The 72,089-nt window shown below is 39.0% G+C and overlaps 3 protein-coding genes across 7 annotated transcripts; all 3 read right to left on the bottom strand.

Moving 5' to 3' along the window:
- Positions 1-12,104: 12,104 nt before the first annotated feature.
- Positions 12,105-22,218, bottom strand: LOC122009809 (alpha,alpha-trehalose-phosphate synthase [UDP-forming] 1-like). 2 transcript variants are annotated; one of them, XM_042566102.1, is made up of 18 exons: positions 22,015-22,218; positions 21,038-21,490; positions 20,622-20,719; positions 20,026-20,414; positions 19,047-19,161; positions 18,762-18,863; positions 18,530-18,680; positions 17,295-17,383; positions 15,944-15,992; positions 15,528-15,628; positions 14,907-15,094; positions 14,087-14,204; positions 13,554-13,733; positions 13,366-13,488; positions 13,201-13,288; positions 12,979-13,109; positions 12,812-12,910; positions 12,105-12,729 (listed from the first exon to the last, which is right to left on the bottom strand). In XM_042566102.1, exons 2-18 carry the CDS (start codon positions 21,468-21,470, stop codon positions 12,301-12,303), a joined length of 2,883 nt encoding a protein of 960 aa, XP_042422036.1. In that variant the 5' UTR covers positions 21,471-21,490; positions 22,015-22,218; the 3' UTR covers positions 12,105-12,300. The 2 variants fall into 2 exon arrangements, with proteins under 2 accessions (XP_042422036.1, XP_042422035.1); XM_042566101.1 differs by having other exon boundaries at positions 22,041-22,217.
- Positions 22,219-28,327: 6,109 nt separating this feature from the next.
- Positions 28,328-48,195, bottom strand: LOC122009807 (protein phosphatase inhibitor 2-like). 4 transcript variants are annotated; one of them, XR_006119658.1, is made up of 7 exons: positions 48,060-48,195; positions 47,234-47,294; positions 32,266-32,381; positions 32,008-32,169; positions 29,274-29,532; positions 28,689-29,057; positions 28,328-28,620 (listed from the first exon to the last, which is right to left on the bottom strand). XR_006119658.1 is itself a non-coding variant. In XM_042566100.1 (5 exons), exons 2-5 carry the CDS (start codon positions 47,236-47,238, stop codon positions 29,312-29,314), a joined length of 504 nt encoding a protein of 167 aa, XP_042422034.1. In that variant the 5' UTR covers positions 47,239-47,294; positions 48,060-48,194; the 3' UTR covers positions 29,149-29,311. The 4 variants fall into 4 exon arrangements, 1 of the variants encoding a protein (XP_042422034.1); XR_006119659.1 differs by having other exon boundaries at positions 28,328-28,614; XR_006119660.1 differs by having other exon boundaries at positions 28,689-29,049.
- A 10,750-nt stretch (positions 48,196-58,945) lies between these two features.
- On the bottom strand, positions 58,946-68,193 carry LOC122009805 (protein STICHEL-like 4). The gene is made up of 7 exons (XM_042566098.1): positions 67,765-68,193; positions 65,362-67,544; positions 64,634-64,853; positions 63,861-64,409; positions 61,034-61,679; positions 59,402-59,465; positions 58,946-59,196 (listed from the first exon to the last, which is right to left on the bottom strand). Exons 2-7 carry the CDS (start codon positions 67,351-67,353, stop codon positions 59,113-59,115), a joined length of 3,555 nt encoding a protein of 1,184 aa, XP_042422032.1. The 5' UTR covers positions 67,354-67,544; positions 67,765-68,193; the 3' UTR covers positions 58,946-59,112.
- Positions 68,194-72,089: the final 3,896 nt, after the last annotated feature.

Raw genomic sequence — 72,089 nt, 5'->3', positions numbered from 1 at the left:
AGTTGAAACATGTCTAGTGGTGTTATCTACCAGAACCTGGAGTGTAGATACAAGATGCCATTAATCATGTCTGCAATTCATTGCAGGGTTCCAGGAAACCCGACAACTAAATGAAAGGTAAATCACCGTCCACATGGGCACTATTGTAAAAGTGGTAGCTGTTGCAGTGGGAGATGTTTATCCTTTGATAAGAATAAAATATGGATTTTAAGTAATTGTCTTTGCGTACCAAGTTTAGAGAACCTGATTTCAGTTTCTAAACTATTATAGATATTGTGTCTATTTTGATAACAAAGTTGTTATCAAGAAAAATAGGGAAGTTATCTATTCTGGTATGATGGTTGACAATTTATAATCCAATAACTCCCACGATGCAACAAATGGAAATTAGTAACACATCTTCTAACTTTAAGAGAAAGTAACCTTCGGAAATGAACCAATTATATCTTTGGCATCTAAAGCTAGGTTATACTTGAGTAGGATTCATTGGTAGCTGATGAACTTTTGGGTTCATTGGTAGTGGAAATCTTTCCAACCTGCGAGTCTTACTTGGAAGGAAAATAACCAAGAAGCTTTTAAGTCCAAGGGGTATGGAGTCAAAGATATGTTGAATTATTCGGTTCATTCTGATTTATGTGATCCTATGACTATCCAGACAAGAGGTAGTATTGAATATTTTGTCTATTTTATAGACAACTATTCAAGATACAAATAAATTTACTTAATGTACCGCAAGACTAAGTACTTTGATTAGAGTACAAGGTTGATGCGGAGAAATGTTAAAGTAAAAAGTCACTATGGAAGATCGTAGTGGCAAGTACCTCTTGAGAGATTTTAGGAGTCACTTATCAGAAGTTGGATTTCAATCCCAACTAACTGCATCTGGTACACCCTAACAGAATGGTGTAGTAGAAAGAAGGTAAAGGACTCTTATGGAATAATTAGATAGATGATGAGTTATTCAGAAAATTACCAAATTTGTTTTAAGGATAAACTCTAAAAACGAAAGTGAACATAGTACCTTCCAAGTTAGAACTCTCTACTCATATAGAATTGCTGAATAGGTGAAAACCTATTTTGAAGCATATTCGGATTCGTAATCCGCACATATGTTAAAGAGAGACAATGATAAGTTGGATAGGAGTTCACTTGTTTGTAAGTTATCCTAGATAAACAAAAGTAGATTTATAGTCTTAAAAATCAGAAGGTCATTGTTAGCATCAATGACTGTTTTTTAGAAAAGGACTATATAATGAACCACGTGCTCATAAGTAAATTTGTTCTTAAGGAAATAATAAAGGACATGTCTAACCTAGTACCAACTGTACAAGATGAGATACCACAAGAAAACTACAACATGTATCACAAATGATACACAATTGCAGAAAGTGTCTTGTCGTAGTGGGAGGGTTGTTAGGCAACCTAAATAGGTTCATGTTTTGGGAGAGTTTTTGGATTCGATCCCTGGAGGACATGAACCTGATCTCCGGTCATATGATGAAGTACTCCAAGATAAAGATGCAAGCATCTTGGCAAAGAGTAATGAATAACAGAATTAGAATATATGTATTCTAATAAAATCTGGAAGCTTGTAGAATCACCAAATGGTGTAAAAGCCGTTGGGAGTAAAAAGGTCTATAATAGGAAAAGAGGGATAGACAGAAAGGTAGAAACTTTCAAAGCAAGGGTAGATGAAAAAGGAAACTTTTTCACTGGTAGTCATGCTTAAGTCTATCCGAATTCTTTTATCTATTTGGTAAGTGGATGTCAAGACAGCATTCCTTAATGGAAGTCTTGAAGAAAGCATTCATATAAAGCAACCAGAAGGGTTCATAGCAAAGGGCTAAGAGCATCTTGTGTGCAAGCTCAATCAGTCTATGGACTGATACAAAGCTTCAAGGTCATGGAACATCCAGTTTATCAAAGTAATCCAGACCTATGGATTTATTGAGTAAACGGATAAGTCTTGTGTATACAAAAGATGTGATGGAAACGTGGTGGTATTTCTTGTACTATACGTAGATAACATTTTTGGTAGTTGGAAACAATATCAAAATGTTGTCAGAAGTAAGGGTATGGTTGTCCAAATAATTCGATATAAAGGACTTGGGAGAATGTATATATCTTTGAGATCAAAGTAATAAGGGATCGCAAGAAAAAATATATTTTACTTATCCCAAGCTTGATACATCGGAAAAATCCTTGCTCATTTTAAGCATGCAAAACTCCTAGAAAGGTTTCTTACCTTTTAAGCATGGAGTGTCTTTATCTAAAGAGATGTCTCCGATGACATCAAAGGAGATTGAGGACATGTAGGCAGTTCTTTATGCTTCGGCAGTTAGACAACCTAATATATGCTATGCACGAGATCAGAAATCTGTTTTGCCAAGGGCATAGTTAGCAGATATCAAAGTAACCCTAGACAAGGACATTGGACTGCAGTAAAGCATATATTAAAGTACCTTAGAGGCACTAAAGATTATATGCTAGCTTACAAGGCAGTTAATTTGGTTCCTATGGGTTGTACGGATTTTGACCTCCAATCGGATAGGGACAATAATAAGTCAACCTCGGGATTTTGTGTTTATTTTAGGAGGTAAAGTCATAACTATGGAAGAGTGGTAAGCATAGGTGTTTTTCTGGACTCCACCATAGAAGCTTAGTATATGGCAAGCCTCTGAGGTAGCCATAAAAGCTGAATGACTCAATAACCTCAAGATAGACTTAGATATGATTTCTGGTTTGTCCAAAGATTATTACAATTTATTGTAATAATATTGGTGCAGTAGCAAACTCGAAGAAACCATAAGTCTATAAAGGCAAGTAAACACAATAGAGCGCAAGTACCACCCAATACGAGAAATTGTATAAACGAGGAGAAGTTGTTGCTGCCTAGAATGCATCAGATGATGACCTATAGATCTTTTCACTAAGGTCCTTAAGGTGAGAGCTTTTGATGGACATGTTGAAGGGTTGGGAATCAGATGTATGGCAGCAGATATGGCAGCTTAGTCTTTTAGTATAAGTGGGAGATTGTTAGAGTGTATACTAAAAGCCTAGCTTTTGGTATAAACATTTATCTAGAAATAAAAATCACATTGGTCAAATGTCTACATTTATGATAAATGTAGTTGTTCAATTAATTTATATTGTAGATAACATGGTGTGTGGTGTCACACATAGAGGATCATGTTATCAGTACCTTATAAATTATAAACAGTAGCTCACGACCATAATGGAAAGGAACAAACCATTGGAAGGTCGTAGTGTAATTAGGTATTAGTTTATCTTAACTATATAATTACACTAGTACACTTAGAGTGTATTGAGTAGGACCATTAGAGGTCGTTTCTTTTATCTTGACTTTATAAAGAAACAAAGACCTCGTTATTATGGAAGTGTGTGCTCTTAATCCTAATATAATAACAAGCACATATATTTGATATTTATTTCTTTAATTTATCAATGGGTGAGATTTAGTTCGATGAATCAATAAGCCCGATAAGTTGGGAAATGATATCACTTATAGTGTGTGTTGTTGATTATAGAAGGAAACTGTGTCCTAGTGATCTAGGTTGAGAATGTCCCCAAGAGGAGCTCATAAGGATTGTCATGTTAAACCCTGCAGGTGGACTTAGTCCGACATGACGATGAAGTTGAGTGGTACTACTCTTGGAGCTAGATATTAATTAAGTGAGTTGTCAGTAACTTACTTAATTAGTGGACATTTGTTATCTTAAACACAGGGAGACTAACACACTCATAATAAGAAGGAGCCCAAAATATAATTTGGGATTGGTGCGGTAGTTCAATAATAGTTCTTTAGTGGAACGAATTATTATTGATGAAATTAAGTTGTGTGTTCGGGGCGAACACGGGATGCTTAATTTCATCGGGAGACCAAAACCAATTCCTCCTCTCGGTCCCTATCGTAGTCTCTAGTATATAGAGATTTATACCCACCGCATACCCACCTTCTTACCCATCCAATGGGGCCGGCCAAGCTAGCTTGGAACCCAAGCTAGGGCCAGCCAAGTCCAAGTGGATGAGCCATGTAGGTGGCCGACCAAAGCATGGGTCCCAAGCTTAGGTGGCCGTCCACTAGAATATTAAAAAAGTTTTTTTATTAAAATTATTTCTTATGTGGATATCATGATTTTAAAAGAGAGTTTAAAAAATTAAAAATTTCCTTTTATAGCTTTCTACAAAAGATTAAGAGAAGAGATTAATCTCTTTTCTTATTTGTAGTTTAAAAGGATGGTTTTAATTTTTGGTAAAAACTTTCCTTATTTGTAAATCATCTACATGTTTAAAAGAGAGTTTAAAATTTGAAATCTTTCCTTATTTGTTGATTAAAGGAGGATTTTAAATTTTAAGAAAACTTTCCTTTTTAATCATGTTCATGATTTAAAAGAGAGTTTAAATTAAATATTCTCTTTTATAAGTCTCTACAAAAGATTAAGAAAAGATTTGATATCTTTCCTTATTTGTAGATTAAAAGAGATTTTAATTTATAGAGATAACTTTCTTTTTATCCACATGTTTAAAAGAAAGATTTTAATTTATTAAATTTTCTTTTTATAAACCAATCATGAAGGGATAAAAATTGTTGAAGAAATTTTTATAAATTTCCGGAAGCAAATAAGGAAGTTTTAATTGGTGTTTAAAATTTTATTTGCTTGGAGATTTATTTGTTGTGGCCGGCCATTGAAAATTGAAAAGAGAAAATTGTTTTAATTAAATAAATTTTCCTTTTCAATGGCAAAAGAATTAAGGAAGTTTTTTATTAAATTTTCCTTATTTGCCAAGACTAAGGATTATAAAAGAGGGGGTAGAGGAGGCTTCAAGGCTAAGGATGTCTCTATTATTTTTCTCCCTCTTTTCTTCTTTGGGTGTGGCCGGCCCTTTCTTTTCTCTCCTCTCCTTTGTGTGGCCGAAACTTTCTCATGGTGAAGATAGCTTTGGTGGCCGGATCTAAGAATGAGAAGAAGGAGAGAAAAGAAGCCTCTTTTCTAGCATCCCTTGGAGCATGGTGGTAGTGGCCGAACCTCTTCATCCTAGAAGAAGTTTTGATGGCCGAAACTTGCAAGGAAGAAGAAGGTGCTTGGTGGTTCTCATCTCGGAAGATCGTTGCCCACACAACGTCCGAGGTTAGAAGAGGAATACGGTAGAAGATCAAGAGGTTTTTCTAAAAGGTATAACTAGTATTTTTCTTTCCACATCATACTAGTTATTTTTGGAAATAATACTAAATACAAGAGACATACGATTCTAGTGTTTCGATTTTGTTTTCGATATAGTGTTCTTTTGTTTTTCTTTTCCTTGTGATTTGATTGTTCTTTTTGGTTAACCTAAAGTTATTTTAGGAAATTAAATATTAGCTTTCCATAAAAGGTTTTGTCTAGTCGGTGGTGGTTGCTCCCATATCCAAGAAGGTCATGTGCCTCGCCACGTCAGTACTGGGAACCAATTATGGAAATTAATATTTAATGGAATTAATAACCTAAGGTGATTTGGGTCGAACGTGTTAAGTTTCGCAGGAGATCCAAGTCAAAACTTAAAAGAACAAATAGATTAAGTTTTGGATCAAACGTGTTAAGTTCCGCAGGCGATCCAAAATTTAATTTAAAAGAACACATGGTAGCTAGGAAAAGGTTCAGATCTTTGTACAAAATTTTTGTACAGTGGAACCTTTAGGTTTTTCGAGTAGCAACCAACAACCCCAAGTCTGAAAAACTCTCATTCTCTTCTTCCTAAGCTCATTCTAAATCTTGTGAGAAGAAGAGATCATCTTGTAAAGGTTTCTCCACTTCGTTCTTAGATCGAAAAGGAGAAGTTCTTAGTGAAGCTTGATTGGGTGTGTGCGTGCCTTGGATTAGTCACCTCAAGGAGGTGGAGACCAAGTAAATTGAGGAGTTAAGCCTTGTCTTCTTATTGTCTTTCAGTTTCATTCCTTTTTGTGCTTTCGCTAACAAATTATAGGTCACAAATTGGAAGAAAGACTATTCCCCCCCCCCCCCCCCCCCCCGCGCGCCTAACGCAAAGATCCTATCACTTAGGTGTAGGGGGAGCCTTGTGATAGGTTCCAATGCATGTTGTATATTTTCTTAGCGGTGTATGTCCAAATGTGTAGCCTTGGTAACGTAAGTCTAAGTGTGACTTGGCATGGTTGATTGCTATTACGTTTTCCCTAACTTAAATGTATTGTCAAACATCAAAAAGGGAAAGATTGTTGAAAGCAATCTTGAGGGTCCGGTGTGACCATGGGTTTTGATGTTTAGGCACAGGGTTTGAGTTAGCTTTACCATGGTATTTGATATGTGTATTTAAGTTCTGCAGGTTTGCAAAATATACATATAACTTAGTTTGATGGCTTCGAGTCCGGTGAAAGATGGAGCATCCAAGGGACCATGGATAACGCAGCAACGACAAGCCGAGAGAAGCACACTTTGAGGCATACGCGAACGATGACATTGGGACAAGCCGGGGCTTGAATGCATCTGAGGGGCAAAAGCTAAATGAAGGATGCTTAAAGGCAAGAGGTCAAGGCTGTGAAGAAGTGTCAAGTGAGTTGTGAGGATCTGAGTACGAGAAAAATATACTCAGGAAGAGAAATCCTAGGTTTAGGATTTTACCAGTAGACTAATACAAGGACCAGTCAACTAGGTCAGGGAACAGAATGTTTCTGTTCCCGATAGCTGAGACATCAGTCGAATGGTGCAAGGACCAATCGTCTAGTAAGGAGTCGTTGGTAGAATCACGGATTCTATAGAGTGTCGTCGGATGTGTCCAACAGTACACCAGTTGACTAATGGAAACATCAGTCGACTAGTAATGGGAAAATCAGCCTATGGTTTTCCCCAAGCTCTATATAGTAGAGCTTGGATGGCTATACTTAATTAAAGCCTAATTAGAGTCTCCAAGTTCTCGTGTGATCCAAGCATCTTGATCGAGTTGTTGTGAGGTTTCTCCCCCAACAAAGAAGCTTGAGCTAGCCAGAGGTTCCGGGGATTAATCCACCGAGGGATACGGATCGTCCACCTTATGGACAGCCTGGAGTAGGAGTCCTAATCTCCGAACCACATAAACGAATATGTTGTGGTTTTCTCTTTTTGTGTTTGTTGTTTAGCTTTCGTATTTCGTATTTGTTTGTTTATTTTCTGGTATGTACTAATGAATACGTAGGAAGTGAACGATCGGGGTAAATGCTTATTCAACCCCCTTTCTAGCCGGCCCAAGATTCTCAACATTTCTAAACACCATATATCTGATCAGCCTTGACCCACCTGGATTTCCACATGCTTGGCTTCACTCACCAAGGCTTTTCACCACCTGGCTTTACTCACCAAAATTTTCCTCTGCTTGCTTAGCTTCACTCACTAGGACTTTTCACCTGACTTCACTCATCAAGACTTTTCCCACAACCTAACTTCACTCGCTAGAGCTTTTCAACTGACTTCACTCATCAGGACTTTTCTTACTACCTAGCTTCACTCACTAGGGCTTTCTAATTACCTGGTTTCACTCACTAAGACTTTCCTACTGCTTAGCTTCACTCGCTAGGGCTTTTCAACTGTCTGACTTCACTCACCAGGACTTTTCACACCAAGTGTCTGGTCACTGACCTACTTAGATTTTCTTCATCTTCCAACCTTCCCGTTAGTCTTGCCCTTACCTAACCTCCGGTTAAAAATTTTCAGTCAAGTATCCGGTCAACCTTGACATACTTAACTCTTCTGGTCAACCTTTGACTATTAATATCCTCATTGGATAATTGTACCTGCAATCTCCATACATAGTTAAACATCAAAAAGTCAACCATTAATACTCAAGCTTGAGCTAACTCAAGCTTAGTTAATCTGGTCAACTTGACCCAGGAGAAATTGCACCAACAGGTTTCGACGGGGCTGCTTCCCTCACACCATGTCCACCCATGGCGACGTCGCAAGCCTTTTTTTTTTCCTTGGTTCTTTTTTCCTATATCAGAGGAGGCCCAAGACCCCTCTATTAGTGCAGTCAACATTAATAATCAAACTCAGGTTTTGATACATGACAAAAGGTTAAAGTTAAATTATGTGTTATATAATGTATTTACCAAGTATACAGAGTAAAGGACTTGATGGGTTTAAAGGACTTGATACCAAGCTAAAGTCTAATTTGGTCAGGAGGACCTGATTGCTGGCAGAAGCTTAGATAGGTCAAGAGAGGACTTGATAGCTAGTAGGAAGTCCAGTTGGGTTTAAAGGACTTGACAACTGGCTGAAGTCCCGATAGAGCATCTGACAGGAAGACCTAGTGGATCAAACGACAAGCCACATGGTTGTGGTAAGAAAGGTAAGTCACTAGAGGAGAGAAATCCAGTGAGGACCTGTCCTAGTGGGATTGTAAGTGCTAGTCTAACTTAGATCTATTTTAGAAATCTAAGTTGAGATCAAGACTAGATCATGGTCATGTCAGACATAATCTAATTCATAATTTTATTATCTGCATTAACTCTGTATCGCAGTTATTTTTATTTTAGTTTGGACTAACATGTATTGTAGGAGATTAGAGTAAAATTGAAATTTAGATGAATAGTGCTTGAGGCGCCTCAGCTGATCAGAGGCTCCCTAAGTAAGGGACTGGAGGCACCTCTGATGGCTGGAGGTGCCCCAGAGCAGATAAGCTAGGGGGATAAAGATTTAGTGCTGGAGACACCTCAAGTTACTAGAGGCTCCTCAAGTTGAAGCGCTGGAGGTGCCTTCAAATTATTGGAAGCACCTCCAAATGGATAAATGATGAAACTCAGGGATCAAATCAGATTTGATGGAGGCGCCTTGGTGGATATTAAAGGCGCTTCCAATGACCTATATAATGAGGATTCATCTAGCTCTTTAATATCACTTTCTAACAAGCTTCCAAGCTCTTTTTGTTGCACCATCTCTGTGCTTCTGCTCTGCTATGACTTTTCTATGGCCAATTGTTGCGGTTAGAGAAACACCAACCTCGAGCTACCGTCTTCACACTTTACAAGTGTTGGTAATGTTTTTTTGGGTTAAATACTATAATTCTTGTATAAGAAAGTGTAGCTTATTACACTTTCTTTTGTAATCGGAATTCAATTGTTTAGTGGATTACCCATCGGATATATCCCAAAGGGGCATGGGCCTTAAAGTAGGAGTTATCAAAGGCTTTGAACCAAGTAAAATCAACTATGTTCTAATTCCTACGATTCTTTTTCTTATTCTATTTTTTCGCTATGCACTGATTTTCAAATCGGAAAAAGAAAGTTTTTTTAAAAAACGTGATTCAACATAACACCCCCTCTTAGGTTCTATACGATCCTAGACCTTCCTCCCATATTGTCAGGCAAATTGTTGGCTCCTCTCTTGTGCCCGGCCACTAGCCCCCTCACGTGAGGGACTCCTCTCGCCGACCCCTCTTCTTCTTCATTTCTTCACGCCAACACATCCCACCTTCACCAATCCTCAGCCATGCATGAGCGCTGATGACAACTCGCCTCTCCCGCTGTTGTGGTCACCTTTTCTTGATGTCGTCGGTGCCAAATCTCAGCTGGATCTGCTCCCTAGCTGCCGACTATTACTATAGATCTACTCCCTAGCTATCAGCTGCCCTCAGATCTCCTCTCTTCAGACTCGACTGTCAGTACAACTCTGTGGTCCACGTGATAGCCACCTCTGCAGCCGACCTCACTACCATCCGATCAAACAACCCTAATCCCACAAGTCATACTCCCTCCGTACTTCACTTTGCTAGCTCAGAGGATCCTTAGTTCACGGGGTCTACTCCCCTACATCATCCCAAGTGGATCTCCGACTCACAAGGCTCTTCTCTCATACATCGTTCTGATCGGATCTCCGACTCACAGGGCTCTGCTCCCCTATATTTCCTGATCGGATCTCCAACCCACGAAGCTCTGCTCCCCTACATCGTCCCGGTCGAATGTTCAACTCCTGGGGCTCAGCACCTTTCAACTCCCTATAAGATGGACAGACATATAAGTAGATCAGAGATTGGCCACCAAGATTAGGCCCCCCTCCCCTTTTTACTAATCTATTATTCCACTATTTGGGTTAGACCTAGAAAGCCCAATGGGTCTTTCAACTCAGGAGTTCATTTCATAATTAATATTACGTGTGGAATTGTCAGAGACACGTGATACCATATCTTTGTACAAAATACAAGATACAAGTAACATGAATGATGGAACTGTACAATATAACAAAGATACACGGATTTGACATATCTTTTATTTTGAGTTGACATTTAATTAATGCGAAGGGATTACAAAGATATTATAAAAAAATCCCACCTCCGCAAGGTACAAATATGTCTTTTGTTTCACACACATCTCATATTCTTCTACTGTCCATCTTCCATATTTTTCTCCACTTCACTAATTTGAGCATCAAATTGATTGTGTCAAAGGCCCCTTGATCTACTTACTAACACTCCTTCCTCATCCATATTGTGATCTTGCCGGTGATCCCCTTTGAGATTATTCTCCTTCCTATTCTTTTTTAGTCAATTTTAAAGTCAATCTCGCCGGTGGTCAACCTTTCATCGAGGATCACTGATGGACATATAAAGACGATTTTAGCGACCGAGTTTAAATTTGATCGCTAATGGAAAGTTTTATTACAGTGAGGGATCAGACAAGGTATTGACATGGTTCACATAGTTAGAAAACGACGAAATTTTTTATTTTTTTGCGTTTTTAATGAAAATCATCATTTTACAACGAACTATTCTGTCATGGTTAGCTATCAAAATTTTAAATTTGCATGGTTATGATCAAGATCAAATATGTTGCACTGGACTTCTTCCATAAAATGCTGAGCAGCATCTGAAAACAAGGAACTTAATTTTATTAATTATCAGGAATTCATTTTTTTCAAAAATACTCCTTTAAACTTTTAAATTCACCAAAAGAACACTCGTATACGAGTATTTGTAGATTGACTCTCAACTCTCAAGTATTCCGTTCGCAAATTATTTTTATTTTTATTTTTATTTTTAAAATTAATTGATTAATTGAAAATTGGCGCGGTGCTGCTGCACGCCAACTCGCCTTCAAAAAGACCTCGGCGATGCGCAGGACCCGTCGCCGCACGTGCCGCATATGCCTACCCTTCAGCCTCCGCCTCTCGCCGGAGAGCCGGGCCACCGCCTCGACGCCACCACGTGCGGCGGCGCCCAACTCCGACTCCGCCCCTCGGCGACCTCCGCCGCTGTCTCCCCTCACGAGCTCATCTCCCTCTCCTCGATCGCAAGTCGCCTCACGTCGTCTTCCGCCGTCGATGCAACTCCGCTTCGACTATTTATCGGCCGGCACGGAATCGAACTCAACTACGTGGCGGAATCTAATTGGTTGGATTTGTATGGAAATCTTGATTTAAATTCTGCGCGATCCATCTCCGATTTGTCGTGCCCGTGGAATTAGAAAGCGTAAAAAAGAGTGATAACTTATTATCCTAAAATATTTCAACTAAATAATATGTAAAATAATTAGTCATCAAATTGTCTATAGATATCGCATTTCATGAATAATAATATTGTGTGTGTCATTATCTAAATCGGCCTCTTCATTATATTAAAAAAAAATTCTCATATTAAGTTTGCTCTTCTCTTTTTGAAAATACACAAATTAAACCCTCTTATTTAATTTTTAAAAATAAAATACAGAGAAATTTTACTTTAATATTTTTAAAAGGTGGCATTAATTTGTATATTTGCCCAAAATATTTGTCAATAACAAGGTAATTCTTTTAACAATTTTAGATGATTTTTTTTCTTTGTTTAGTTTATAACTAAGTGATTAGAAGATTAAGAATGCTCTATATATTATCTAATTAAATTAATTTACCCTTTTTATTCATTAAAATTACTATAAATTGAAGCCTCATGGCAAGCATGACTCACTCCATATATAGAAATAGAATCTTCGCTTCCTTTCTTCTACTTTGAGTAACTAACTACTATACTCACTCAAGTTGAAATGGTAGCTTTCTCCTTCTCGAGCGAGCATGACAATTGAGTCGACGATGATCATTTTAGCATGACACTACATCTTGAGCACCAAAATATGCACGAAACCGCAAGAATTTGTCGATGAACAGCCTGTTATTCTATCTCTCCTTGAGTTCCAATTATATGAATAAATATCATGTACAAATGCTTTCCGCGAGGATAACTTAGCACATGAATCACATGGATAGGATTTGAAAGAAGAACAATATAGACAGGGAGAGAGATCGCACATACCAACAGCTACCTAACTGATCGACTGAAATGTATCACCTAAAGAGTATCAGAATTCCCCGCGAATCCTAGAGAAGCTGCCTCAGCCAACTTCCTGAGGAACGCCACCACCTCATCAGATGTGTTGAGCAGATACCTTGCGTTCGAACGTTTCCTCCCGACTGCACAAGAGAAGTAGTTGTCGCCCTTGAGATCGAGCACTGAAGACCCCTCGCGCCATGACATTGCCTCTTGAGGAGATCGCCAACCGGCAGGGATGTTATGGTTTGCAGACATCTTCTTTTCGGATCCAACAGGAACCCTCTGAGATTTTACATGTGATCCCCTTGAGTTGTTCTTGATACTCGATGATCTTCCGGTGAGTCTCTTGTCCGGGGTCGGTTTGCTGGCTTCAGATAGTTTCATTCTCGAGGAATTTGCAGGCTCAGATGGAAGTTCTGGCTCGAAGAAAGTGTAGATATCCTCATCCTGCAATAGAAAGTCCTTGTCGTTTGAGCATCTTCAAGTTTGGTAGTGTTCGACAAATTCTAAGAATTCAAGAAATTCTTACCTTTCCGAGGAAATGCCCAACGCACAAAACATAGTCAATCGGTGTAACCATGCTTTTGCTATGAACTATTTCTCCCAATATCCGATCAATCGCAGCACCCTACAAAAGTGCACCCAGAAATGTCGGTACGAGTCCTTCAACAAGAATAGGTATCTATCGATTCATACCTTGGTAACTCCAACAGATCGAACCTCGACTGATCTGCTACCTTGGACAACATCAACAGCTGCATTCGATATAGGACCTGTCCACAAATGCTGCAACATATCTCGCGCTTGAAGCCTTCCAAATTCGACATCTGGCCAAAACATCAAGGACGTGTAAATAAATCAAACAAAACAACAAGAAGTTTCATGTTTTGGTTATCAGAAGTTACGCTGAATAACAACCTGCATATTTATAGTTCCAAACGAGAGATGTCTCACGATGCTCAAAATGAGACCTAGGCGTTCTCTCGGTAAAATATTCGAAGACATGCTGTAAAATTTCAGTTAGCATCCAATCGAACATCAAAAATGCACAGCAAGAAACAGAAACTCGATCAGTATGACTACCTTTACGCTGTCTACCCAGTCCATATTAAGATGCTCTGGCATTGTCGTCATCCAGTCTCCACCCGTGTGGCGCAGAAACATACCATTTTCAGCAGCAAGCCACATATTGTACTCTCCGAAGTTCTGCGAAGAAAAAGACATCTATAAAATTGATTAATTGAAATATGAGACAACTTTAGCTTCCTCACATCATCTAAGACACTTCTGTCACTTCCGCTGAGGACAACTACTGTCGTTCGTGTGTCGTTACACAGAGCTGTCAGTGACACTTTCAACTCCGGATGCAACTTGAGCTCCATTTCTTTGATCTGGTCACCTCCTCTCCTTCCAGTAGACTCGACTGATTCAGTTAATGTCGCATTGAATCCCTAAGTACCGCCAAATCATACAAACAAAGTGTTTAATGATGCAACGGAGAACATCAAAGGAACAGAAACAAATAAACAAACGATTTGATTAACGAAAACTAATCATGGCATACACATAGTGGAGCTAATTGTTTCATTGTTCCATGAGAAGGACAATGAAACTTCATAACTTTTACACTTGAGAATCTTCAATGATCCTTATTAACACTTAATGGATGCATTTTTGTAACCAGAAAAATTCATAAAATAACAAGCATAGAGCAAAATGAATCGATAGTCAATGTATAGAAATACAGGGACAAAGGCAGAAAAATAGTTTACAAGCATATTATTTGTTTCAAGAAGAAGAATACCAGTATAACCAATCGATTCATAGACTGTAAATACCGGTCCACAGCTATATTTGTAGGAAGCATAGGAGGAACTTGTCTTGTTCTAAGTTGAGCTTCAACAACAGTATCATTGAGTTCACTATATCATAAAAGGAAATGGTCAAAATAACTCAAGGTGTATATTTAACTCCATCTACGTTAGCAACTGAAGAAAATCAATGCTATAGAACATTATAGCAAGAGAACAACAATCAGTCTGTCAAAAAATGATACAATATGATTCTTTCGTTAGAACCCTAGTTAAGAAAGCAATGGATTTAATTCACATAAAAACAGGCCTTGGCCAAACTAGGTATGATGCCTGCATCACAGTAGTCCCCGTGCATTAACCATGTATGTATTAACCGCTCGTTCTAGATCAAGATTATGGATGAATCATATGATCACATCACACTGGACAAGTTTCCTTTCCACTAGTTCTTTCAAATCAGTAGTGCTGATGAAGCTACTATGGTAAAAATATTAAAAATTTCAAACTACCCGTGGAACATTCTGATTTTGAAAGTAACCTACAAGTTAATGTAGGAAAATGTTATTACATTGTACCAATATCTTCTAGAACATCATGTTAACTAAATCAAGGAGTTCATAATATACAACAATCTTTTTTTTCTTTCTTAGTTATAATCATATACTTTAACTTGTAGTCATGGCAATGGAAGCCTGTTAGATTTACTTCGAGTTAAGAACTAGCATGCTCGTCCTTAAGTTACTTCATTATGTAATATTTTTATGCCACCAAAACAAGAAGTAAGAGTTTAAAAGTTAGTCTGAACGGTACCTCACAAAGGTTTCTGCCCAATCTTGGGCAGTGTGTGTAGTCACATGTGCGTAGTTGTGCCTGTGCCGTTTTTCCCTCTCATCAGGAGACATGTTCAATGCATATCCAATAGAAGCAGAAACCTCTGCGATGTTCCATGGGTTAACTAAAAGAGCACCAGCACCAAGTGACTGGGCAGCTCCTGCAAACTGGATAAAGAGAACAAGAAGGAAAAATTAATCATAGTTAACATATACATTGAATCTAAGGAAATAAATTGTGCAATATGAAACATATTTTGCATTCACGGAAGAAAAAAGTATCAATCCACAAAGATTAAAAATGATAACATGTGAATGAGTTGTGTTTTTGATGTCTTAGTACTTGTATTCTAGACTTGGAAACTTAAAATATAAATGCTCAACCAAGTTTTTGTGACCATAATGATGCATTGTTAATAACATTTGAATGTAGTTTCAGTTGGTTGCAAATGTTAGAAGAAAAAAAAAGGCACGAAGCATGTAAAAGACACACAAAACAGTGATTCTATTGCTTGAACTTACATAATAAATTAAAATGGAACGAGCCAAATAAACTATCATATATTCACTTTAACATTAGACAGACAAGATAAGAAATTACTTCGCTTAAAATGAGAACTCCTTTCTTTTCTCCTTGACATGCTACAAACTCATAGCTTACAAGATTCATTCCATCTCGCAATGATGTTACTAAAGCCACATCTGAAGTGAGGAAAAGAAACACAAATGAGAAAAAGGTCAAATGGGCTTAAATGAAAAAAACAGGAACAGCAGAAAATAATTAAGGCTGGACATAATTAATTTTGTTAATATGAAGTAAATTTATTTCAGCTATTCCAACAAAAAAATGCATGGTAAGTAGTTTTAAAATGAAATGTGAACTTATGTCAGAATTAATGTGATTTAGTATAAATGTTTGATTAGCATCAGCATGATATTCTTATCCATCCTTCATAGTTTATGAGAACAATAAATTGATTTGAAGAATAAACAGAACAGAAGAGCAAAAACAATCACCAGTAACTGCATATAGAGCACATAATGCGTGAAAATCAAGGGACCGATCCTGCAAGAAGGTAACTTCCATTAGAAAATTTGATATTTTCACAATGCAAAGAAGCTAATAACTATGAACAAAATTTAAGAGAAAAATGTTTAATATGCATATAAAGGAACATCACTCATGTATGATCAAGAATTGTTCAAGACATTGCAGTTTGCATCTTTAATCTTCTTAAACTGGAGAGATGGGCCAACCTGAATTACTTAGCATGACAGCAAATCTCCACAGTTTGCACTATAATGCAGATCTAGATATTTTATATAAACATAAATTCAAAGCCTTTGCAAAAGTCTTTATGTTTAATTCAGAAATTCACGAGCTCCAGCCAATAAAATTTAATGCTTGTTAAATCATAATCTGGTTTCCTTGGGGAATCTACCTCTCTGATAGTCAACTCCAATTAATGTCAAGTATCCTTGCTATATCAATCAAAAAATTTGTCATGACTAATTAGGCTACCCAGTCTTAACCTCTGATGTTTAACTACTAACAGGAACAAGTCAACTGCTGGATATGAGAATAACAATTTTAAAATATTGTGATGTCACTACCTAAAAATCTTAAAATAATGTGATGACACTATCTATAAATGCAGTATTTATCTATCTGGAGAACATAAAACAGGCAACAACCTTCTATGTTTTGTGCAGAATAAGCTTCTAAACAAAGTTTATCATCAATAACAGAATATGAATTGCTTATTGCTCATCTCATTTTACTATCATGACCAACAAATAGCTTCATAATCAAACGTTTCTATACATAAAAAAAAAGTTTGAATATCACGTAAGTGATAAGTTGCAAATGAGTTATCTTTGAAAATCACATGTTATATACTTGAGATTGGTAACATGTACCCTTTATTTGCTTGGATTGCTAGAATGAATTTTGATCAAATTTCTGAGAAACCCATGGTATTTGATGGCATAACATATAGCTGCATAGTCATCCAAAGTGCATCCCCATGGATACTCTTCATTGATTCTTTTGTTGTACTATCATGCATTTAAAGACCAGATGGCATATCATGTCATTGACGAAATAATTGTACTAGTTCTTAAAAGTTTTGTCAACCAATTTTATGATTGGCATTTTTGGCTTTTAATCAACAAGAAATCTAGCATCAAGTGAACTCTTATTAACAGCTATCAGCTACAGCAGTAAGCAACAACAAAAAATATTTAGCATATGTGTTAAGTGTTTATGCTATTGAAACACTTGTGCTTCTGCCAAAGTTAAATTGTATGAGAAGATTGCACAAAAATGAGATAGTGAAAACTACAAGGATGGTCAGTTGAGACAGACCAGGTGATGGATTGGAACAGCTGTAAGTGTTCCAAATCGACCATTTATACGACCCACAATCTCATGAACCTGGCTAGTAAGCTTTTGATCTATGAAAAATAAGGGAGTAAAATTAGAATTTAATCAATTTGTTTCATCAATCAATAAAGTAGCTTCTCTTCTAATTAACACAAGATAATGTTTTATCTACATTAGCAACTGGTAAAAGAAAAGACACACGAGGAAAATATCCTTCTTTAATACTTACTATTTTATATGAAAGCAAAATTAATTCACAACAATACCTATTTTATTTAAATTTATTTTAATAAAAGAAAACCCATCAAATCATTAAAAAAAAAAAATCTGGCAGAGCATGTTTTCAATAACATCTGTCTACATCCAATGCACAGAAGTGGGATAGCTATAGGACATGGAAAAAGAGGTGCTATAGCAAAGATGGTTGTTTATCAAGTGCAACTTAATGGAGCCACAACCTCAGTATTCCATTGTTGTCTAATGTCTTATTGTGACAACAAGGTAGATATCAATATAGAAAAACAATTACACTAAGCATAGTGGAAGAATATTTTATATTGGAAAAGGTAGACAGAGAAATTAATTGTTTTCCCTTTGTTGAATTAACAATCAATTAGCAGATATCCAATGGCATTGCAAGCAAGATGGAAATGGCAGACATTTATGTGCCATCGTGAGAATGACATGTAAAAGTATTTAATTGAGCGAACAGTATAAAAAATCAACAAATAACGTTACTAAGGGGCAAGGTTAGAGTAGAGCTAATCCTTTCGCTAAAATCAGACTAAAACAAGATGGAAACATCATAAACTCAGTTGTGGTTTAAACTTTGAAGAACCAAATGCACAAAGAAGTATGTGATGCATTAGCCAGTTTCTGAACTAAAACCATTGACCTAAAACTGGTCTTTTGTATGGAATTCACAAATGATTGATTCAGGCATCTTCACAAATTACTAAAATACAAACACATAAATTCCCATTCTTGTGAACAAGTTGATACTAAGTTGCATTTACACAAATTTTGCCAAGAATGTAAAAGAAAAAAAGCATTAGACATAGGTGAGGTCTAAATCTATGATGAAGCTATTTCTGAAAAAAAAATCTTAATCAATAGAGGTGTCAGATGGTCTGCTAGTGCTACCAATAATAAAGAGTTTAATGAATCACATTATCAAAAACTGACAAAAAAACACTAGGTATGGACAGGATACATACATTCAGGGACATCAGTTCTTGTCGGAACAGCTATTTGCAGCAAGACTACTTTGTCACGCCATGCTGAATTTTCCTCTAGGAACTTTTCAAATGCCAAAATCTTTTGAGGAATACCTTTGATCATGTCAAGCCTATCTACACCCAGCATTACCTATAATCAAATGATTGATTAATAAAATGAAGCAACAGCAATATTACAAAGCTACATTAATGAAGAGAGTTTGCTACCTACCTTTCGGCCTGCAAATCTTTTCGTCAACTCATTGATGTGCTCTTTGACAGCAGGAAGGTCAAGTGCTCGTTTAAATCGATCTGCATCTATTCCGATAGGAAACTGAGGACAAAAAGAAAAAATAAGGTAAGAAAGATTGGCAACAATTTTGATGCATCACCTTTCTCCTTTTCTTAAAAAAATGAAAAGAAAAGAAAAAGGTTAACTATGAAAATAGAAATATATAAAAATAATGTATAATAATGATGATGAGAATGATATTAGAAATGAGCATGTAGATGATACCGCAGCCACCCTCGTAAGCCTTCCTTGGTCTTCCACCCCTTCAGGTGTACCCTCAAGTCCAAGAATGCGAGTGCAGGCACTAACAAAATGTCTTGCATAATCATATGTATGAAACCTACAGTAAGCATTTAAATGATCAGATCACTGCATGAAGATAAGCTCATCCAGTCATTTGTATATGGCCTCATATTCATACACAGTTGTGAGTTTCTTTAATCTTCAACTTACTTAACTACATGACTAGATCAAACTTTAATACATAAGAAAAGAGTAGATTAGAAGATAGCTAATCTGGTTTATTTGTAATCTAATCCAAAAATGAAAGTTAAAAAATGAGTAGAAGAATCATTACTAAATAAGCTGCTGTATAAAAGCAATAGTTATGTAATGATATGAAACAAAAAAGAGCTTTTTGCAATTTTACATTTTACAAATAGTTGGGAGTTGGGACTACCATGGCATGATGATGATAATGACAACCATGACTTACAAGTTATAAATACCTACATCTATAATTGTTTGAAATTTATTATTTGTATTTTTCAATCATTACACGATGAGCATAAATTATCTTTTATGTATTTTATCAAGAATAAGGTCTTAACAATTATATTTTTATAGCTCTATATGCACCTTGAAGACCTGAAGGCTTCCTGCATGCATAAGCTTTCAAAACTTAAAAGCTTTAGCAAATTTTTTATATATTATTTAATTGCAATTTTATGCATTGTCACAGCATAGTGGATTCTAACACCAACACTGAATACAGTGATACAAAAGTTATTTACAAACTGACCATAAAAGAATATACATCTAGACATCCTAACATAATAAAACAAAAAGAGACAGAGAGAAAACACACTTGATGTCTCAAAATATCATATGACATAATTGTGGGAGTTATGTAGCACAAAACGTATGAAAGTGACTAAGTATGTTCCACATGTCTCCAAATAATAGAAATGAAAAGTATGCTTACCCAACAAGATCAGCAGCGAGAACTGATCTTAGTAATTCAGACCGAGATGGAAGAGTCCTGTGGATTTCTGAAGAAGGGAAAGGTGTGTGAAGGAACCAACCAACTTTCATCTTGCTATTATGCTCCTTAAGACATTTAGGAAGAAACATTAGATGATAATCATGGCACCAAACAACATCGCCTTCTTGGTAGTGCTTATTCACAACATCAGCAAACATCTGGTTGGCACGCTTGTATGCATCAAACTGAGATTGGAAGCTGCGAGTGGTTGCCAACCGATCTTCTTGTGGAAGCCCAAGATAATGAAAGAGAGGCCAGAGCATGTTGTTGCAGTAGCCATTGTAATATAGATGTACAATTTCTTCATCAAGGAAAACCGGAATGCATCTCTGCTTGAGATAAACAACTTGTTATGGCAGAGATACATTCTTCCTTTATCAAGGAAAAAACACAACATTCAATATGCCGAAAAGAAAACATTAGCATTCTTCATGATGATCCAATTAAGTAAAATCCATTTTTTTATTGTAGATTCTTAAGGAATGAATTATCAAGGTGTCAAAAGACACGGAAAATGTCGAAGAACATAAATGGACCTTCTCAGCCAATGCCTTAGTAAGAGCCCTCTGGCCAACTTCATCTGGCACATTGACACCAGCCCATCCAATCCACCTGGCATCAACATCCTTTACACCTACATCAACAAAGAAGCTAGTAAAATAAGCTTTCCCTGTCTGCTGAACATGTATTGTATGAAATAGTGCATCTAACAGACATGTTGATCACGATTCTTATTTGCGTGCATGATCAAGAAGATAAATGAAAGAATACTAATATTACTACTCAAACTGAATATGGATGGAAATTTTGTGAGACTAGCATGATTCATATGTCCACACTAGCATATTACAACATAAGTCCAAGAAATGCTCTTAAGAAGCAGCAGCAAACAGGAGATCGTTTCAGGGCAAATATTAATATGCCAGAAAGCATTTGGAAGCAGAGAACACACCAAGCAGAGCGCTGACGAGCCCACCAGCACTGATCTCCAAAAACCAGGAATCCTCCCCCCTGCGAACTGCAGATACGGGCAACCTATTCGCCACTACCAGCAACCGTTGTTTCATGGGCTTTCCCCTGTTGCTCCTGCTTCTCGCTCCAATCATGGTTACCGGAGTAGAAGGCCCATACACAATCTCATCATCGGGCTCGCCGCCGGCTTCCTTCCCAGTTCCGTTCTCCGACGGATGCTCAGGTGACTCCGCCTCCTCGCCGCCATCGCCGCTGCTTCCTGCCTCGTCCTGAACGAACGCTCTGTTGATCTTCCTGAGTTCTCTGTCGCGGAGCAGCCGCTCGACCCGAGTGGTAGGGTTACGGCCGCCGCCATACTTTCCCCCATGCATGTTGTGTTGCTCCTCAGGCGACTCCTCGGACACCGGTTTCATACAGTCAGATTGCTACCGCCCTGCATTGGAACAGTGATAAGGCCCATTAGCCGGCGAACAAACAAATCATCCGGCGACAGGTGAACCCCGGCGATCGGCCTGTCAGGCAAAGATGCCGCCTTTGGGTGGTCCCATTACCACACACTCCGGTCAGCCGCAGATTACCTCCTCACTCATCGCAAGGTCTCATTTTTCCTCCTCGGCCTTGTACTATTCCTAGTCCAGGCTATGTGATTGCAAAAAAAAAATAAAAAATCCAAAAACAAAGCGAGATTAAACGAGTTTGGGCCAACAGTGGTGGTGCGGAGCGCGGTGGTCCCTCGTGAAACTCACCCCTCCAACCTCACCTGTTCTATTCGACCACGCACTGAGCGCATGCAACTCGTTGGCACCAAATCACACAAATCAATGGTCATTCATGGCGATCGAAACCCACGCGCCACAGTTGCAGATTTACAGCCAGCCCTAAGCCACGATCGATGAGGGAACCATAACAAAGACACATACACAACATCCATCCATCCATCCATACATACATACATACCAAAAAAGAGAGGTAGATTCCAATACCGCTTTCTCGTTGCCTTCTCCTCCTACTTCTTCTTCCCGCTCACGCCGCCCCCCGCCTCCCGCCTCCCGCCTCCCGCCTCGCCCTTGCGCGAGAAGAGAACTGATCGAGTGACACCGATCCTTGAACCCCCTTTTTATACCGTGGCAGCGCTGCGGACAAGAGCATGCAAGAGTCACTCGTGTCTCGACACGATCCTACTCTAATTTATATACATCTCTATATATTCTTTAGGAAAATTTTATTCTACCCCTAAATTTTTAAAATAATCTCACAATTTAGAAGCGATAAAAACTTTACCCTCGACCCATTACACTTTTATCCAACAAGGTCATATTTTAGAATCATTCAATTTTAAGGAGTAATCTTCAAAATATATATATATATATATAATCTTTCCCATTCAGAAAGAGTAAACAATGAAAGGAAATATAAGGAGCCAATTAATAACATACTTAAAGTAAATGTAATTACTCTTTTTAACTATTTACATTTTTTTTTTATAAAACTACAAATGTATAATTAATTTCAATCTACAAAATCAATCATTCATCTAAACACTAATTAATGTATTATATTAAATAATAACACTATTAATAAGGTTAAGGGTTTAATATCTAGTTGTTAATTTGAGGCACTTTGTCTCTCTATCAACTAAGATTGTTTTGAATTTTTTTTGGTGGGCAAATTTCATCTCTTAAATTTTCTCTTTACCATACAATGAGAATGCCCCATAGAACATGGGATGAAGTGTTACTAGACGGGTGATGACTTATCGGGTTTACAAAAGAAAACTCTCGTGAACCCTAACGGTCTAATTCGGTCCAACCCCGGTCCCGATTTGTCGATTCCAAAAACATTAATATTAGCCAAAAACTAAAAGGATATGCATGGCAGGGTGTCTAGCTTTTCGTTAAATAAAAGCACACCACAAAGCGATTGCAAGGCTTACGATCGCTCCTCCATATTCCTAAAGCCCTCACTGTGACATATGCAAATGGCTTTGGAATATAAGGAAGAAAGAGATAGCAACAAGCATATTCCTCACATATTTTGTGCAATTCTTATCATAATCTTCATCTAAACCATAGCTCCAATGTCGAGATGCGACATGAAAAAGAAAATTCCACCCCTGATGAAGACATCTACGCTATCTAGATCAGACAACGAGCCGCTATCGATTCAATGCCAAAAGGGTAGGAATGTGATGCCCAAACCCTAGTAACGATCGATCGAGCTACAAACAATAAATGTACTTGGTTTTAAAATGAAGATTTAACTTTGTTCTTTCAATTTAAGTGCTGATCAAACTCATATTTGGATGATGGAGCAAACTTAAAAAAGGTAGGTGATGTGAACTAACGGGACTTGGAATTTTAGGGTTTTGAATGGCTTCCATGTTGTTCATGAATTGTCATAGAGTGACCCGAATTGTTATGTACATTTTATATTGCCTTCTCACCCTATTGATCTCTCCTTGATATCGAGTTATATATAATTGACTCTAAACGGAGAGTCACCAAGATATAATAACTAACTTACAGCTAAACTAAACAACCCGAGACTACAACGACATAAACAAATTTTTATATTATAAGGAGGATATCTCTTTCGTTTGTGTGATCTCTTTGCTATCAATGTAAAAGGAATGTGGTAAAAGACCTAATAAAATTATAACTAAGCAAAATGGGTTCCAAAGGCAAAAAGGAGAAAAGTACCACCACAAACTAGGTAAAAATAAATTTATTGGATTGCAATATAATCTCCCAATTATTAATGGATCCTTTGCATATATTTGACGGATAAAAGAAAAGAAAAGAAAAGAAAAGGAAGGAAAGACCAAGGATAAGAATAGAGAAATTAAAGGAGGAAGATGTTCCTTGTGTTTGCGAGTTTAGCCCAACAAAAAAGATTTGGTTAAAGGCGAAGAGATCTCATTTTTATTCTTTTTCATGAACATTTGGTCCACATTCAACAAGGTCTTTTTCCTCAATCTTTTTGTATCCAAAAGATCATAAAGTATATCGTATTGGGCCTAGAGAATCCTTAATATTGTGGCATATATTGAGCTTGTTTAAGGATTAAGTTCTAAACACATTATACTTATAATTAACAAAAAAAAAAGAGATGATACTACATTGTTTTACAATCAATATCGAATTAGATTAGTCGAAATTACTTTGAATTATTCTGAAAGATAGTGTAGAACAGATCATAAACTCAAAAATTTTAATCCACATTTTTTTTGTTGCATTGAGAAAGCATATATGCCTTCTTTTTTATGAACAATTTTTTGTTCAAAAAGCCACTTTTCCTAGTTGAGCATCTTTTGCCATCACCCCAAAAAAATTAAATTAAATTAAATTATTTTTTTTCATCAATTAATCACCAAGAAATCATTAAAATAATCATTTTATTTCATTTAATTAATTTATAATAATTAGCCTTTCCACAAGTTCTCATGAGCTCATGTGCATTAAATAATTAATTAATTGATTAATTTTTTTCTTCAAAAAAATATATTGGACCAACTTTGTACGGTGCATAAAGTGGGCTCTCGTGCATGCATGACTTTAATATTAATTAATAAAATAATTTAAGATTAATTATGTTTTGACCATTGCACTTGCTACCTTAGCAACCAAGCAAAGTATTTAATCCATTTAATATAATTAATTAAACACATTTTAAATTGATGTTGATCGATTAATATCTTCTTTTTAGTTTAGTGGATTAATCGCTCATCATTGATTTAATTTGCGTGTTTTTGAATTGTGTTGTACAGCCCTAAAAACTTTTTCTTTAGTGGAAAAGTAAATTGCCATCTCTATATTTTTCTTCTTTTAAAAAAGAAGAATGAAAGCGACACACAATAGTTTATTATTTTAATAATAATAACGAAATGGGGATTAGTGCATAATAATGAGGGTTTATTAGAAGAGTTTATAAACTAATCTTTTAAATTATTTTAGTTGTATTTTCAACCCATTATATGATAAATACAAATAGTATTATAAATACGAATATTATATTTTTCATATGTGAATTAAAACATAAAAATAAACTAAAATTTGTAAATTTGTTTATAGATAATAATGAATCAAATTTACTAAACTAATAACGATTTTCAAGCAACAAGCATGTTTAGCTAAGACAGTAAATGAATTGAACATTCGTGAATAAATTTGATGTTCAACTTGATAAGAATTTATTTATATTTGTTCAATATACACAAAATCAATTGAATGAATAAGTTTGAACAACTCATTTAACTAAACGAACAAACTTGAACACATGTGTTCAACTCATTAACGTTCATAAATAATATTCATGAACATATTCGTGAATGACGTTCGCGAACAACATTCATGAATAATGTTCGTGAACAATGTCATAAACCATGTTCATCAATAAAAAAATTTTCAACTTGCTAAATAAGTACAAAAAATCTTTCAAAATGAACAAATAAATTTATATTATCAAACTTAGTAACTAATCAAATAATCTTAAAATTTAAAAGTTTCAAACAATCATACAAACTTGAATTAAGAATTCAAAAACATCTAAACAAATAAAGCTCAAGATCATAAAAAAGAAACTAAGCCAAGTTTGAGCAATAATTTTAACGGTTCGATTGATTTTAACCTCGGCTCAGCTTAAATCAATTACCTTATCAAACAAGTTTGAATACTATAAAACTTGACTTCTTTACAGTCCTATAGTTAGCTATAAATTTTTTAAGGTAGGTGTTGACTTATGCATAATAACTTTATTCTTTTCTTCATGTGTAAAAGGAGATCCTCATTCTTAAAGATAAATATAGATAAAGTTATTTAAAAGTATAATAAAAAATTATTTTATCATCTAATTTCTTTATAGCCTCTTGGTGTCTCTTTGTCCTTCGCTCTCTTTGATGGGATCTAGATCAAGCTTAATCTCGGTAGAATTCCTCTAAGACAAGCCAACTTATTCCTCCTTCACTATTGTTGTCGCCTCACAAAGTTAGGACCTCCCTAGCCAATCTCTAAGTCGCTCAACTCCTCCCAAGGAGGAGAATACCTACTATGAAGTGTTTGTCATCGCAATCTATTTATAGTCAAGGTCATTTGCAACTAGGTTTACCAAGACCTATTCGAGGTAAGTGGCCCATGTTTGATCCAATCAAGTTATATGTTCTCTCATGTATGAACTTAATTTTCTACCACAATAATATAATTGAAATGTTTAATTTAATATAATCCAACACTATATCATTCAATATGCAAATGTGTAAGATTAAATATGATAATTATTTGGACAACCTTCCTTCAACTAAAACATGATAATAGAAATATTAATTCGATGATAAGATGGCCATGGAACAAACAAAATGTTTGAGGTCCCACATGTGAACATAAATGGCAAGCATGGGGAGAATTTATGCGACCTAACACATTACATGCGTCAAACATGTTACCCATGTTCATCGACTCACTAATTCTTGCCTCCCACCAAAAAAAAAAAAGAAAGAAAGAAAGAAAAATAATATTTAATTAGATTGTAAATCAAACAATCTCTAACTAGCTATATCATTCATGTTAAACTTAAGAACAAAAGAAAACAATATCGACTATAACTCTATAAGATTAACTAAGATGAACAAATCCTATGTGCAAAGCCACCAAACTTCTTTCTCTAAATTTGACCATTCCCTTTTGAATTAAGACTTATATTTGCACATGTGTTAATGATTTAAAGATAATGTATAATTGTCTATATTTTTTAAAATAATAACAAAATAAATAACACCCATATATATTTATATAGGAAAATAAACTGATAATTAAATATATATGCAAGGATATTGTTTAATAATAATAAACAAAAAAAAGGTTAATGATAGCATGGCTTTAGGCTTTAACCATATAGAATAAAGTGGTGGGTGTTAGTGTTGTCGAGGACGAGGAGTCTCCGCCGTTGGATTGATCCCCTATTAGATAACTCTCTTCTCTATCTCGATGTATATATTTAGTAGTTAGGTAGGGACACGCGCTTGAGGACTACCATTATAAAAATTTCACATATGCTAGCTCAAGAATTTAGAGAATTAGAGTAGAATCTTGGTTGAAATAACAATATTATTATTATTTATTAAGAATCTTCTTAGCATTGTTCACATTTTCATAATTATTGAAGAAAACACTTGAATCTCTAGAATTACAAAGAAGGTGATTAGTGCTACATTGACCAGAGGATTGTGATATCATTGAATGGGTTGAGTTTAGCTACAACTTTGTGCAAAAAGTCATAGAAAATCTCAAATCATTCTAAGAACTTTGAGTGATTATCATACTCCATTATTTGAAGCACACTCACCACATAGAGATCCCCTTTTATTCTTGGTGGTATGACAAAAAAAATTTGATATATTACAACCATGAGGTTTTTTTTTTTTTGTAGTTGATATTAAATGTCTAGTTTACATCGATTAATCCTGAAATGACCGACTCAGTCCTATAAAACTTTTCCATCTACCATCAAAATAAATCAGAAAGTGCTCGCAACAAGGGACCTATCAACCTAATGTTCTTAGGTCAACCACCCATTAAAAAAAATTCATCTATTAATTCGTCGAAACGAGAATTCGAATCCTACCATTGCCCCCAGCTACAACCATGAGATTATTGTCCATAGTTGTGGTTGTCAAAACCATCATTCATGACACTCCATTGATAAGCATAATGTAGTTTAATTGTCATTAAATGCTTTGCTTCTCAATTAGTGAGGATTTCATAACCCAACAACCTATACTCAATCTCAAAGATCAACAAATGTATAAATATACATCAAATACAATGATTTATCTCTCACAAGGAAAGAATGACATATTGAACCCACTAGTGGTGCTATGAAGGAAAAAAAGGTAAATTAACTTTTCTTAGAAGGGTAAATAAAAAAGGTAACTCATTACTAGTGCTCTTTTCCATCGTGGAACAAACATTTACAATTACCAAAGCCATACGAAGATATTTGATCAACCCATTTCAGATGGGACAAGTTAGGTTAAGATATTTGGAAGTGACTTGCGAGGCCTTTGTCATCTAGTAACTAAATTTCCACATTTCTCAGGTAGTCTCTAGGCTAACAAAATCAAGCCAAAGTCTTATCATCAATGACAATTGCGGACGAATTCAAAATTCGCCACATTAATTATCTTAATTATGTGCAACTCATGACAAATTAGGCACTAAATCATGTTATGTGGCACAAAATTGCATAACAAATATTCACATCCTTCATTTTTTTTTTCCTTTGGTGGAAAAGAAAATCTGAACTAAATTGGTTAGGTTCAATTTGAACTTAGCTAAGGCAGTCAATGTGTTAATCTGATCCCAATCGTCGTCGAACGGTCAGGTCAGGTCATTCGGGACCCACACACAGTGAGACCAGCAGAGAGAGAGAGAGAGAGAGGCCTAACCCAATGGGCACAAAACTGAACAGATAGATATCAGGTGCAATACTCACCTTGTTCAGTACACTTCTACTAACGTTTGCTTTTGATCATGTTTCCCCCAACAAAGGAACAGTCACGACCCTCTGCACCTAAACAAAACGATAGCTGAATTAGATTTCAACAGATAAAGCATGGGGAAAAAAAATCTAAGCATCACCATCTGCGTGACCACGGAGTAGATCCTCTGACCACTGACTCAAGGATTCTGCAGCAGACAAGATAACAACAGATGGGAGGAACAGAGATCATGGAGGATCCAAAAGAATCCACAAAGAGGATCCCCACTGCCTCCCTTTACCCCAACAACACATCCTTCTCGGAACCAGAGCACACATCACAAACACCATCTTTCTTTCATTGCTCCTCTCTGAGGGTTAGGGTTGGTTGATGAAATCCATCTTTGAATGATGGATGATCAGGAGGGGATTTCACTTTGGCAGACTTGCCTCGGCCTTTGGGATTGATTGTCCTGTTTTTGACTGCATCTGTTTGCCATGACGTCATGGACAAGTTGCTTCCTGGCAGTCTAATTAGCAAATGGGAAGTTGATTCATGAAAGAATGATAAAATTGAAGTTCATGGAAGAAAATTGAAACATAACAGAAAAAAACCAGTTATTAGAGAGGACGAGAAAGAGAGATGTCAACATATTTTATACAAACTTGGAATGCAACAGACTATGGAGTCATGAATTTTGTTTCAGTAGAAATCAATGAGGAAGGCATCTCACTCGAGTTCTCACATGCAATTATTTTCAGGGGGAGCAGCATCCATAATCCATTAGGCGTGTTTGTTTGGCATGGAATTTGGGGGGGTGTGTTGGCTAGAAGTTGAATGGTCTCTCTCGTTGTCATTGTCCAGGCTACCATTAGCTTCACCAGCGTCTTCATCATCCTGTGCGAAAGATCCTGCTCTCAAGAGTTCTTTGACCTTATGGAATTCGTCATAGTGAGCTTTCCGGTGGTCGTTGAAACTTAGCCTTGGAGCATCTGCTTCAGAATCTGATAGATAGTGCTATGCAGATTAGAGGATCTGGTCATATGTAACATATTAACAAATCTTCTAGCGAGGAAAAGAGAATTTGCTTCATCTATGCATCGTGGTGCACACAAATAATTATGTAAAAATCATAAATGCATAAGCATCTGTAGATTGGTATCAGTAATATGAAACCCTTGCAGTGAGTAATGAGACTAACGGATACATAGACAATTGAAACAAATTGTCGGAGGCAAGCACAAATCGCACAACCTACTGAGGATGTAGTATTCAAATGCTTTATCCAAGAACACTGCAAAACCAAAAAAATACAAATCTATTATCATCCTCTTTCAAAGCAACCTTACTCTTGCTTCTTTTAGTATTAACTCAACTCAAATTTTGGGCAGTTAATTGAGTGTATGCAGAGGAGTTTATTTTAAAAGATCCCCTATTCTTGTCTTGGGTTGGTCACAATCGTATACTGGTACCAATAGTTCTTTTAGTATTGACACTTTTCTACCATATCTTCTTTTCTTCAAAAAAAAAAAAATGCAAGGTGTGCAGGTAAATGGCTGCATATCAAACATATTCTACAGGAGAACATATGCAATGCTTAATGAAGCATATATCACTTTGTAGATGCATATATTTAATGCAGGCTCAAATGCAAACTAGGCAAAGAATATTTACAACAATATGCATTTGCGAACTTAGTAGGCAAACCATAACCATTCTTTAGTAAAAAGGACTTGTTTTCAATGATATAAAGATAAAAATATGATGTTAAAGAAAAACTACTATCTTTGAAAGGTAAAAGGTAAAAGATATATAACGGAGCCAGTTGCAAGTGTCGAGGGATCAAATTATTTATCATCAGAATCAACATTATGTTTACTTTTGCGCTGCATGACAAGCACCCTGTTTAGCAGGCAAAGTCTCATGCACAGAGCAGGTGCTGCATCATGATAACTTATGTGCCATATTTCCCAAGGAAGATTCAAATGTAGGGAAAGATAGATCCCTCTTATTTATTTAAAGATAAAAAGGATGAACAAAGGTTAAAGAAGATCAGTGTTACCCAAAATAAGAATAAATTAAATCAGTTAAAGTCAGTTTTACCATAATTTGGTCTTTAGTTCAGTAGGAGAGTGGTCTAAAATAAACAAGAGCGAGCAAGCAAGCATCATGACGACTTGTAGGCAATATTTTTCCAAGGCAGGCAGAAAATAGAGAAGATTGATAGAGGGGAAGAATTTTTTTTTAAAAAAAAACTTCAAACAAAGATAAAATGACAAAAAAAAATCATAATGGATTTAATAATTTCCCCTCAGTCATCAATCTCCTCTTCTCTTTCCAATACCGGCGAGCAAAGGTGGAGAATAAGGAGAGAGGGATCCTCCTTCCAATAGCCAACAAGAGGAAGATGTATAAGTTTCATGGTATAGGTAAAAGTGTTAAAGATTTTAACCTTTCCACTAAAGAATTTCAAGAGGGCAATTTGTGTCAAAATCCAAAGAAAGGTCATGGGTAGTGTTTACCTTATTTAGTGTCAAGATGGTTTTGGCTTCTAGAGTCATAGGTTATGGGTTGCCTTTGAGTTTGGCACGCTTTTTCCCATTTTGCTAATCTTCTTGAGTCGTTTCTTATGATTTTAGATCTTTAATATGTATATGTTATGATATGCTTACTTTATATATCATGCTTTGAAATTCTATCTATGCATGCTTAGAGATTATCCCTGTTCCACTGAGATGTATTATCATGGCATATAAGGCATGCATGTCTAGAGAATTGATATTGTACTCGTCTATATGGTGTAAGATATAATTGAGTTTGATGAGCGTAACAATGTGCACCTTCCCCTCTATAGCCAGATTTATATTTTTTATGGAATAAAGATTAGATGAGGGGAATATTAGACATTAATTAAAAAAATTTACCTAGTATTTTACCTTTGCAAGTTTGTCTAGTGAACTTTTGCAGATTTTAGGACACAGCTTTCTCATAGATGAAAATTTTGCAGTTTCTGGGATCCTCTTAGCCTTAATCCCTCTATTCCACCACCCACCACAACCCCACCTCGATCATGAATATGGGCATAACAATGGTGATAAGCTTCTGGGACAAGTTGGATTCATCCTTTTATTGATTAATGGGTCTGACTTTCATGTTTGGCAGTTTCATGTGTGTGTGTTCGCCAAGCCTTTGATATTTTTTGGGAGAAATTTGTGATGCATATTTATTTATCAAATCTGTTTCACTTTATACTCTGGAGTTTAATCTTCAGTTTGTGGGATTTTTTCCCTTTTGTAACCTTGGAGGTCGGTATCTGTATTTTCTGACCCTTTTTCGTTTTGGCTTATGGTTTTCCAACAGGCCATTATTTTGAAGACTCAGGTAGTCAGGCATTCACATTTTTGAAGAAATAAGACCAATTTGTAAAAGAAGTATGAAAAGATGAAATAAAAGACAGGATAAAGAAGTAAAATTCCAACCATCATCTTCTTCCATGGCATCAGTTTCTTCTTCAGAAGAGGTCCAATCCCCATTTGAGCTTCTGCTTGAAGAAGCTACATCATTCAAAGCAGTAGTGAGAGCTTCTGCGTGGGCAGAATTATCCATGCATTCATCAAAGGCTCGTTTTGGTGAAAGAGAACCTACAAATCAAAACATTTCACCCAAGCTACTACTCAACGAACACTACAAAAGAAATATAAGAGATTATAAAATTTAATTAAATGTTTAATATATACCATCGTCATCAATCATATGGTGGAAAGGTGTCTTGGGTTCAGTAATTTTTTGCCTCACTGGTTTATTTGCTTCAATGTCATCCAAGTTTTCTTGATTCCATCTAACCCTACCCTTTCTAGAATGGAAATAACAAAACAAAACAAAATGGTGTGGTCATTTGATGAATTCATACGTCCGGAACATAACTGAATTCGTTTTCAGGAAGTACTGCACATATATTAGCAATACAAGGAAAGAATACGTAAAAGGATAAATATAGAGGGATGTTATTCATGAAAGTGTTTTTTTATCATTGAGTCTCACTTTGTTATCCTGCATGAGCAAGTAAAACAACTAAAGAGCAGAAATTATGTCAACTAAATCATACTAACTTTCAGTTATTTTGGAAAGGAAACACATGCCATTATGTTTGAACCAAACTGATTCATCTGATTACCCCCACCTCCCTTCCAAATTGATATACCACTCACCTCATTTTCAACTCTTTCTTTTCCCTAGAATTTTAAACCCCTCAAAGCCCCTGCTCTCTTCAACTTAAAGCCACACTTATCTACTTCTCCTTCTCCTCCAATGTTCTCTTATCTCCAATCCTTGTATGACCTTCCCTCTTTGAGTGCTTGGTGTCATTTCTCCAGTGGCAATCTCAGCAAGTGGGGGCAACACTTTGATCTCCTATTGCAACACTTTTCCATTTATCATGGTCTAGACAATAACCATGTCGATTATAGAGATCAATTTTTCATGGAAAAAGAGCGACATTATACTGCAGCAGCGATGTTCAACGAAATCCCCTCTTATGTGAGTCTTTCCTCCTCACGTTTCTAGTTGACAGAAACAGCTAGATATCATTAGGTGCATCCTTATGTTGTCGAGGTAGATCCATGCTACTTAGATGTACGTGTTTGGATGATGTCAGCAGAGCATCTGTGACCTAGTGGGTTGAAACTCTTAGACGAGAGCGATGCTGCCCTTGAGCTATAGTAGCAAAGGAAAATTTTAATGAGTAATGAAAAAAAACTAATGGGTGGTGGTGTCAGGACTGGATCTTCATCATGGCTGGTCAATCAATCAAATATAGATTGGCGCCTACAGCAACAATTGAGCTCTTTATATATGTTAACTTCTGTGTCTAGATCTATGGGCCTGAGGACAGATGCAAATGTGTTCATAGAATTTTGATGCTGATGATGGTTCCAAATCTTTAGTGCTGATGAATCATGCTATCCATGTGCAGGTCCTCTGAGATTGAAGACCCAGATCAATTTAATTTTAGAGGATTCAATGGTTGAATGATCAGTTCTGCATATGATGCAGGTTCCTGACCTTGTTCTATGCAATGGACTCTATATGAAATGGAAATCATAGACTTGCAGAGAGTTGCTCTAGCCTGTAGTGTACTCTGAAGTTGTAAATGGGCAATGAATCCAATCAACAAGCAGGATTAGTAGGTAACTATGATGAGTTTTAATTGTTTTTACGTCAAAGTGGTGCAGTGAAGGTATAAAAACTGAGCTGCTTGGGAATCGATTGGATCTAATATGTTGGATAGTGGGGTGTCCTCTTCAGTAGATGTTTGTGAGCAGAGATAACTATCAGTTGCATGTGTGACAAAGAAGAAGACTAGGCATCGTAATGGAAAAGTGAGGTTTTGTCTCCTTCACCCGCATCAGCACCTGTGAATTTGGATGTGTTAGTTAAAGTCCTAGAGCCAATCATATGATGAATGTTGTATGGGCTCGATGTATCATATTCCTATATACTTATAAAGATATTTCTTTATGGTTATTATAGTATAATAGCGTCCTTAAGTAGAAGGTTCTTATCTATATCAATCGATTGGTTGAATCGATAGTGAGATGATATAGAGAACACTACTCTTAATGATTCCTAGTCAAGTATTAACATTTAGGGACAATGTTAATGCGATGAAACAAGCATGTAGGTCAACTCGATGACTTGATCTCACAAGTCATGGATATAGAGATATCAAGTTGACACATGGGTATGCATTGGAGAATGTATATTGAATGACCCGCCATGAGAAAGTATCATGGATCGTTATATGAGTGTCATATACTTTCTCATGTGACTATTAGTATGACTATCAGTGCTTGGACCTGAAGTCCCCATGGTTCCCTACATAAGGAGTTGCATACTTTGGCTTCGTCAAACATCACCCGTAACTGGGTGTACTATAAAGGTGATTACTGGGTATGTAACAAATTATGCGGAGGGATGTGAGTGATATAGATGGGATCTATCCCTCTTATATGACAGGAGTGACATCATGATTCTTGATAGAGTGAGACCACTAAGTGCATGGCCATGCCCAAATGAGTCAATATGAGATATTGAGCTCATTTGATTGGAGTGAGTCTACTTGGAGTTCAAGATGTAGATTGATTAGAGGATGACACGGTCTATGCCTCAATTGATCGATCTAGATATCAAGGATAAAAGGACATTGTCACATATTGTGAGAGTCACAATTAGTAGTCACAAAGGTTATGTTAGATCTCAACATTCTTGTAACTTAGGTAGCAATGATGTATTGCTAGATGTCGTTCATTGCTTACGTTTCTAAATAGGATTAGAAACATTGCCAACGTTGCAAGAACCTATTGGGTCACATACAAAGAACAAGTGGATGGAGATTAGGTTCATATGATGAACCAATTGAATTAGGTTCATGTGATGCACCAAAGATTGGATTAGGATTAATTCAAATTAGACTTATTAAGTTAGACTCAATTAGATTCAATTGTTGAATAAGTCTAATTTAAAGTTAATTCATTGAGTCAATTTATATTAATGAATTAAGATTCATTAAATTAAAATTGACTTGAATCAAAGGTTGGATTTAACTCAACAAGGAAGAGAAGTGGTCAATTTTGACTTGACCAAATGGGAAGTTGAAACATCAAGTTTGACTTGACCAAATGCCACTTGATGAAGGTTGACTCATTCTACATGGCATGACTAACCAATACATCCTTGCCACATCATCTCCACATCATCTAGGGAGAGCAAGAGGCATGGAATGCCAAGAGCCAAAGACCCTTAGCATTCCATGTGTGGTCGGCCAAAAATGAATAAGAGATTCATTAGCATTGATTTGGGCGTGATGAATGTCTTCTTCCTCCTTAGCTCTTTCTTGTTCCCCATCTTCTCTTGGCCGAGAGTTCCAAGCAAGAAAGGTGAAGGTGAGTGAGTTTAATTCAAAGAAGAAAGGGTAAGTGAAAGTCACATAGAGGGTTTTAGAGAAGTGTATGAGATTTATTCTCTCTTCTTCTTTTCTCCTTTCTTCTTCCAATCCCATCCGAGAGCCCTTGGGAGTGCTAGCACACTTGTGGTGCTCTTTTCTCCATCTAGAGTGGTTTGAGAATCACTTCTTGTTCTTGTGAATATTACTAGAGGTGTATGCTTGAACACACTTGAGATCCGAAGGACCTTGGACGAACGGGATTTGCGAAAGGCTTCGCTTCAAAGGTATACTCCTTATCATGTAGATCTAAAGTAGATCTAGAGTAGAAAACTATGTACATAAAATTTTTGTCTTCGTACGGATCCAGTGGCTAAGAACTTCGAGGTTTCCGCAACGCAAAAAGCGATTTTTACGGTTCGAAAGTTCCTATAGTGGTATCAGAGCCACGTGCGAAGCATGTACAAGTTTGTATTTTAATTTTATGAAAATATTTCAGATCTGTAAGTTTCTGTAAGTTTGCTATTTTTATAGATTTTGTGAATATTTTTCTCATAGAAGCGAAGCAACAAGTGCTTGGACACTTGTAGGCTTCGACTACCGAGAAAAACCTTCCAAAACGGCAAGGTCTCGCCCAAATTGTTTTGGGACAGCGGCTTAAGGCATTGTTAGATCAAGATGGGACACTCGCGATATTCATTTCGCGAGAAGGGGCGCTGCCCCTAACCCCACAAGGGGCATTGTCCCACGATCGCGCCCGAAAAACCGCTAAACGGGACCGCCGGGAAGTTGTGACTCATAAAATCGATAAAATCAGTAGTAAAATTATAGAAATTTATGTAAAATACATAATTTAGAATATGTGTGATTTTGTGATGGTCATGGCCAAAAAACCCCAATATGATTGGTTAAAATGTGCTGTAATTCATAATATGGCTTGCGCGTCATTTTTGTGTGTTGTGCGTGTTGTATATGTTCTATGCGACCTGCGCGTCGTGCCTCTCTTTTATATTCTTGTTGTAAATAGATTTTAGACTCGAATGTAACTCGAGTTTCACATTTGTAATGTACAAAATGAAGCGATAGAAGGTCCACTCAAGAAGGAGTTACGAGGAGGGTGATTTCAACACATGGCGGTCAAAGGGAGGCGCTTGAAGAAGTCGTTGACCCTAGGTTGACCGTCCGATCTTTTTATTGGCTTGAAAAGATCGTAGTAGAGTCATGACCTCATCACAAAATAATTAATTATCTATCATTGCTTGTGCATGTGATGCATGATAATGTAGGGTAATTAGTGCCTTAATGCGTATAAGATACGAATCCACGATTAGATTAGATCTTAATCAAGTCAACTCGATATACCTACCAAGTTTTGATATCCATCACTACCTCAATCATTGTAGTTGTTGAATCTGCCAAAACAGAACAACGCATATTATCTTGATAGGGTGCGGAGGGACAACCTTGGTCCCGCCTATCAAAGCTTGGGTAAATACAAACTCAATTAGATTGAGCATAACTAGTTAACTCAATTGGATCGGGTAAAACTATAAGCATTTTTCCAACGGTTGGACGATAAGATAAAAATCACATTTATACTAAATCTTGGGCGATTTAGCCAAAGCTAACTCAAGTTTTAATATAAATGAGATTTTTGATCCTATAAACAAGAGTTGCATAGAGATGTAATTGATAATTCGTTATCTACCGATCATACTAAGTCTTGGGCGATTTAACCAAAACTAACTCAAGTCATAGTATGATGTGGATCTTGTCCCACGAAAATTATAACGGATTGGTATGAATCTAGTAGTGTGGTTTGACCATATCCATGACTTGATTCTACAAAAGCTCTATAATTCAGTGGGAGCATCATTTAGTTAAAGGCCTAATTAAATGATAAATGGAATATGATATTTACTTTCTGCATTATTTCTGTTGTAGATTGTCATGTCGACACACACGAATACCTTCTCCCTGCGTTCTGTCCTTGACAAGGACAAGCTCAATGGAGTTAATTTCCTGGACTGGTACAGGAATCTGAGAATCATTCTCACTCAAGAAAGAAAATTGTACGTCCTGGAGCAGCCCATTCCCGAGGCACCTCCTGTCACTGCCACGCGAGCTGACCGAGATGCTTATAAGAAGCATCAAGATGACGCATTAGATGTGTCATGCCTCATGCTCGCAACCATGAACTCTGAGCTTCAGAAGCAACATGAGTTGATGACTGCTTATGATATGGTTGAACATCTTCGTCAACTATATCAAGGACAAGCAAGACACGAGAGATTCGAGATCTCCAAGGCACTGTTTCAATGCAAGATGCAAGATGGGACTCCCGTAGGTCCATATGTGCTCAAGATGATTGAGTACATAGAAAACCTACAGAGGTTGGGATTCCCACTCAGCCAAGAGCTAGCCACAGACTTGATCTTGCAATCCTTGCCAGAGAGCTACAGTCAATTTGTCATGAATTACAACATGAACGAAATTGACAAACCACTGCCTGAGCTGCTAAGCATGTTGAGAACTGCTGAGCTCAACCTTAAGAAGGTAAAGCCCAACTCCATTTTGATGATGCAAAAGCATAAAGGCAAGGGTAAGCCTAAAGGTAAGGGAAAGTCCCAAGCCAAGGGCAAAGGCAAGGTAATGAAACCTAAAGGAGGAGTTGCCAAGGATGCTACCTGCTTCCACTGCGATCAGGCCGGGCACTGGAAGAGGAACTACAAAGTATATCTGGAAGATCTTAAGAAGAAGAGAAGTGAGACTTCTACTTCAGGTATATATGTTATAGAAGTCAATCTATCTATTTCTGCATCATAGATATTGGATACCGGATGTGCTTCTCACATTTGTACTAATGTGCAGGCGCTGAGAAATAGCAGGGCATTGACGAAGGGCGATGTGGACCTACGAGTAGGCAATGGAGCACGGGTTGCTGTTGTTGCTGTAGGAACTTACTATCTATCTCTGTCCTCTGGGCTTGTACTAGAATTAGACGAATGTTGTTATGTGTCTGCTCTCACTAAGAACATCATTTCAGTTTCTTGTTTAGACAAGAAAGGCTTTTCGTTTATTATAAAGAACAAATGTTGTTCTGTTTACTTAAACGATATGTTCTATTGTAGTGTACCTCTGATGAACGGACTCTATATTCTAGACTTAGAGAGTCCCATCTATAACATAAGTACCAAAAGGTTCAAGTCAAATGATATGAACCAAACTTATCTCTGGCATTGTCGCTTAGGTCATATAAATGAGAACCGCTTATCCCAGCTCCATAAAGATGGTTTGCTGGACTCATTTGATTTTGAATCATATGAGACATGCGAGTCATGCCGACGAGGCAAGATGACCAAGACTCCCTTTAGTGGACACAACGAAAGAGCGACTGACTTGTTAGGACTTATACATAGTGATGTATGTGGCCCTTTCAATGTCGCTGTCAGAGGTGGTTATAGGTACTTCATTACATTTACTGATGATTTCAGTAGATATGGTTATGTGTATCTGATGACACATAAATCACAATCCTTTGAAAAGTTCAAAGAATTCAAAAATGAAGTACAAAACCAGCTAGGCAAAAGTATTAAGATACTTCGATCAGATCGAGGTGGTGAATACCTTAGCCATGAGTTTCGTGACTATCTAGCTAAGTGTGGGATTCTATTCCAACTTACTCCTCCTGGAACACCACACTGGAATGGTGTATCCGAAAGGAGGAATCGTACCCTACTAGATATGGTACGATCTATGATGAGTCGCACAGATCTTCCTATATCCTTTTGGGGATATGCTCTAGACACAGCAGCCTTCACACTTAACCGTGTTCTATCCAAGGTTGTGATAAAGACACCATATAGGATATGGACTGGGAGAGATGCCCAGACTGGGAGAGATGCCCAGATGTCTTTTATGAGGATTTGGGGTTGTGAGGCTTACATTCGACGTAAGTCTCGGACAAATTGGGACCCAAATCCGATAAGTGTTATTTTATTGGATATCCCAAGGAAACGAAAGGATATTACTTCTACATTCTCAGTCAAGACAAAGTGTTTGTGGCTAAAACTGGGGTATTTCTAGAAAGGGACTTTGTTTCTAGAAAAACTAGTGGGAGTACGTTCGATCTTGAAGAAGTTCAAGATATTGACCATAGCACTGAAGCCTTGATGGAAGTTGAACTGGAACCACAGAGTGTTGTGGATGATGAGATTGTTCCACAAGAAGTTGAGGAACAACAACCAGTTCAAGTAGATCTACCTCTTTGCAGGTCTGATAGAGTACGTCGTCAGCCTGAGAGACTCATTTCTCTTGTCTGACCATGATGACGTTGTGCTCGTTTAGAATGAGCCTATCTCCTATCAGGAAGCTGTGATGAGACCAGATTCTGAGTCATGGCTAGAGGCCATGAGATCCGAGATGGAATCCATGTACACCAACCAAGTATGGACTTTGGTTGATCCACCTGAAGGCGTCAAATCCATTGGGTGTAAGTGGATCTTTAAGAGAAATACTGATATGGATGGACTTATTACCTATATGGGTCGCTTGGTAGCTAAACGTTTCAAGCAAATTCATGGTATTGACTATGATGAAACATTTTCTCCAGTAGCGATGTTTAAGTCCATTCGGATCATGCTATCTTAAAGATTACCACGATTATGAGATCCGGCATATGGATGTCAAAACCGCGTTTCGAATGAAACTTGCTCGAGGATGTGTACGTGACAACCTGAGGGTTTTATAGATCCACAATATTGGCAAGTATCAAGTCGCATAAGTCCATTTATGGACTAAAGCAAGCTTCTCGAGTTGGAATCTTGATTCGATGATGCGATCAAACTTGGTTTCATCAAGAATGAAGATAAACCCTGTCTACAAGAAGGTTGTTGGGAACACAGTGTCTTCCTCAGATTGTATGTGGATGACATACTACTTATCGAATCAGATCCCTTTCACGCAATCAGAAAGACTTAGTTAGGAATCGTTTCTCAAGGACTTAGGTGAAGCAACCATATTCTAGGCATAAAGATCTATGGAGATAGATCTAAGAGATTGTTCGCCTAAGTCAAAGTACATATATTGACACGGTATTACTCGTTTTGCCACGCAGAATTCCAAGAAAGGATTTCCGCGATGTCACATGGTGTGAGTCTTTCGAAGACTCTTCTAGAGAGGAGAGAGACCGCGTGGATAAGATCCCTTACGCCACCATGTGGTCTATCATGTACGTCATGCTATGTACTCGTCCTGATGTTTCGTATGCTTTGAGCATGACGAGCAGATACCAGTCAGATCCAGGTGAGCGTCACTGGATAGCGGTCAAGAATATTCTTAAGTACTTAAGAAGGACTAAAGAATATTTCTTGATATTTGGAGGCGATGGCGAGCTAGCTGCAAAGGGTTACAGTGATGCCAGCTTCCAAACTGACCAGGATGATTATAGATCGCAGTCTGGGTTCGTGTTTTGCTTGAATGGTGGCGCTGTGAGCTGGAAGAGTTCGAAGCAGGACACAGTTGCTGATTCTACAATAGAGGCCGAGTATATTGCTGCATCAGAAGTAGCAACGAAGGCAGTTTGGATCCGCAAGTTCATTACTGAGCTTAGGGTGGTTCCTAGCATAGCAGATCCTAGAGAGCTCTATTGTGACAACAATGGAGCAATTGCACAGGCTAAGGAACCTCGCTCACACCAACGGACCAAACACATACTACGGCGCTTCCATCTCATTCGAGAGATCATCGATAGAGGAGATATGAAGATTTGCAGAATACCCACAGAGGCTAACGTCACTAATCCCTTGACCAAGGCTTTGGCATAGAGAAAGCATGATGGTCACACTAGGTCATTGGGCCTTAAATCCTATACTGATTGGCACTAGTGCTAGTGGGAGATTGTTAGTTAGAGCCCTAGAGCCAATCATATAATGATTGTTGTATGGACTCGATGTATCATATTCCTATATACTTATAAAGACATTTTGATCCTGTCCGAACCAAGAGTCAGTGGACGCTAGGCACGTGGCGCTCTCTGCTGGATCCTCGAGTGCTCCGGCGAACCTGCAACAAAACCGAGCCGGGAGGGGTGTCCCGGCGACGGTCCTCCGACGCTCAAGTCAGGCGAGGAATGACAAAAAGGTGGCCTCAAGATGAAGACGTGCATACCTCCGGTGAAGAAATTGAGTATAGACCTCTCGAGAAGCCTGGGCGCGCCAATCAAAGCAATCACTGCGATTGACCACGCCGTGGGTCCGCCGAAGGCCACGCCGGATATGATCCGTCGAAAAGGCGTCCCTAAGGCCATACTGCCATCAGATCAACCTTTCCACGATGTAACGGCAAGATCCTCCATCGTGCGATCTTGTATACGGCCCAGACATGCTTCTACCGATATCCCATATCCCGAGCCGAAGCGATAGGCCGCCGCCACCTTTGTCCCTCGCCTTATTTTGTCTCGGGCGGGTTGCCTTCGGTTCTTCTTCGATCCTCCCCGCGGACACCCAACCCCACGGATGGGTTGTCTCTAACTCGCCGACCAACCCGTGATCGGCTCGCCATTAACCGCTTAATCGCCCTTCATCGGTTCTCGCTAAGACCCTTGAAGTGGGTCCCCATTCTATCGGATCATCGCCTTCCCTTCAAGTCTAGTCGAAGGAGGCAGTGAGTCCGACTGACTGGACTATATGTGTCCGAGCGGGCGGTAGCCGCTTCCATAATCTTCCTTTTAGCCGTTCGGCCCTTATGCCGGATTCAGCCGCTCGGCTCTTCGTTTCGGATGCCTTGTTGTTCAACGTGGACGTTTGCTTGCTTAAATCTTCTCGAAAATCGCGTAAATCCTTCCCATTAAGTCGCAGCATGCGCGGTATGACGCGCATTAATTGCGCCTAGTGGCAAGGCGACACGTGGCTCTTCTCACGTGGCGGCGATGCTTAGTACGATGGGACGCGATTGCTTCGAAATAGACGGTCGGATGAAGGCCTCGTCTTTCGTGACCTGCATCCGACGGCGGAGGCCAACCAACCCTGGCAATATAAAGCTTCCGTCTTCTCCCTTCGCCGTGTGCTTGCTCGTGCTTCCTCCGTCTGCCTCCCCTGCCGCTGTAGCCTCCGACGATCCAGTCCCAGTTTCCGGCTAATCTTATCCGCCCGTTTCCTTCTCAGTGAGTCTTCTTCCTTCACTTACTAGGTTTTCCCTGCTCATTTCGCCTCTTTCGCTCCCCTTCTTTCGATTTCTTGCTATCCTCTTGCCTCTCCGAGATGGCAAGTTCCTCTGAACCCGCCACCAACGTTCACGGTCCCTGGTATATGACCATGGAGAGTCGGTTTGATGAGGAGGGTGCTCGGCGCCTTGTTCGGACGTATGGGATTCCCAACAACTATGAAATAATTATAGCCGACCCGACTGACCGACCGCATGATCCGCCGATCGGCACAATCTGTTTCTTTTTAGACCAATTCCAAGGTGGCCTTAGATTTCCTACCCATCCCTTTATTGTAGAGGTTTGTAACTATTTTCGCATCCCGCTCGGCCAACTTGTGCCGAATTCCTTTAGGCTGCTGAGCGGGGTGGTCGTCCTCTTCAAGCTGCACAGTATCCCTCTTGACCCCAAAATATTCCACTTCTTCTTCTACCCCAAACAATCCGAGCCGGGCACTTTCATTTTCCAAAGTAGAATAGGCTTTAAAATTTTTGATAACATGCCGACCTCCAACAAACACTGGAAGGAGTTTTTCTTTTATATCCGACTTCCTGAGCGGCCAGATTCCGAACTAGGTGGCAGACCGCTGTGCCGACTCAGCCAGAGCTTCAGCAAATTGGTTGTCTGGTCAGCGATACAAGATCGACCAGTTGCTGCTCAAGGGGGTGTTATATATTTTTGGGTTATCTCCCGTTCGGGCCAATCTTCCCTACCGTATGGGTAAGAGACTCTTTACTCCCTTCACCTTTTTTATCTAACTGATTTTAATTTCTTCTATTGCAGCTGAAGTCATGTGGCGCTCCAAAGCTACCGCTCATCTGAAACTGAAGGCCGTGGAGATCGAGGCGGCCACCAAAAAGGAGCTCGCCGAGCGGGGTCTCATCCCCAGCCGCCCGGCAGATGCGGGGGAGGGGGGGGCGCAGTTCGCCCCCATCCGCTTCAACGAGGTGGATCCTGTTTCCTCGGCTCCCGCCGAGCTGGGAATTCCCCCGTCCGGGGATCCACCGCTAGAACTTCGGCGAAAACGTCGAAGAGACTCCGGTCCTCCGCCACCCCAAGAGGGGGAACCACATGATCCGATCGGCGTTACTTCACCCGATCGCACGCCGTCGCAGATCGGGACTCCTGTGACATCGCCTCCTGCGCAGCCCACCGACTCTCCTCCCCGGACTCGTCGCCGCTTACATCGGTTGGGCGAGGAGTCCTCGCACAGGCGGCCGCGACTGAAGAAGCGCCGTCCGGCCACCCAACCATCAAGACCAACCTCCGATTCCCATCGGAGGAATATTTATCGTCACCGATCGGCCCTCAAGCCCGTGCTCACGAAATAACCTCGACGGGCCCCGCTGTTGCTTTTGAGGACGCGCAGATTCAAGCGGCCCTCATGACGCCCAAGCAGCTTAGCGACAACAACATGCAGCAGGCTACTTCCTGTTCCATGCCACTATTTGATTCCTGATTTCATTATTTCCTTTACTGGTCGAGCAAATCGCCACTAGCCGCTTGGCCAGCCGGGAGGGTCTCTGGAAAACTTCAATTGTGGGGTCCGTCAGCGGAGAAACAAACCCTCGAGGCCGAATGAAGAAGGTGCCGATCCGGCATGGAGGTGGCCCGACCAAGACTTGGTGAAGAAGCGGGACGGGACGCCAAGCGCGCCGGAAGAGGCGGCGATCACTGATCCGGATAAAATGAAAGTCAAGTCCGGGCCCTAGATCAGCAGTCTAAGAAGCTAGAGGCCGAGCTGAATGCCGAGCGAGAGATCCGTTCGGCAGAGCGCACAAAGGCCGAGGTGGACTTGAAGGCTGTTCAAGACACCTTAACCGCTTCCCGAGCGGCACTCAGAAAATATAAAGAGGGTGAGCCGAGTCGCCTAGCAGCCGCGCGCCAGGAATACCTCCACTCGGAGAGGTTCGGCCTAAAATTCGGTGGCAACGTCTCTTCCACTTTCGCCGAAGCGGTCAAGGTCACCGTGACATACTTGAAGAAAGGGGGCCACCTTCCCGAGGGAATGCATATTCCCGCCTCCGACCTGGCGGCCATGATTGATGATATTCCTGACGCCTTCTTCAGCTTTGAAGACCCTGAGTGAGGCGGGTTATTTCGAGTACCTTCTGTATTTCATCCGCTCGGCGGATGTAAAATTTTTGTGCGTGCCGTTCGGCATAATTCTTCTTCTAAAGAAACGCTGCTCCTTTGTTTGTTTTCCTACTCATTGTCCATAATATTCTTCTGTTTGCTTAACGTTGATACTTAGAGTCAGTCCCGCTCTTAAGGGTTCTCCTTCACGCGTCCGATCGGCTTGGCACATTGCATAGGGTCCGAGCGAGGTAGCCTACTCACTTTGCACGTATCCTGCCTGCGTGAAGTCCACAAAGCCGAGTATCGAAGGACCAACTCCCAATCGGGCCCGAATTTTTTAATATTTGTAGTTTCCACGGTCTTACTTTGATATTCGTTCTTCCGCTCGGGATGTTTATAGCCGATCGGCGCGGCTCTCGATTTTTAACGACGGTGCTCGTCGGCGCGGATGTTTATAGCCGATCGGCGCGGCTCTCGATCTTTAACGACGGTGCTCGTCGGCACGGATGTTTATAGCCGATCGGCGCGGCTCTCGATTTTTAACGACGGTGCTCGTCGGCACGGATGTTTATAGCCGATCGGCGCGGCTCTCGATTTTTAACGACGGTGCTCGTCGGCGCGGATGTTTATAGCCGATCGGCGCGGCTCTCGATCTTTAACGACGGTGCTCGTCGGCGCGGATGTTTATAGCCGATCGGCGCGGCTCTCGATCTTTAACGACGGTGCTCGTCGGCGCGGATGTTTATAGCCGATCGGCGCGGCTCTCGATCTTTAACGACGGTGCTCGTCGGCGTGGATGTTTATAGCCGATCGGCGCGGCTTTCGATCTTTAACGACGGTGCTCGTCGGTCTCCTAGTGAGACTACACACCCGGCCGAACGGCTCAGGCCTTCGTCGTCGAGCGCTTGGCTCGGAAAACCATATACCCGGCCAACCGGCTCGGGCCTTCACATCGAGCGCTTGGCTCGTATATAATCCTCCCCGAGGTAGTCTCGGCTAAAATGTACCTGGCCGAGCGGCTCAGGCCTTCGGGTTCGAGCCCCTGGCTCGGATATAAACCTCCCGGCCGAACGGCTCGGGGGCCTTCGGCATCGAGCCTGTGGCTCGGATATAAACCTCTCGGCCGAACGGCTCGGGGGCCTTGGCTCGAAGAAATAATACAGATCATATAACTAACCGAGAACAGATAACAGAAAAACTGACCGTGGTCATGAGGATGGCAGAACTATCCGGCGTCGTTCATCTTGTTGCTTGTTGCTACGCCCGCTCGGCCACCAGACGCAGATGTTGCTTGTTGCTCCGCCCGCTCGGCGGATGCTTTTTGCTTTTGCTCCATGAGTTTGGCGGCCCTCATCTCGACCAGAGCATCGAGATCTTCTGTTGAAAGCGTCACCGTGTGTTGTCGTCCAGCCTCGTCCATTGTCTCCGATCGGATGCAGGAGCGTTCCCACAGACGGCGCCAATTTGATCCTGTCCGAACCAAGAGTCAGTGGACGCTAGGCACGTGGCGCTCTCTGCTGGATCCTCGAGTGCTCCGGCGAACCTGCAACAAAACCGAGCCGGGAGGGGTGTCCCGGCGACGGTCCTCCGACGCTCAAGTCAGGAAATGTGAAAAAGTGGCCTCCAGATCGAAGACGCGTACCTCCGGTGAAGAAATAGCCTTATATAGACCGAGAAGGAACCGATGCACGCCAACCAATGCATACGTGTCAGCAACCCATGGGTCTGCCAAGGGCCGTGCCGATATGGATCCGTCGTAAAAGGCGCCCTAAGGCCATACGCCATCAGATCAACCTTTCCACGTGATGTGACGAAGATCCTCCATCGGGCGATCTTGTGTACGGCCTAATCATCAGACATGCTTCTACCGATATCCCATATCCCGAGCCGAGCGCATAGGCCGCTCGGCCACCTTTTTGTCCCCTCGCCCTTATTTTGTCCGGGCGGGTTGCCCGCTCGGCTCTTTGGCCCCTGCCGTTCGGGCTCCCGGTCGGCCCTTCGATCCTCCTGCCTTGGCGTCGGACACCCAACCCCATGGATGGGTTATCTCTAACTCCGCTCGGACCAACCCGGCTGATCGGCTCGGCCATTAACCGCTTAGTCAGCCCTTCATCGGTTCTCAAGCTAAGACCCTTCAGGAAGTGGGTCCCCCATTCTTACTGCCGGATCAAGAAACAATAATGATAACTTCAAGAGATTAAAATGTTTATTTGATCTCAATCCCTAGTTTGAGTAGCTGCAAAAACCATTAAATAGTAGGGCACTATGTGTTATCTATAATTAAAGGCAGTTATGTTCTAACCATCACGCTCAAGTAGGATTCTTGATATCAATTTTTACAGGTTATCTTTGTCAGAATTTGGTATGTGAAGACTGCTGGCGTTGCATAAATAGTGTATCCATATCTGGAAGGCGACCAAGGAATTTAACATAAACAGCAAAGAATCAACACAACATAGGTTGCTATCAATTCAGTGTTACTAACCTCATTCTCTGAATTTTGATTCTTGTAACCAACCAGAAAAATCAATTTATATTGAAACAACCTAAACACATGGAACCATCATAAGTTAAACGCTGAGAAAATATTAGAATGACTTAGATGTATAAACAACTGATAATCAAACCCACTATAACTACTTTTACCAATGAGGCGCCATAATTTAAAATTAAAAAAAAAATACTGCAACCTAACAAATAGCATATGCAAAACCAGTGAACAACAGAATCCCACACATCATTTCCAGTGCATGGTATAAGGCATCCTCTAAAAGAGGTTGGGAAATTTTGACATTTCAACAAGAAACAATCAGGAACCCAGCTATTAATCTAAATTTGAACAATAATTCATGCAAATACCAGGGAATCTCTCAAGTTAACTCACCTAAAGCAGGTGATAAAATTCCATAAAGACATCAAATCAGCATGACAACTGGACAACTAGAAACAGTTAACAAACGGGCCCTAAGATTTATATCAGACCTTATTTATTGAATATTAAATGGAGCAAAAAGAAACGAGCAAGGTAATACAACATCAGGAAAAACATAACATTTTTAGGGTTAGACCAAACAAAGCGGGCAGCGACCCGACACGCAAAAAAACTAGCGCCTCAACTCGCTCCTCAATCACAAGTCAATCGAGATGGTTCCATGAGATGGTGAAGAGTCGGCATATTGATCACCCTCCTCCAGGAGCCACCGCTGAGGCGCGCGACGGGAAGGGGATACGGAATAGAACAACAACGAGATGAAGGGAAGGGAGAAGAATCGAGAGAGGGAGGAGAGGGAGGAGAGGGAGGAGGAGCGTACCGGCAAGCGATGGCGAGAGGGGGGAGGAGATGCGCGGACGGAGGTGGAGGTGGTGGTGGTGCGGGCGAGGCAGTGAACCACAGGACATGGCGAGGGGGCACAGCGGTCATTTCATCCTTTTATTCGACCAAATCCAAACCCAATAAATAATTGGACCAGATTAACGGTAAATACAACGGATTAATTCTCCGCCAAAATTAAAAGTATTAATAATAATAAGTTTGAGCTTCCAGTATTAACAAATATACACCTAAAATTTCATATTCATATTAGACAAATTACTTAATTATTTGTTAGAAATAGATTTGATATTTGTTTGTTAATGAATCAAAAGATAATACAAAAAAGAGATTGAAGGATGATAAAGTGCAAAGATTAGAATGTTAGTTAGAGTATTAGAGTCAATCATTTGATGATTGTATTATGGACTTGTTGTATCATATTCTTATATAAATAAAGATATTTATTTTTTGTTATTATACTTACTTATATTGGTGTCAAATAAACTAAGTATAATAGCTCCTTGAGTAGAAGGTTCTCACCTATATAAATCGGTTAGTTGAACCGATAGTGAGATGATATAGGGAGCACTACTCTTAATCATTCATAGTCGAGTGTTAACATTCAGGGACAATGTTAATGCAATAAGACTAGCATGTAGGTCAACTCGATGACTTGATCTCACAAGTCATGGATATAGAGATATTAAGTTGACACATGGGTATGCATTGGAGAATGTATACTGAATGACCCGCCATGAGAAAGTATCATGGATCGTTATATGAGTGTCATATACTTTCTCATGTGGCTATTAGTATGACTACTAGTCCTTAGACCTGAAGTCACCATGGTTCCCTACATAAGGAGTTATGTACTTTGGTTTCGTCAAATGTCACCCGTAATTGGGTGGACTATAAAGGCGATTACTGGGTATGTAACGAATTATGCAGAGGGATGTGAGTGATGTAGATGGAATCTATCCCTCCTATATGACGGGAGCGACATCGATATTCTTGATAGAGTGAGACCACGAAGTGCATGGCCATGCCCAAATGAGTCAATATGAGATATTGAGCTCATTTGATTTAGTGAGTCCACTTGGAGTTCAAGATTTAGATTGATTAGAGGATGACACGGTCTATGCCTCACATTGATTAATCTACATGTGTTGGATAGAATGACACTTGTCATATATTGTGAGGAGTCACAATTAGTAGTCACAAGGTGATGTTGGATCTTAACATTCTTATAACTTGGGTAGTAATGATGTGTTGCTAGATACCGCTCATTACTTATGCTTCTAAATGGGTTTAGGAGCATTGCCAACGTTATAAGAACCTATAGGGTCACACACAAAGGGCAATTAGATGGAGATTAGGTTCATTTGATGAACCTAAAGGATTAGATTCATGTGATGAACTAAATTGGATTAAGAGTAATCCAAATTATGCTAATTGAGTTGGTCTCAATTTGGTTCATGTGTTAAATGAGTCTAATTTGGACTTAGACTCATTGAATCAATTTAATTCAATGAATAGAGATTCATTAAATTAAAATTGACTTGAACCAATGGTTAGATTTGATCAACCATGGGAGAGAAGTGGTCAAGTTTGACTTGACTTGAGAGGAAGATGAAGAGTCAAGTTTGACTTGATCATTTGCCACCTCATTGGTGAGTTGGCAAGAAGTAGACCAATAATGATGCTCCACATCATCATAGTTACTTAAGTGAGATGCCACCTTATGGAAGTTACCAAGAGTTGTGACTCTTGGTATCCCATGGAGGTTACAACCTCCACTAAAGTGGTTGGCCACTTTGATTTCATAAGGAGAGTTTCATTTTTTTTGTGGTAACTCCCATCTTCTTCCTCTCTAGCTTTCTTCTTGCTCTCCCTCTCCTCCCTTACTGATCTCTAAGGTTGCTAGCACATCCTTAGAGGTTTTTCTCCATCTCTTGCTTGTGTGGATACACATAGAGAAGTGTCTACTTTGACACTTTCGAGATCCGGCGAACCGAGGACAAGCGGAATTGCGAAGGGCTTCGCATCAAGGGTATATTCCTTCTCCTTGTAAATCTAGTTTAGAACTAGTGTAAGAAACTCGTACTCGTAATGTTTTTTAAATTTTATTCTTCGCACGGATCCGATGGCTGGGGTTTCGGGGTTTCCGCGACGCGAAAAAGTGGTTTTCGCGGCCCGAAAAACCCAACAGTGGTATCAGAGCCACGTGCGAAGTTTGTACGAGTTTAGTTTTTGTTTTTATGACAAAAATTTAGTATTGTAACATTCTGTAAATTTCTGATTTTTAGAGTTTTTATGGGTATTTTTCTCGTAGAAGCGAAGCACAAGTGTTTCGACACTTGTAGGTTTCGACTACCGAGAAGATTTTTCCGAAACGGCAATGTTTCGCCCCAAAATATTTTGGGACAGCAGACTAAGGCGTTGTAGGATCGCTTAGGGACACTCGCGATGGTTAAATCGCGGGTAGGGGCGCTGCCCTTGGCCCCGCAAGGGGATTCGTTCCGCGATTACGCCCGAAAATCGCTAAACGGGACCGCCGAGAATTTTTTACTCGTAAAAATTGTAAAAATTAGTATTAAAATTACAGAAAATTATGGAAATTATATAATTTAGAATTATGTATAATTTGTGATGGTCATGGCCCAAAAGACCCAATTGGATTGGTATAAATGTGTTGTAATTCATAATACGGTCTGCGTGCCGTCATGTGATGTGCGTGTTGTATTTTATTCGCGACCTGCGCGTCGTGCCTTTCTTTATTTTATATTCTTGTTGTAAATTAGTTTAGACTCGAATGTAACTCGAGTTTCAAAATTGTAATGTACAAAATTGGAGTCGTGGAAGATCCACTCGAGACGGAGTTGCGAGGAGGGCGCGAGCAACACAAGGTGGTCAAAGGGAGGAGCTTGAGAAGCTGTTGACCTTAGGTTGACCATCCGATCTTCTCATTGACTTGAGAAGATCGTAGTAGGGCCATGACTAATCACAAATATTTAATTAATTGCTTGTGTGTATGTGATGCATAATTAGTAATTAATTAGCGCCTTAACGATTCGATTCGATCAATCGCGTATATGATACACCTCGACGACTAGATTAGATCTAAATCGCGTACATGATGCGCTCTAACGATTAGATTAGATCTCAATCGAGTATATGATACACCTCGACGATTAGATTAGATCTCAATCGCGTCAACTCGTAATGTCTACCATGCCGTGATACCTACCACTACCTCGATCGCATGTTGTTGTTGAATCTGCCAAAGCAGAGCAACGCATACTATCTTGGTAGGGTACGAAGGGACAATCTTGGTCCCGCTTATCAATGCATGGGTGAGTACAACTCAATTAGATTGAGTAATTAGTTAACTCAATTGGATCGAGTTTAACTATAGGCATTATCCAATGGTTGGTAGATAGGTCAAAATCACATTTATATTAACTCTTAGGCGTATTAGTCAAAGCTAACTCGAGTTTTAATATAAATGCGGATTTTGATCCTATAAACAAGAGTTGCATAGAGATGTAATTGGTAATTAGTTACCTACCGATCATACTAAGTCTTGGGCGATTTAGCCAAAGCTAACTCAAGGCGTAGTATGATATGGATCTTGTCCCACACGAATTATAGCTAGTTGGTTAGAATCTAGTAAGTGTGGTTTGACCACATCACTCACTTGATTCTACAAAAATTATATAATTCAGTGGGAGCATCATGTAGTTAAAGGCCTAATTAAATGATTTAAAAGAATATGATATTCATTTTCTGCATTTATCTGTTGTAGATAACCATGACGTCGAATACGAACTCTTTCTCCCTGCGTTCTGTCCTTAAGCAGGACAAGCTCAACGGAGCAAATTTCCTGAACTGGTACAGGAACTTGAGAATAGTTCTCACCCAGGAACGTAAACTGTACGTCCTGGAGCAGCCCATTCCCGAGGCACCCACTGCCACGCGAGCTGATCGTGATGCTTACAAGAAGCATCAAGATGACGCATTAGATGTGTCATGTCTTATGCCCGCAACCATGAACTCTGAGCTTCAGAAGCAACATGAGTTGATGACTGCTTATGATATAGTTGAACATCTTCGTCAACTGTATCAAGGATAAGCGGGGCACTGGAAGAGGAACTTCACAGGATACCTGGAAGATCTTAAGAAGAAGAGAAATAAGATTTCTACTTCAGGTATAAATGTTATAGAAGTCAACCTCTCTATTTCTTCATCATGGGTATTAGATACTGGATGTGCTTCTCACATTTGTACTAATGTACAAGCACTGAGAAATAGCAGAACATTGACAAAGGGCAAGATAGACCTACGAGTAGGCAATGGAACACGGGATGCTGCTGTTGCTGTAGGAACTTACTATCTATCTCTTCCCTCTGGGCTTGTATTAGAGTTGGATGATTGTTGTTATGTGCCTGCATTAACTAAGAACATAATTTCAGTTTCTTGTTTGGACAAGAAAGGTTTCTCTTTTATAATTAAGGACAAATGTTGTTCTATTTATTTAAAAGATATGTTCTATTGTAGTGCACCTCTGATGAACGGACTCTACATTCTAGACCTTGAAAGCCCTATCTATAATATAAATACCAAAAGGTTCAAGTCAAATGACATGAATCAAACCTATCTCTGGCACTATCGCTTAGGTCATATAAATGACAAGCGCTTATCCCAGCTCCATAAGGATGGTTTGTTGGACTCATTTGATTTTGAATCTTATGAGACGTGCGAGTCATGCCTACTAGGCAAGATGACCAAGACTTCCTTTAGTGGGCACAGTGAGAGAGCGACTGACTTGTTAGGTCATATACATAGTGATGTATGTGGCCCTTTCAATGTCGCTGCTAGAGGCGGTTATAGGTACTTTATCATATTTACTGATGACTTCAGTAGATATGGTTATGTGTACTTGATAACACATAAGTCAGAATCCTTTGAAAAGTTCAAAAAATTCAAGAATGAAGTACATAACCAGCTTGGTAAGAGTATTAAGATACTTCGATCAGATCGAGGTGGAGAATACCTTAGTCATGAGTTTCGTGACTACTTAGCTGAGTGTGAGATTCTATCCCAACTCACTCCTCCTGGAACATCACAGTGGAATGGTGTATTCGAAAGGAGGAATCGTACCCTATTAGATATGGTACGATCTATGATGAGTTACACAGATCTTCCGACATTCTTTTGGGGCTATGCTCTAGACACGGCAGTTTTTATACTCAACCGAGTTCCATCTAAGGTCGTGATAAAAACACCATATAAGATATGGACTAGGAGAGATGCCCAGGTGTCTTTCATGAGAATTTGGGGTTGTGAGACTTACGTTAGACGTCAAGTCTCAGACAAATTAGGACTCAAATCCGACAAGTGCTATTTCATTGGATATCCCAAGGAAACTAAGGGATATTACTTCTACATTCCCAGTCAGCACAAGGTAGTTGTGGCAAAGACTGGAGTCTTTCTAGAAAGGGACTTTGTTTCTAGAAAGACTAGTGGGAGTACGTTCAATCTTGAAGAAGTTCAAGATGCGGACCATAGCACTGAAGCCTCGATGGAAGTTGAACTGAAACCACAAAGTATTGTGGATGATGTTATTCCACAAGGAGTTGAGGAACAACAACCAGTTCAAGTAGACATACCTCTTCGCAGGTCTGATAGGGTACGTCGTCAGCCTGAGAGATATTCATTTCTCTTGTCTGACCATGATGACGTTGTGCTCATAGAGGATGAGCCTACCACCTATCAGGAAGCTGTGATGAGACCAGATTCCGAGAAATGGCTAGTGGTCATAAGATCCGAGATGGAATCCATGTACACCAACCAAGTATGGACTTTGGTTGATCCACCTGAAGGGGTAAAACCCATTGGGTGTAAGTGGGTTTTTAAGAGAAAGACTGACATGGATGGACTTATCTATAAGGGTCGCTTGGTAGCTAAAGGTTTCAAGCAGATTCATAGTATTGACTATAATGAAACCTTTTCTCCAATAGCGATGTTTAAGTCCATTCGAATCATGCTTGCTATTGCAGCTTATCATGACTATGAGATATGGCAGATGGATGTTAAAACCACGTTTCTGAATGAAAACCTACTTGAGGATGTGTACATGACACAACCTGAGGGTTTTGTAGATCCACAGCATACTAGCAGAGTATGCAAGCTGCATAGGTCCATTTATGGACTAAAACAAGCTTCTCAGAGCTGGAATCTTCGATTCGATGATGCAATCAAATAGTTTGGTTTCATCAAGAACGAAGATGAGCCTTGTGTCTACAAGAAGGTTGTAGGGGATATAGTTGTCTTCCTCATATTATATGTGGATGACATACTACTCATTGGGAAGGACATCCCTATGCTTCAGTCTGTCAAGACCTGGCTAGGGAGTTGCTTCTCAATGAAGGACTTAGGTGAGGCATCCCGCATTCTAGGGATACAGATCTATAGAGATAGATCTAAGAGATTGCTTGGCCTAAGTCAGAGTACATACATTGACAAGGTACTCCTTCGGTTTGCCATGCAGAACTCCAAGAAGGGATTTCTGCCGATGTCACATGGTCTGAAGACTCGGGTCCCTCTTCTAAAGAGGAGAGAGACCGCGTGGATCGATCCCTTATGCCAATCATAGGATCTATCATGTACGCATGTTATGTACTCGACCGATGTCTCGTATGCTTTGAGCATGACGAGCAGATCCAGGTGAAAGTCACTGGATAGCGGTCAAGAATATTCTTAAGTACTTAAGAAGGACTAAAGAATATTTCATGATATATGGAGGCAATGATGAGCTAGCTGTAAAGGGTTACAGTAATGCTAGCTTCAGACCGACTAAGATGATTATCGATCGCAGTCAGGGTTCGTATTTTGCATAAATGGTGGTGCTGTGAGCTGGAAGAGTTCGAAGCAGGACACAGTAGCTGATTCTACGACAGAGGTCGAGTATATTGCTGCATCAGAGGCAGCAAAGGAGGCAGTTTGAATTCGCAAGTTCATCACTGAACTTGGGGTGGTTCCTAGCATTGCTGGCCCTATTGAGCTCTATTGTGACAACAATGGAGCTATAGCACAGGCGAAGGAACCTCGCTCACACCAGTGGACCAAACACATACTACGGCGCTTTCATCTCATTCGAGAGATCATCGAGAGAGGAGATGTGAGGAGATGTAAAGTACCTACAGAAGCTAACATCGCAGATCCCTTGACCAAGGCTTTGGCACAGAGGAAGCATGATGGTCACACTAGGTCATTGGAGCTTAGAGCCTATACTGATTGGCACTAGTGCTAGTGGGAGATTGTTAGTTAGAGCCCTAAAATCAATCATTTGATGATTGTATTATGGACTTGTTGTATCATATTCTTATATAAATAAAGACATTTATTTTTGGTTATTATACTTACTTGTATTGGTGCCAAATAAACTAAGTATTATAGCGTCCTTGAGTAGAAGGTTCTCACCTATATCAATCGGTTAGTTGAACCGATAGTGAGATGATATAGAGAATACTACTCTTAATCATTCCTAGTCGAGTGTTAACATTCATGGACAATGTTAATGCAATAAGACTAGCATGTAGGTCAACTCGATGACTTGATCTCACAAGTCATGGATATAGAGATATTAAGTTGACACATGGGTATGCATTGGAGAATGTATACTGAATGACCCGCCATGAGAAAGTATCATGGATCGTTATATGAGTGTCATATACTTTCTCATGTGGCTATTAGCATGACTACTAGTCCTTAGACCTGAAGTCACCATAGATCCCTACATAAGGAGTTATGTACTTTGGTTTCGTCAAACGTCACCCGTAACTGGGTGGACTATAAAGGCGATTACTGGGTATATAACAAATTATGCAGAGGGATGTGAGTGATGTAGATGGGATCTATCCCTCCTATATGACGGGAGAGACATCGGTATTCTTGATAGAGTGAGACCACGAAGTGCATGGCCATGCCCAAATGAGTCAATATAGGATATTGAGCTCATTTGATTTAGTGAGTCTACTTGGAGTTCAAGATTTAGATTAGTCAGAGGATGACACGGTCTATGCCTCACATTGATCAATTTAGATGTCTAGGATAGAAGGACACTTGTCATATATTGTGAGGAGTCACAATTAGTAGTCACAAGGTGATGTTGGATCTCAACATTCTTATAACTTGGGTAGTAATGATGTGTTGCTAGATATCGCTCATTACTTATGCTTCTAAATGGGTTTAGGAGCATTGCCAACGTTATAAGAACCTATAGGGTCACACACAAAGGGCAATTAGATGGAGATTATGTTCATTTGATGAACCTAAAGGATTAGGTTCATGTGATGAACCAAATTGGATTAAGAGTAATCCAAATTATGCTAATTGAGTTGGACTCAATTTGGTTCATATGTTAAATGAGTCTAATTTGGACTTAGACTCATTGAATCAATTTAATTCAATGAATAGAGATTCATTAAATTAAAATTGACTTGAACCAATGGTTAGATTTGATCAACCATGGGAGAGAAGTGGTCAAGTTTGACTTGACTTGAGAGGAAGATGAAGAGTCAAGTTTGACTTGACCATTTGCCACCTCATTGGTGAGTTGGCAAGAAGTTGACCAATGATGATGCTCCACATCATCTTGGTTACTTAAGTGAGATGTCACCTCATGGGAGTTACCAAGAGTTATGACTCTTGGTATCCCATGAAGGTTACAACCTCTACTAAAGTGGCCGGCCACTTTGATTTCATAAGGAGAGTTTCATTTTTTTTGTGGTAACTCCCATCTTCTTCCTCTCTAGCTTTCTTCTTGCTCTTCCTCTCCTCCCTTACTGATCTCTAAGGTTGCTAGCACATCCTTAGAGGTTTTTCTCCATCTCTTGCTTGTGTGGATACATATAGAGAAGTGTCTACTTTGACACTTTCGAAATTCGACGAACCGAGGACAAGCGGGATTGCGAAGGGCTTCGCATCAAGGGTATATTCCTTCTCCTTGTAGATCTAGTTTAGAACTAGTGTAAGAAACTCGTATTCGTAATGTTTTTAAAATTTTATTCTTCGCACGGATCCGGTGGCTAAGGTTTCGAGATTTTCGTGACACGAAAAAGTAATTTTCGCGGCCCGAAAAACCCAACATAGAAGACATTTCTCTAAACTTTTAAGATAAACGAATCAGTCAAAATTTATATTATGCAAACTTCTTCAATGAAAAAATATAGTGGGGCTAGTTTAAAATTAACTAATATATCAAAACAAATTCTTCAAATTTGTCTAGATTTCAAATTTAGTTTGTACTTGATTCAAATTTAGTTTGTACTTCATTTATTTAAATCCAATTCAAATTTATCGATTATTTGAAATTTTACTAAGTTTAATATTTTAAAATTATTGTTTGATATTATTCACAAATTATTTTTTTTTATGAATATTAATGAATTGAATATCAAATTTATCCATTTAATTTAATAAATTATTTAAATTTATTTATTTAATTGACTTACTTTCAAACATTTACTTCATTCTTAATATAAACATAATTCACAACATCAAGTTAGAATTTGCATGATATTAATAGTTGACTCTGTTCGAAAGTCGAGGAGGTGGATGTTGCGACGTAGCGCTCTTGTTAACCTCTGAGGAATTTTGCGCTCGTCTACAACACAAGCAGCGTTAGTGCCGAGCCAGGGAAAGGATCCTCGACGATGGCCCTCCAGCGCTCAAGTCAGTCTCCAACAAAACAAGAAGCAAAGGGAACTGTAATGCAACTGTAGAGATCGTGAGAAAAGCATAACTCCGCTGATGCCTGGACCCCCTTTATATAGGTTATTGTAGTGTGTGTGCACACTTCTTAAAGTGGACACGTCATCCCAAGCTTTCCCTGAAGAGACACGTCAGTGTCCTTGACACAGTACCTTAATAGGCCGAGCATATCTCTGAAATGACAGTGGAAGCTTTCGTCGTACAATCTTCTGTCTGACCATGCCGTCCGTCGGCGGCACTAACTCCCAAAAAGATGTCGAAGGATATCCTGCTGTATTTGTTGTTCAACCGAGCGGAATGGACGCTCAGCTGAAAGTCCCCTGTCCTAGTGTCGTCCGTTGCTGGGCCGAGCGGGGTGGTCGTTCGTCTGGAGTCTGTTGTCTGGCTGATGAATCTACTATTTGACCGAGCGGGGTAGTCGCTCGGTCGATACTTCCACTGTCTGATTGTTGCACGTGTATCTAGATCAAAAAGTCCCCTGTCCTAGTGTCGTCCGTTGCTGGGCCGAGCGGGGTGGTCGTTCGTCTGGAGTCCGTTGTCTGGCTGATGAATCTACTATTTGACCGAGCGGGGTAGTCGCTCGGTCGATACTTCCACTATCTGATTGTTGCACGTGTATCTAGATCGAAAGGGATAGTCGCTCGACCATGACTCTACTCCGCTGATTTGGGCATTGATGTAAGGCCGATCGGGGTAGCCGTTCGACCTGCTTCTGTAGACACTTGACGTTCATTCCTATCTTGAGCGTCTTATCTCAGCTAGTGGCCGAACTAGTGATGATATCGGATCAGGCCTTTGATGAACCACTCGCCCGTCCGATCAGTGATAGGAACATTGACCACCTTGACTTTGACATCTATTGTGACGAAGACCTTTTCCCAAGATGAGTCCCTCCTTATAACCGCATCAGTTACTAATGATCTCAATCAAGTTTTTATTAAGAAGTAGAATAATTAGTGTTTAAAAGAACTCTGTATCAGCCTCAATAAAATATACAGTGGCACATAATCAATCAAATCTTTTTTAAAAAATATCCAATTTATTTACTGAAAAAATAACTGCATGTATCATGTGCATGAAACTCGACGGCAATAATTCAGGAAGCAAACATGACGCAGAAAGAATGCGAGACTTATATGAGATTCTTGTTGAACAATATACAATGCTTCCTTCATAAGAATGCTAACTTAGAACAGAGAAACATTGGCAAATCTTGTAACGCCTTAAAACAATCTAACCGGCTGGCCGTAGGTAGCTCTTGAAGGAGTTTGCTTGGATCATTTGTTGCGCAGGCACCTTCCACAGCTCACTAGCTTCGACAGAGACCGGGATTTCCTTGTCTTCTTCTTGACGTTGAGCAGCTGCAAAGAGGTTGTTTAAGATACAAGGAACCATAACTGAACTAAATGGAAATGAAATATATCTGTTCCAGGTAAAAAACAAAACAAAAAGTTTTAGGGAAAATAGTTATTTCTTTAGGGAGCAGAAATCTGAAGCTTGAAAGTAACAATCACCATGCCAGTTCTCTCAACCGCAGATGCTGAACAGTTCACAAATTAGTATTACCTGGGTTCGGGGTGTCCTAGAAGCTTTCCAACAAAGCAAGCTTCTTGATCTAGGCTCCAATCTCCTGCAGGATAAAGGAGATTCTTGAATTAAATTTGAGAAATTTGTTGCAAAATATTGCATTGCAAACAAGTACTGAGACGAACACTAAGCATATTCAATATTTCGATGATACCTGTTGAAGCTACATATATACAGGTAAGTTCATGGAATGATTGGAAAATTGGTAAACTTTTCAAACTAGGCAAAGTTGGGAATTGGATATTAGGCACGCCTAATTTCATAAATGTCCAATGAGTGCACCTTCCTTGAGTAAATATGACCTATAAACATCTATCAAGGTGATATAGTCTATGAGAGTGTATATGAATTCCTAGGACCTACAAGAGCACATTGGTGGTCTTGCGCTTCCACTTCAATTTGTTGATGTCCATCAAGGTGAAATGATAATCATCCATTGGTCAAAATGCAAGATTGAGAGTATCATTGTGCTCTTGAAACTGCCAAGAACTCATTCATGTCCTCACATTTTCATTTAAACTATCATAAGTCCATCAGGATGAAACCTAAGACCATCATTGTACTTTTGGAGTTCCTAGGAACTTATACATGCTCTTAACACTTGCTTTTTGAGCGGTGTAGTGTACGTTCATCACTTTAATGAACCTCTACTACTAAAAATGCAAGTATGAAACCACTAGTGTATGCCCATCATATCATGTCTATCAAGGTGAAATGGTCCATTTCACCTTGATCAATCCATAATGGTCTAAAACTCTAAATGCAAGTATGAAACTAGTACTATGCTCCTGAAAGCTCCAAGAACTAATTGATCATTTCACCTTGATGGGCATGCATAGGTTGAAAAGCAAGTATGAAAGTACCAATATACTCCTGGAGGTCCTAGGAACTCATCTATACCCTTAAAACTTTCATTTTGGCCATTATAAGTCCATCAAAGTGAAATGGTTTCTGAATTTAGACCTATGCAGGTCCATCTAGGTGAAAATGATCATTTCAGCATATAAAAATTTATGTCAACATGTTTATTCAATTGAAATAGATGGTACCTAGCGTGTAATGAGATAACTAGGTGAAATGGGAGAAGCTATTTTGGGATTTTATTCTAGAGAGGTGTGCTCATTAGGTCATCTAGGTGCATCTGGCGATCAATTTTCAACTTTCAATGGGTGCTTTGGAAACTTTGCCTTAAAAATTCCATGTCAAAAAACAACTTGAATCTTGCCTAACCAATGATTATGGCAAACAAAGTTAACAAATATACTCAGGTTAATATATTTGCATGCATTACAACTATAGGCAGATTTGCGAATGAACTGCTTGTGATTAATATTCGTGCCGCATGTTTATAAATGCAGGAACGGATACTAGTGAACTGATTTCCATTGCTCCAACCTCACTGATCAATTACTTTCTGTGTTCGAAACATGGATCTTAAAACAAATGCATGGAGCTGTAAGATAATGTCTTGAAAACTACTACTTGTATATGTGAAACATAGACAATCAAAGTGTACAATGGTTCCTATATCGGAGAAACATCTCTATTATAGTAGACTGTGTTACAAGAACAAACAGGTAAAAGCACTAGGGAGAAAGACATATTACTCACAAGTTCTCCTGTTCAAGTTTATCAGCTATCGAGATTGCTTTGCGTCTTGACCATCCACCTTGCTGAGAATGACCTTCTGCCCGTTGAATAACATGTGCAAGAGATACCTTTCCTCGAACTAAGCTTTTTCTTCGATTTTGGTCATCTTGATTCCTTCCAGAGAACGGAACCAAATTATTTTGTTGTTGGGAAGTGGATGCTTCTTCCCATATATGTTCAATTCCCTTTTCCTTTGATCCCACAGACTTCCTTGTTGGCTCATGCTCATGAGGTCCAACTTCAATTATATCATCCTCTGTCATGACATGGGGACCAGTGTGCAGCCATCTAGAATGACTTGAGCCAACCCTCCTAAGAACACTTTCTTCTATAAGCTTCTCAGTAAGATTTGCAGGGCCTGAATAAACAGTAGCTTGATTTTTCACGTACTTCTTCTTTGCTGGCATCTTAGAAGAACCACTCTCCAAATCAGGCAAAAGAGGAGCAGTTTGGGCAGCTGGCCTAAATTTGTTCTCATATTTACATCTGAGCTCAAGTATTACAGGAGAGGCAAGAACAGATTCGAAGGCTTGTAAAATCTGCCCTCTGAACTTTTCGGCTCTTGATCTATTTGCATTTGAGCTGAATGCCAACTGCACTGTAGGAGCTACATTGGGGGAATGGAATAACATCAGTCAAATAAATTATTTTGCTAAAGAAACCTAAGATCCTATTTAGATGAGAATTCTTCTTTCAAACATAAATGTATGACAACCATCAATTCAAACATGGGTAGTCTAGTAGTTCAAGCTTACAAATTCTAAACACAAGCATTTTATAAATGAGTAACAAGCCCATACAGAAAAACAGCATATCAGACAAATTCCACTTGTATGTCTCCACATTGAACATTCTCAAAGTAATTCAATTTCACACTGACACACCCTTATTGGGTAAAATCTCCAGATGTTGAGGTTTCTAGAAGAAACAAGAACTTATAAACGAGTTATAGCCTAATAAGCATCATTTTTAACACTTATTAGGCAATATTCTCTGTGCTGAGAATTTCAAACCATCACAAACATTTTAAATGAATAATAAGCCCATAAATCATAGAAAAGCAGCAAACCAGACAAATTCGACTTCTATACCACCTCCATATTGAACATTCTCAAAGAAATTCAATTTCATACACTTATTGGGCAATAATCTGCAAGTGTTGAGATTTCTAATAGAAACAAGCACTGATAAAGGAGTCATAACCCATAAATCACAGAGAAGCAGCATGCCGGACAAATTCCATTTGTATACCACCTCCACATTGAACATTCTCAAAAAAATTCAATTTTAACGCTGATACAGTTAAATGATGGAAAAGATTGTTAAATCATTAGCAGTATAAGATTATCATCTATTATGGACCTGGGGACTTGAATGTGAATACCATAAAATATCAGCAACTAACTCTACAGACATTTTCTAGATTACTCCAAATGCTAGTCATGTAGGATGCCTTAATACCCTGAGGTTTAATAGTTTTTTCAAAATCCCCCATGGTTTCATTAATGTCAGAACACTCGCTGATGTTTATTATTTTGATGTCAAAATGCCCCTTCTCTAGAAGATACTTCTTTTGCCCTTTAAACAAACCAAGGATATTTTGACAACAAAATAAAAATGTTAGGGGAGCTTTTGACATTTCTTAAGGCCCATTTTGAAAAATTCGTTAAACTTTGTAAGGCCATTTTGAAAATTACCCTCGTTTTCATTCTACTAGTTGTAGGAAACCTAGTAAAAGGTAGACCAATTCTTAGGAGACTAGCCTAATATAGGGTTTATCAGAGAGATCCTCTACAATTGCTTCATTTGTTCAAATTTAATAAAAGCATTTACTTACCACGGCAGGCTACCATGGTGCATATTGTTTTGTTTTGTTAAACTCGAATCTTGGTGAGAGATACTAATAGTGAATAGTATTAGACTTAGTAGAGTAAAGACAAAATATATTGAATTTAAGTTTAGCAATATTAAATATAATGAGACAATTGTTAAAATAGGAGATGATGAATTATGTAGAACTAAGAGCTTAAAGTATTTAGGATCTTTTTTGCAAAAAGATGGAGAAATTGAGAGAGAGGTCTTACATTAAATACAAAAAAGATGATCTAAATAGAGGAGAGCATCAGGTGTGGTGTTCCATGCGATCGCTACGACAAAAGATGAGAGTTGCAAAGATAAACATGTTAAGGTGAATGTGTGAACATACGAGGATGGATAAGATAAGTAAGATGGTACGGGCATGTACTTAGACGACCAATAAATGCTCCGGCGATGTGAAACTATGACAAATATGCACATCAAATGAGGAAGAAGAAGATAAAAAAAACTTGTTAGCAACAATAAAATAAAATAAAATAAAATGTATTTAAATATAGATGATGATATAATAAGGGATAGAGTCTAATGGCGTAAAAGAATCTATATAGTCGATCCCACCTAGTAGGATAAGATGTTGTTGTTGTTGTTTTACTAGTTCTAGGAAACTAAGCAAAAGCTAAACCAAGACTGGGCTATCATAGGGTCTATAAAGAGACCTACTATTGTTTCATTCATTCAAGTTTTTATTAAGATATTTAATTTTCTACAACTCCCTTCTCTTTGTGAGATGGTCAATGGAGGCGCATAACCTGTGCAAGTGTTGATATGATTCATTCATATCATATAATGGTAAAAAGCAATGCTAAAGGTGCAATTCAAACTTTAGAAAGACTTTTTTTGTATAAGAACGTCAAGAATATTATAGTAAAACTTTGCTATTTGGTATACTAAAAATTGGGCTTTAACTTACCAGCACCTAAGCTAACTGAAATTAAATTCCCTTCATGGTACAAGAACTGCTTTAATGTGTCTGTTGGGATATGATCTAGTAGTGCTCGCCATATCTTTTGAGTATCTCTGTCTCTTTTCATGGTGCTATATATGTCACTTTTCTTAATAGCATCACTGGACTGTATTGTAATATGTGAGGCCTGATCACCATGCTGCCGGTTTACATCAGTAACTGACATGTGTTGTTTTGCATCATTAGCACATTCGTCATTGGTGTATCCTTGATGAACACCTTGTGAAAAATTCCTGTGCACAAGTTGCATATCTCCCTGCTTGTTCGTAAAGTCCCTATATCTCTCTCTCATGGATTGATTATTTAGCACCACTGGACTGTGATTTAGACTTCTGTCTGTCGAAGAACTAGGAAGCAAGTATTGCTGATCAGGAGCAAGTTGAAGAAGAGCAGCAGTTAGCCATGTCAGTTTATCACTTGATGCCCTTAGCTGTTTTTCAGCTTCAGACAGTGCCCTGAGGGCCTGACGTAGCCTCTCCATGTCTTCCTTGGATACTGAAACCAATAAATAATAAATAACACAGTAATATGGTTGAGTTACTGCTAATGATTTTCAATGACCACAAACCAGAACTAGGTGTTTCACAATGGAAGCAAATTCATATGACCTGGTACAAGTTCTTTTCCTAACAAAAATAACAATCTACTATACAATGTCAATTCTCTTGATCAGGTCACATAACTAGGTGATACCAAATGCATAGAGAGGTTTTACTCACAAGTTGGCTGGCGGAAAAATTTTCTCCGCAATCGTTCTCTTGTGAAGACATAACTACCAGCAAGAATATCAGTAATTATAGTTGCAAGCTGTGACATTAATGCAAGAGGATCTACCCCAGTTTCCATAATCCCTCTTAAGCTCTTGACAGTTTTCACAGTGTCTGCAGATAATGCCAGATCAAGCAAATCCACCAGTTTTTCATCAGACACCAAACCAACCTGGATAGTTATTGCATAAATGTCAGGTGTTACATCGGGCGCATGAATAAATTATTATATCAAAGGACCGCATGTTCTATGCACTGCTAAAATTTCCAAGTTCAAAAAGGTATAATTGCATATCATTGTTTGCATAACATGCTAACAAAAGGCTGAAAACAGCTAATAATAATAATAATAAGGAAGGGTTGAAGAAACTAGAAAACTAACACTCAGTAATCTGAAATTTATATTTGGGATGAACAGAAAACATGACTTCTTATTCATTCACCTTTCAAATTTTCAACTCTTAACAGAAGATCAAATGTATAATGGCATTGACCATTGCAGTAAGATCATATGGTTAATTAGAAAAAAATATCCCAGAACTAGACAATGACAGATATTCTCCAACCGTGTCTTCATTCATAAGGGTTAAGCATCACAAATTCAAGAGTTACATCTCATTATAAACAAAAATAAATTACTCAGCATTCATCACTCGAGCACCAAGGTGATGGAAACTTACTAGCTCCTGCACAAGTGGAACAGAAATTTTCTTCCCAAGTAAACTTAACTGATCAAGAGTCATTTCAGCATCTCTTAAAGAACCATCAGATCTTGATGCTATAAGTTTCAAAGCTTCCTGTTCAATTTCAAGGCCTTCGCTGGTTGCAATCCATTGTAAAGTAGATATGATATCAGAGTCTTTCACTTTCGGGAAAAAGAACTTTTGGCACCTAGATACGATGATATGAGGTAAACAATCAAGATTTGAACAGATAAGTACAAAAACTACATGCCGTGATGCCCGATCAATAACTCTTGAGATGGTGCTCCATAAATTAGAATGCAAACTATCGCAATCATCCAGAATGAAAACCCTATAAACTGATGACCTTGGTAACAACATCACATCAAAGGCATCTTTAATGCTCTCAAAATCAAAATTACCAAATGGTCCCACTTCCAATATATCTCTGCTCTTGCCTAGATTACTTGAAATGCAGGAACTACAAACATCACAAGGTTTTGGAACCTCCACAGAAAGGCAATTCAAAGCTTTAGCAAAAATACGAGCACAAGATGTCTTCCCTGTCCCATGAGGTCCATAAAATACATAAATCAACCCAACTTTTCTTCTCAAAATGGCATTGGAAAGAGCTTGAATGACCAAGTTCTGCCCCACAAGATCTTTGAATGTTTTTGGCATGTACTTCTGTGTTAGGCTTTTGTGCCTTAAATGGTTTAACCGTCTAGGTCTATGGTGCCCTGATCTTGATTCAGATGCAAGGTCAGAGTCTCTGTCATGCCTCAAACTATGATTGGAGAAAATTTCAAGCTCTCCTGAATAATCCCCTGGTGATAAATGGACAGCACCATTGTACTGAGATTCTGGTCCCTCAACTAGCAATGGTAAAACTTCAGAATCCGAGCTTGTTGATGGAGTCAGGTGATTGGATGCAGTGGCTACATTCGAACTATTTCCTTCTCTTTGTGGAACAGGGCCTTCAGCCTTTTTCATTCTAGAATCAGATAGCCCACAGGACAGACTCCTCCCAGCTATATCAAGAAATGACTTACCTCGATGATGAATCCTTGACCAATTCCAAGGGATTCCACATACATTTCTATGATTCTGTGAAACCTCCAGCTCAGTTTCTTCTTTAACATTCTCCAGATGGCATTTCTTTTTCTTTGATACTTGTGCTACTGAATTTGATATAGGGAAATTATTGTGAGTACAAACAGAGCCGCGTGCTCGCCTTGCTCCTTTCAGCTTGCGCTTCTTCCCTTTGAATGATCGACAATTTTGCTCGTGAATGCTTTCTACTGGTTCATTCCTCCCTTTACCATGCTCAAGATAATTAGAATCTTTTTGAACTCCTTCAGTTTGTTCTACGACTTTCTTAGATCGAGCAATCTCTTCATTAGTACTTTGACCAACCATTGATTGAGTATCCACTTTCTCCGACGTATCATTAAAAGCAGCATGTTTCATGGACAATCTATCACTTCTGTGACTTTTTCTACTAAGCTCTTCTCCTTTATCTACTTCCTTATACTTACCTCTCTCATCTAAATCATAAACATCAAACGCTTCCAATGCAGTAACCTTTGCTGTTGCTGTATTTCCTATAAGTGGTGAACTTATGGACAACCAGCCAACCTCACTCCGCCTGTCAATCTCTGTTGACCTCCTCCTACTATTGGTAGAACCATCCTTTGTAATTTTCCTAGCAAAACCTCCAACAACATAAGGGGAAATCTGTGAACGAGGGCTAGTTGAGGGGTCTCTCAGCGACCTCGACTTCTGGAAGACGATGAGATCCCTCATGAGGGACCTCTCTGCTGAGTTGGGGCTGTGACGGTGCATGTGGTTCTTCAAATGTATGCAGTTGGTCAGATGTACATGGTTGCGAAGATGATCGCTGATGGCACCATACTCTTCCTTTAGATGGCTGCTAATATTGCTACCTGTTTCATCTTTAATGGAAATTCTATGGATGGCCTTAGTCATGATCAAAGACTAACCAAATCTTGTATTCGCAAAAAAAGACATGAACAAATGCTTCACATCACCAATAGCTGGAAGATGATTCTAGGGCATAATGCCCAGTTGATTACAACCAAATAAACCCTAGTGCCGGAGAAAAAAATCCATCTTTTACACAATCCCCATATCAGCATAAAGCGAGGTACAGATTTCACCTGAAATGGTAAACAAGCAAACACTCAATAAGCAATATTCTTTTTTTTTTTCTCTTGAGCATAAAAAATGAGGAGAAAATGAAAAGGCAAACGAAGGTGAGTTAGAATTCAAACTCAAGCGGTTTCAAGTTAACCCCAGAAATATCCTTTTAATAAGCGTATAGCCAAAAAAGTGAAACAAAATATACCAGAAATGCAAGGAGAAAAGACGAAACCTCACCCGTAGTCGGAAGCAAACATAGAACCCTAAGAAGCAACCACCACTCGATGCCTCCGGCGACCTTAGTTCCCTACCCGTCCACACTTTTTTCCACACGCAGGACTTCCAAGTGCGAGGACTAACCCAGTAAGTCCCCTACTTCGAGTCGATCCCGAGATCCAACGCCGGGAGAAACGGTGGGGAATGAGAACCGACACACGTGACCCGATCGAGCGACCCAACAACCGCAGAACGGGATCTCCGCCGCTTCCATACCCCCGTCACATGAACCTCGCACCCCGATCTCCTCGTAGCAACGAGAAGCAGATCGAGAGAGAAAGAGAGAGAGAGAGGTGGAAGGGTGGAAAGAACCGTTGCGGCCGCAGACGGTGGCGTCGTTTTGTATGAGCGCGGTGAGCGCCTCCGAGGCGAGAGCAGTCCCCGTACAGTGCACTTTGTACTAGCAGTAAATTATTAGGACGACAAATAAATAATTAATAAATACAAGGAGAAAACGACAAAATCATATTTACATTTCGCCCCCGCAGTTCACACAGCTCCAATGGTGCGCAGTTCTCAGAACGACACTCCCTCCTACTATTAGAATTCTCATCCCGATGCCCTCGATTCTTTAATAGCTCAGGGAGCATTATGACAACGGAGAAACTCTCGGGGGTGGGTTGAAAACATCGGGGACAGTTTTTCGGCTTGGAGAGTGACGTGTCGTTTAGTGGGAATCATTACATCAATGAATAATTTAAAGAGCCGCATCGAGAAATAGATAACGCCCCGATCCGTAACCGCATTAATTAATTTAGCATTATGGAAGGACTCATTTTCAATAATATTATTTTCAAATACCTCCCCAATAATTTTTAATATAATTAAAAAGTCTGTTCTTCAAACAATCAAACGAAAAAAATAACTTCCAACAACTATTTTAGTAGCTTAGTTAATTTTAGAATTGACTTAGTTAAAAGATTAATTTGATTTTATTGATTTACGATCGCCTAAGTATTATTATGAGAGTAAATTATCCTAAACTCTCTGTATATAAACTTAACTTTCTACATGTCCCTATGTCAAAAAAATTTATTTTTCAGGTAAATTTTTCTTTATTTCAACTTTCTAACACACACTGATTTACTTAATTACCTTATTTTTTATATAAACAAATTTAAAATAAGATATAATTCTTCATAAATGTAGCACATTTAAACTATAATCTAGTAGATTTTTTTATCAAATTGAGTATAATTCTTTTTCGTCTGATCAATTGATTAATATATTCTATTCTAGTTAAATGATGTTGAATTTACGATGAATTATACTACTATTTTTATAAACAGAATTTTCACTACAAAAAATATTACAAATAACGACAAAATCCTCGACTAAATAAAATTCAGCCAGTAATTACTAACATATTTCAATTCCGTCGGTATTCTCCGATGGAAATTATACCAGTCGATAATTATCAACTAAATAACAATTTCCATCGGTAATTCCCGACGAAAAAAATATCAATCGATAATCGACAATTTGGTAAACGGGTTTAGAAATTATGGGTTAACGGGTTAAGGGGATTACCGACTGAATCATTATTATGTCGGTAATTACCAACAGCATCATTATTCCATCGGTAATTATCGACGGAATCATTATTCAGTCGATAAATGCCTTTAGTTTACGGGTTCAGGGGTAAACGGGTTTGGGTTGAACAAATTATCGACGGAATTAAAATTCCATCGATACATACCGATGGAATTACATTTCCGTCGGTAACCTTGATTAGAATTAGGGTATGCGAGCTCCCTTTCCTCTCTGTGCGAACTTTCGGCTTTCTAGGCGATCCTCTCCTCTCCATGCTCTCCGCATCCAGCACTCCATGTCCAGCAGCCTCGTGTCCTCTCCCGTTTTCGACGATCGACAACCGATGACTCAAGTAAGCTTCTCTTATCCCCAGTGGCGGATCCAGACAAATATTTAGAAGGGTGCTCAAAGAAGAAACTAAAAAAAATGGAGTTACTTGTATAGACACGAGTTTGTTTTTGTTTGATCTGGTTTTTTTGTTAGTTCAATTGCTTCTCCACTTTTACCCTATTGTTCTATTTCGGTAATGCTGACTGGCTATCTGTTTTGACAACATTGACTGTGTTTACACAATTATGTTGTATTTGCCACTAGCAAGAATGGAATTTAATAATACAACAATAGGTCATTTCTTCTTTAATTTATACAATTATGTGGCGGTTCCACATTTTTTTTTCTTTAATTTGTGTTTAAAATATGTGCTTCCATTAATTGAAATCTGATAAAGTTGGCTGACACAGTTACTCATGTTTTACGCACCTTTTCAATGAGACATGCCTCTCAGTTTTATCCTCCCTTTTATTCTGCCAAATACTTCCCTTTTATTTTTAAATTCATTAGTCTTTTTCATTTGGCCTCTCTCTTTTGCGAGAGGTATTAGTCTCTTCCTTTTCATTTTTGGTTTGGGGTGATCTCTTGCGTCGTTGTTCCAAGATCGTCTTTTTCCGCACCAAGATCATCTTTTTTCCGCGCCAAGAACAATCTTTTCTTGATTGTCTTAATCTGTATGCTAATTTAATTTTTTTTTTGTCAAAAGCAAGAGGGTGCTTCCGCACCCCCTTGCGCCCCCCTGCATCCGCCTTTGCTCATCCCTCGTCTCTTCCATTTCACGCACACGCGCGACCATCGCAGGGCCTGCTCGTGGCCGACCGACCACCCTAGGCGGCTTCTCACGGCAGGGCGACTACTGTAGGCGCCTACTCGCGGCAGGTCGGCCACCGCAGGCACCTACTCGCGGCAGGCCAGCCGCCGCAGGCGTTTGCTCGTGGCAGGCCAGCCGTTGTAGGCGCCTGCTCGCGGTAGGCCGACCACCGCTAGCACTGCACGCAGCAGGCCGCCTGTCGCAGGCTAGCCGCCGCAGGCACTGCTCGCGGCAGGCCAACTATTTTTGTAGTGTTCTATTATTTTTTATAGGTACAAAAAAAAATAAAATTATGTATAATTTATTCTAAATTTAGCATCATTTAACAAGAATCAAGTGTATCAATCAATTAATTATGCTAAAAAAAGAATTAAGTTCAATTTGATAGAAAAAAAATACTATGTTTTAATTTGAATGTACTATATTTTAAAAAAATTATATCTCATTTTAAATTTTGTGCACTTAAAAAAACAAAGACAATTGGGTAAATTAATGTGCATCAAAGAGTTAAAAGGGAGTTTATATGGAGGGAGTAGGAATAAATTTTTTTCCAATGCAGGGCCTGAGGCTATTAAAAATTTTAGGATAATTTATTGTTATTATGAACAGCAATAATCATTATTAATTGAAATAATAATGATATATCTTAATATGTACTGACTATTCAACGACAAGTAGGCATTCTTTCTCCCTCTTTCGCTATCTTCTCTTTAGATATATATATGTTACGCTAAATTCCTTTCCAACATGTTAAACATGTACCACATCATAGTAGGTCCCTCGTTTCTCCTCCTTTCCCTATCCTTCGTTTATATTTGTCTTAAAATCCTTTCATATATTTTTTTTCCTTTTGAATATGTTAAGTTTTCTAATCGATCCAACTTTTTATATATATATATATATATATATATATATATATATATATATATATATATATATATATATATAAATTAAAAGGACAGTCCAGTGCATAAAACTCTTTTCGTATATATATTTCGTGAGTTCAAATTCTCTGTCCCTAAATTTCTCTGTCCCCGTGTCCCCTTGCCGATCGAACGGACCAGATTATATCTCAAGGATGTCTTGCACATCACAATGATACTACACACATTTTAAGAATGTCATGATGCCTTGAGATGTAATCTGGTCCGTCCGATCGACAGAGGACAGAGAAATTTGGAACAGGAGATTTGAACTGATATTTTGTGTGTATATATATATATATAATTAAAAGGGAGTCCATTGCATAAAATTCTTGTCATACGAAATCCCAAGAAAGAATTCATTATACTAAGAAAATTAGTAGAAGAAAAAAAAGACAAGATTATAGTTTGATATCATGACCCCTTTTATCATCTCTAGCTGTATTAAAGATGTACTCTTAAATTTTAACGGCCTATTGGGTCTCGGATTGTTAGTAGTGTAAATTCCGTCCCCTATTGGATCATGGATCTTAAGATCTTGGATCGGGTTGAAAGGGGTATCTTATCAGTCCAGTGAGTTTAATGATTGATAATTAGACCGCACCCTACAAATGTAATTTGCCTTAAATGCCAATGTTTTTTTGGGATAAATCCATAAATGCTTAGATGAGGCCTTATGCCTAAGTCAA

This window comes from Zingiber officinale, chromosome 8A (genome assembly GCF_018446385.1).
Source record: "Zingiber officinale cultivar Zhangliang chromosome 8A, Zo_v1.1, whole genome shotgun sequence".
In the NCBI taxonomy this organism is placed as follows: Eukaryota; Viridiplantae; Streptophyta; class Magnoliopsida; order Zingiberales; family Zingiberaceae; genus Zingiber; species Zingiber officinale.
Note: the sequence above shows the minus strand (reverse complement) of the source record. Positions and strands in the feature narration are given on the sequence as shown.

Excerpts from the sequence above, each read along its gene's own strand:
- LOC122009809 (XM_042566102.1), bottom strand. The coding sequence starts at position 21,470 with ATGAAACCGGTGTCCGAGGAGTCGCCTGAGGAGCAACACAACATGCAT. Across the intron at positions 18,681-18,761 it reads AAAGATTTGCAGGCCGAAAG|GTAATGCTGGGTGTAGATAG; the intron begins GTAGGTAGCAAA and ends ATTTGATTATAG. Across the intron at positions 15,095-15,527 it reads GAGTTCTCATTTTAAGCGAA|TTTGCAGGAGCTGCCCAGTC; the intron begins GTAATTTCTTAT and ends CTCTTTATCCAG.
- LOC122009807 (XM_042566100.1), bottom strand. Across the intron at positions 32,170-32,265 it reads CCATATGATTGATGACGATG|GTTCTCTTTCACCAAAACGA; the intron begins GTATATATTAAA and ends TTTGATTTGTAG. Across the intron at positions 29,533-32,007 it reads TGCCATGGAAGAAGATGATG|ATTCTGAAGCAGATGCTCCA; the intron begins GTTGGAATTTTA and ends ACTATCTATCAG.
- LOC122009805 (XM_042566098.1), bottom strand. The coding sequence starts at position 67,353 with ATGACTAAGGCCATCCATAGAATTTCCATTAAAGATGAAACAGGTAGC. Across the intron at positions 61,680-63,860 it reads TTCAGTTAGCTTAGGTGCTG|CTCCTACAGTGCAGTTGGCA; the intron begins GTAAGTTAAAGC and ends CCCCCAATGTAG. Across the intron at positions 59,466-61,033 it reads AAACTTGAACAGGAGAACTT|GAGATTGGAGCCTAGATCAA; the intron begins GTGAGTAATATG and ends TTTATCCTGCAG.